The 72,089-nt window shown below is 37.1% G+C and overlaps 1 protein-coding gene across 1 annotated transcript; it reads right to left on the reverse strand.

Moving 5' to 3' along the window:
* Nucleotides 1–4,856: 4,856 nt before the first annotated feature.
* Nucleotides 4,857–5,420, reverse strand: LOC145242820 (protein CFDP2-like). The gene has a single exon (XM_080105944.1). The coding sequence runs from the start codon at nt 5,418–5,420 to the stop codon at nt 4,857–4,859; it is 564 nt and encodes a 187-aa protein (XP_079962070.1).
* Between the last annotated feature and the right edge of the window lie 66,669 nt (nt 5,421–72,089).

Consider the following 72,089-nt stretch of genomic DNA (forward strand, 5'->3'; position numbering starts at 1 on the left):
CTCTTTTCTATCTTTTTCGTCTTTCATTCTCTCTCTTATTTCGTCTTTCACTCTCTCTCTCTTATTTCGTCTTTGATTCTATCTCTTTTTTTCTTTCATTCTAAGTAGATACTTATTATTTTAAGTACTAACTCAATTAATCTTAACTACCTATGTGGGGGCACAGAAATATCTGGTTTAAAAGAGGGCTATCCCTCTCGATGTTGATGGACCTGTAGATCTCATTAAGTTATTTATCTTTTTTTTCTTTTTTTTTTTATTCAATTTTCACCCCAAACAAGGCACAGTGCCACTTTGAAGCAGGGGGCTACTATTAGGGAATTAATTAGCAGGGTCATTATGAAGGGAGAAGAGTAGAAAGATGTTTGTTAACATTACACTTGAACTTCTGCATATCATTGCAGTTGGGAAAGCAGAATCCCGGAAGGGAGTTCCAAAGACCCGCAGTTCTGGGGAATAAACTATTGGAGTAAAAGGCTTTCTTGCACCTAGGGATCTCCACTGTAAAGGGATGAGACTTAGTAGCTTGTCAGGTTTGTCGGGGGTAGTTACGTCAGGGAGGTACAAGTGTTTGCAGTTCGTCAGAGCATTCACCATTAAAGTATTTGTAGAACAGGCAGAGGGATGCAACATCTCGTCGATGGGACAGAGGTTGAAGCCTAGATGACAGTTCTGGACCTATCAGGTTGGCGACTCTTTTTTGAACCCTGTCCAGGAGCGAGAGACAAGCAGCAGATGCACCAGCCCAGATGTGACAACAGTACTCCATACATGGGCGAATGGTTGCCTTATAGAGGTATAGGATACTGGCAGGCGTAAGTAGTTTTCTAGCACGGTAGAGGGAGCCAACCTTCCTTGCAGCAGCCTTGGCAATGCTCTTAATGTATCTATTCCAGTTCATATTCCCTGTAAACGTTAGGCCGAGGAGTTTAAAAGAAGTACTTTCAGGCAATGTGTTCTTGGCCATTGCTATTGGTGGTAGAGAAGGTTTCTTGTAGTTATTGAAGGAAACAAGCTTAGTCTTAGCAGCATTGAATGAGACCAACCATTTTTGTCCCCATTCCACTACGGATTGGAGGTCATCCTCTAGTGTTTCTGCCATTTTCTTGGATATGTGTTCATTAGTTTTCCCCTCATATCTGTTATAGAGAGTGGTGTCATCGGCAAATATACCCATCTCCGAAACAATATTATCAAGGAGGTCGTTTATGAATATCAGGAACAATAGAGGTCCAAGGATAGACCCCTGAGGCACTCCCGCATTTATGTCATATTGTTTGGATGTACGTCCGTCGAGGACAACTTTGATTTTTCTATTACTTAAGAAGGATTTAATTACGTTATGAATTCTTCCAGTGATTCCATATGATCTAATTTTCCTTAGAAGACCATCGTGCCATACCCTGTCAAAAGCCTCAGATATATCAAGGGCCACCGCTCTACCCTCCCCTGTTTTATCCAATGAACGGTATATACGTTCAGAAACTACAGTTAAGATATCTGCTGTTGAATGGGCTTGCCTGAATCCATATTGTTTGTCAGTCAGGAGTTTAGCAGCTGTTAGGTGCTGGACTAGGACTTGATTAACTAAGGACTCAAATATTTTGGCAAAAAGCGGGAGGAGGCTAATGGGGTGATAATTTAGTGGGTCAGTTCTTTCACCAGAATTCTTGAAGACTGGTACCACAGAGGCGGTTTTCCAGCAGTCGGGAAAACAAGATTCGTTAAGGCATTTATTGTAAAGTTTGGACAGAACTGGAGCAACCTCGGCAGAGCATTTTTTTAATAGCACAGCCGGGATGAGATCTGGTCCACATGCTTTAGAGGTGTCTAGGTTTTTTATAATAGCATGTACCTGAGAAGGGGTGATTTTCAAATCGTCAAGTGTGGCGTCTGTTCGCAGAGGAAAATCAGGGAGTGAGTGGTGTACCGAGTTCAGTGTGGAGTTTGAGGCAAACCGACTGGCAAGCAGATTAGCCTTGTCAGTTGCCGTGCAAGCAACCTCATGATTGTTTGTTAGTGGGGGAATAATTGACTGTCCATTATTAACTACGCTGTTGTAGATTTTCCAAAAATCCCGGGTTCCTAATTTCTGTGCTTCGATGCGCTTTCTGGTGGTTTCAGAGTAATCTGACTTAGCTGTGTCTATCACTCTCTTACAATTATTTCTAGCTTCTATAAACTTCTGTTTATTTGAGCTGGACTTATGTCGGTTGAATCTGCGGAACGCATGCTGCCTTTGACAAATGGCAGCTGCACAAGCAGAAGTAAACCATTGGGGGGAGTGGGGCTTGCTATAGTATTTCCGTGCGGGAACATGTGCTTCAATAGCAGTTTTGAACCATTCAGTTGTCTCATTTGCACACTGTTCCGCTGGAAGAGTAAAGATATTTTGCCATGGGGCATCTCTGATGAGCTCCCTGATGGCTTCCCAATCAGCCTTTTTGATCTTTATCTAGAAGAAACCTGTATTACTGATCTCGTACATCATAGCACAAAACCAATGGAAGAAGGAGACTTCCTTAATCCTGGTAGACAACCTTTCTAGTGCTTGGCCTTGTTTCCTGGCAAGAGCAATGAATGTTTTCCCCCACTTCTATTTCATTCCCTTCCTCCCAAACTGGACATCTTGAGGGTGTTTGCCACATATCATTAGTTGCATAAAATCAGGATGGTTATAGTGCCATGGCGCACATGTAAAGAGACCCTGCACCTATCTCTGATGGGCTTTCCAAGGGCCACAAATCCTGTAAATGAAAAAGTTGGCTAATGGTCTCTTTATGTGCACATGTTTGGTATCATACACATCCACTTTGTCCAACTCCTTTCACCCCAAAACTAAAACTGTTTAATAAAATGACAGCCAAATCGTGATAATAGGAGCAAACCATACACACACTCAAATAAAAACAATTTGCCTCCTCCCTTGAGGCTTGCATTCACAAATATCCATGAGACAATATAGAATCATTTCTCCTAGCAAACTACCTGGATATCTTAGCACTAAGCGAAACTAACCTACACTCTTCCATCCTCTCTAACTAATTTAACATGTCTGGTTATCTCCCACTTTGCTATAAGGACTCAGACAGATATATGCATGGACTTGGAGTATATATTCGTAACACCTTCTCTAGAGAAATCAAACTAGAATCAAACGACTAGACCTTCATGTGCCTTAGACTAACCTTGCAACATAGCATTAGTTACTTATATTTTCTCTACCATTCTCCCTCAACCCAAGATTGTACTCTAATCAACCATGTATCTAACAGCAGAGATAAAGAAATATGTGTTTGGTGACTTTAATGTACAGTAATTGGCTCAGTTTCTCGAGTTACACGGACACTGCTGGTAACAACATTTTTTTTATCCTATTCTTTGACACAGTCATGTTACAGACCTGCCTCCTAGCTCGTAAGGATTACCAAGCCTCACTTTAAGATCTATTTATGACCACAGTTCCTGAGGATTGTGGGACAAATGCTCCTTGCCAATTCGGGAATGCTTATCACATTAACATATAACATATCACCCTAAACCCTCGGCCTTGATCAGGTGCCATAGGATGCTCCATAGGCTGTCTCTGTGGATGCTGTCAAAGGCTTTTTTAAAGTCAACAAAGTTCACATATAGTTGTCTATGTCACTCTGTACACTGCTCAATGATGTTTCGGGGTGCGAAGATCTGGTCTGTACATCCTTGGTGTTCTTTTCTCGATTTGCCGGCCACAACATTTGACATTTTTGTTATGATGATCTTGGCCAGGATTTTACTTGGCACGGAGAGAAGAGTGATCCCTCTCGAGTTGTTACAGTCATTTAATGCCCCTTTTGTCAGAATATTGACAATTACACCCTTGTTTCAGTCTTCAGGGACTTTCTTACCTTCCCATATTGCTGTGAACAGTGGTAGTAGAATTTTGACTGCAAGTTCAGAGTCTGTCTTGAATAGCTTTGCATCAAGGTTGTTTGGACCTGATGACTTGCCATTCTTCATAGTCTTGATGACAATTATGATCTCTTCTGTCGTTGGGGGGGGGGGGGGGGCGGTCGGTGTTAATATCCAGTTCCTCTTCAGTTTCTGGAATGTCAACTATTTCCTTAGGTGTTGGTTAGTTGAGGACTTCCCGGAAGTGTTCAGTCCATCTCTCTTGTTTTTTTTTTCAGTTGTCAGCAGTTTTCTCTGCTTGTTCTTGACTGGGCCATCTGTACGCCCTTTAAATTTCTTCGTGATCCTATACAGCATCCTTGTTCTCTTTGTGCTACCACCTCCTGTACCTTAGCTGCAAGTTGTTCCATGGCCTCTCTCTCTTGTCTTGGCGGGCAAGTGTCTTCACTTTCTTGTTAGTTTCTCTGTATAATTCTTGCTGTTGTTCATGTAGTCTTGGGAATTTAGTCTGCAGAAGCTTCTTCTTGATTTTTCCTCTTTCTTCCATTGCTTCCAAAGTCTTTTGTTGTATCCAGTTCTTGTTGGTCTTCTTCTTGTGATAGCCTATTTCTTTCTTGCTGCTTCAGTGTACAGTGCAGCAACTTGTTTCCATGTATTGTCAACGTTAATGTCTTTTAATTGTTCAGGCATGTTCTGCAAAATCTGAAATCAATTCCTTAAGTCGCTGATAAAGGCAGCCTTTACAGTGTTGTCCCTCAGTCGCTGTGTATCATAATGCATTTGAGTGGCTGTCTTTAAAGAAGTTTTCTTTCATTTGTTCTTGGTGAGTGCCATCATCAGGTGATGGTCACTGCCGATATCTGCACTCTGCCCGACTTTCACATCTAGCAGGGAGCATCTCCACATACCGCTGATCATCAAGTGGTCAATCTGGTTCTTGTCTCTTCCATTTGATGAGTTCCATGTCAGCTTGTGGGTGTCTTGATGTATGAAGAGGGTCCTCCTATCATCAAGTTGTTCATGGCACAAAATTCCACCAGTCTCTCACCATTGTCGTTCCTGATTTCCATCCCATGCTTTCCCATGACTCTTTCAAAGTCGGTGTTGTCATTCCCAACTTTGGCATTGAGGTCCTCCATGACAATAATTTGGTTGTGGCATGGTGTTATCCCCATCTTTTTCTGCAGTTGACTATAAAAGTTATTCTGGTCTTTTTCTCTACTGTTGTTTGTTGGTGTGTAGCATTGGATGATGTTCATATTGACATGTTTGCCCTTCAGTCTTGCACAAATTAGTCGTTTGTTTACAGGCTTCCATTCTAGCAGACTTCGCTCTACACTTTTCTTGAGGATGATGGCAACTCCCTCATGATGTAGGTTGTCATCCCTCCAAGAGCAGAGGATGGTTACTCCGGTGTTAGTTTTCAACCTTCCAGATCCAGTCCATCTGCTCTTACTCACTCTTATAACATGGAGGTTAAAAAGTCTCATCTCAGATGTTACCTTTGCAAGCTTGTACATCTCATACATTGTTCTTACATTCCAATGTCCTAGTCTGATCTTGGTTTTAGTGGTGGTATGGTCTTCCCTCATGCTGCCGTTAACATTCTCTTAGGTTTCGCCACCAGCATTCATACGAGTTTCCTTTGACTCAGAAGCGCCCCCCCCCACACACACACTGAAGTAGGGGTTCTCTTTGTTGCCGTTTCCATAACATACTTGTTTTACTCCAGTTCAGGTGAATGAAAGGACTTGCACCACACAGATAGTTTCACCTATGTGGGCAGCATCATCAGACCTGAGAGCGACACAAGGGAGGACATACAAAGCAGGCTGAGCAAGGCAAGGAGTGTGTTTAGGGGACTGAGCAACATCTGGAGATCTGCGCAATACAACACCAACATCAAGCTCAAACTCTATCAGAGTTGTGTAGTATCAACACTCGTATATGGATCGGCATGCTGGAGAACGATGGAAGCAGATTTCATCAAGCTTCGATCCTTCCACACCACCTGCCTTCTACAAATATTGAGGATATTCTGGCCTGAGAAGACCTACTAAGGAGATGCCATCAATAAGATATGGACCTTATCATCAGAAACTGGCAATGGAGGTAGATTGGACATGTTATCGGGAAAGACCCACAATCAATCACAAGAACAGCATTGGACCTCAGATGGCAAAAGCAAGAGAGGAAGACCGAGAGCAATTTGGAGAAGAACGGTGGAAAGGAAGAGAAAACTATGCAGCATTCTTAGGGTTCACTGGCTAGGCTGGCTCAGGATAGGCGGAGGTGGAGGGAATTTGTTGTTGCCTAACACACCACTGGGTGTAATGGTTGATGATGATGAAACCCTCGACTCCAAGTTGAAGGGTCATTCCTCAAAACAAATGCAAAACAACAAAGTATTTCAAGGACGCTGACTGAGAAGCCATCAGAGATCATATCAGAAATGCCCTATAGAGTAGTTTCTTTTCTCTTCCTGTGGAACAGTGTGCAAATGAGGCCATTGAATAGTTAAAAGCAGTAATGTTTCCACATGGAAGTTTTATACCAAACTCCACTCTGGATACATTAAATCTGTGATCATAAAAGCATCCAATAATGATATATTACAAACATCACGACTAAAACAATATTTTATTCCATGATACTCAGTCAATGCCAAGTAAATCTGTTACTTTCTATTTTATAAAGCTATGTATGTTCATATCTTTGTATGTACTGGATGTACTTCTGGACTAATTAGCAGATCATTAGAAAATTTAGAACACAACTGCTAGGTGTACTCGGTCGAAATGTAGGCTACATTTACTTTAATGTAGTTTTCTACAAAGGGGATAAAAAAAGAGTGGAAGCTCTTTGTGGAAATTCAGATGGCTCCAATTTTTGTGAACTTTTAACAATAGGTATCAGACATCAATTCATAAATATTTCTCAAATTTCAGTTTCTTTGAAGTAATTTAAAGGAGTTTTATAAGCATAGGCACAATTTTTCATTTGAAACTTCGAATAGATCAGATTTGCATTGAATTATATCCATACTGAATGAACACCAATTAAGCAAGATTCCATTAATTGAAACTTATTGTTAATACACCTTAAGCTTAAAGTTAAAATTTTAGACATTTTCTTCAATCAAAATTATGTCATTGATTTTGATCAAGGATTCTTGACATAATGTTTCGTACCTTGATTTTAATCTTCCTAAGGGGATATAAAAGTTGTGCAAAACTGTTCTCTTTAGGAAATTTACCTTGGACAAGTTCAGACGGGATAGTAAAAGTGTTTATTATTCAATTAGTTTTGGTGTTTTTTTTTGTTTTTTTTTTCATTTAATCATTTCTATCTGTGCAGCTGCCATTACTGAATGGCAGCTGCATTAAACACCATAAGTTAATTAAAAATACGCAATAGTTTAAAGAAGCTAAAAATAATTGTCAGAGTGAAATAACTACACTCAAGAATAGGCACACTGAAATCACCAGAATATGCATTCAGTCCCAATTTAGAAACTTGCGATTTCGGGAAAATTTATAACTGGTAAATAATGGGTAATCAATAATTCCCCCACTATCCAACAACCATGAGGTTGTTTGCACAGCAACTGAGAAGCTTAACCTGCGTTTTACCTCCAACTCCACATTAAACCCTACAGATCATTCCCTCCCAAATTCCTCTTTGCAGGCAAGAACTATTCTTAATGATCTGAAAATCACTTTTTTTCATGTTTGTGATGTTGTAAAAACCTAGACACATCGAAGGTGTGTGGATTTGATCTCACCCCTACTATACTATTAAAAAAATTCTCCGCTGAGATTGCCCCAGTTCTCTTCAAACTCTACAATAAATACCTTACTAAATTTTGCGTCCCTGACTGTTCGAAAATTGCTTTTGTAGTACCAGTTTTCAAAAATTCTGTTGAAAGAACTGACCCACTAAATTATCACCTCATTAGTCTCTTACCTCTCTTAGCCAAAATCTAAAACAGTAGCCCTTGATATATTAAAAGCTTTGGGCAGGATTTAGCATAAAGATCTTATAAAAATTAAATTATACAGTATTACTGGATGGATACTTATTATAATTAGCTCCTTCTTAGACAAGAGAAAAATCCAGGTTGTTCTCAAGGGTAAAATCATATAAATGCGAATGTACTCTGTGCGACTCAGGTTTTTCATTGTTTAATATTTACAAGACATATCAGTATTACTACTATTGCTACAGGGCTTCCTTTCTCTACCATGCTTCATAGTACCTGGATATCCAGATGCTTCATGGAGTTGATGTCAGAAGTAGCGCTCGGTACATGACCGAACCACCTGAGATGCCGAGCACATAAAGACATTTGTAATCCCACTAATACTTACAATGCCTATAATTTTAATACATGTACAGAGGTTGACAATTATTGACTTAAATTCAACAAATACTTTTTCTGTATCTTTCATTCGGTTTTGATTTCAAAGATTAAATTTAAAATTTCATCTTAATCTATAACCAATACCTTTTCGTGTTGACAAGTGCAGGAAGTTAATGAAATCGACACTTTCTGCTTACTTCATTCTTTCAATAAATACTTTGCGATTATCTTTACTGTAAATACATACACGGTTTACTAATTATGTACGACAAATTAAGGCATGACAAATGTATGACAAATATACGACAACTGTTCATGCTGAGTCTCTATCCATGTGATAGATAGACACGATAAATTGATCCTGCCTTATTTTTGTTTTGTTTTTCGTTAAAAGTCTTTGTAAAAAAATAAACAAGTTTTTTTTCCAAACTTAGAGAGACTATAAAGACATGTAAAGCTTACTTTTAAAAAATTCTAAATTTGTTTTTTTATAGTGTTTGTTTTTTTATTGTAAGTGTTTACAATAAATGACAATGGAACGTAAATCTCTCTCTCTCTCTCTCTCTCTCTCTCTCTCTCTCTCTATATATATATATATATATATATATATATATATATATATATATATATATATATATGGTAAGAATGATAATTAGTAAAACCTGAAGAGAGTGCTCAATACTATTGCAGAGCAAATATGCGTTTTATTTTTTATTACCGATTTATCTTGTCAGTTACATATGTTTCAGTTGCCGGACCATATTTACGATCCAGGAGCCTCGTCAGACCTTACAGAAATGCCTATTATTATTTGGAAGAACGATTTTAAAAGAAATAAGAGAGAAAAAAAAATAGGAAAAAAGAAAGAGGGGAAGAGAAAATAAGGGTGGGGGCTGGAGATCAACAATAATTAAGTTGTGAAGTTTAAAATACATTAGATTGTAGTGTGTATGGAGAGGGGGTTAGTAAATTCAGCTAGGCATGGGTGAAGGTGTAGTGATATAGGGAGGGGGAGAGGGGAAGATAAAAGAGAGGGGGAGGAATTTCAATTTTAGGTTTTAAGATTTGGCTGTATTTAGTAAAATTGTTTAGCTATACACTGGAGTATATGGATTGATTGGAGGAAGAGAGAAAGGTTTAGTGAACGTGTCATATACGTTTGTTTCAAAGAAGGCAGGGAGTCGGTGAGGGATGGTGAGAGGTATGGGAGGAGTAAGGAAGTTTTATGAATAAGGGCCATCGTGTGTCTATCGACAATAAGTGCACAGTTTGATATCAGTGTGGGAACTGTACACACAATTATTTGCGATGAATTGAAGATGCGGAAGATTTGCACAAAGTTTGTCCCAAGGTTGCTCAGAGAAGATTACAGACTATTTGATTAAGATAGGCATCAAGACAGTTCTTCACCTTCCTTGCTCCTTGTAACGTTTGGTTATTTCCTAAGTTCAAGGAGACAGCTGAGGAGATGAAAGAGGCCGTGAAAAGGGTTTTTGATACACTCGCACAAGAGGACTTCCATGGGGCCTTCCAGAAGGTCTTAGAACGGTATGAAAAGTTTATTGCAGTCGAGAGTTTCATGTGTGTCCTATCAATAAAAGTGCCTATACAAAAAAGTCTGAAAACATATTGAAGTCACCTCATATCTATCTATCTATCTATCTATCTATCTATCTATCTATCTATCTATATATATATATATATATATATATATATATCTAAAAATGTAAATTTGGTTCGTTACAAGTGAATAAACCCATATTTCTACGTTACCAATTTATTTGAAATTTTCAGACAACCCATCTTTAGAGTCGAGGTATGTTTTTATGTTATTAAAATAAATTTACCTCGCGAATTATTAAAATATTAAATAAAATAAATATATTTTCGTAAGCCGTTACTGCGAATCTGTTCTGTTGATAAAACTGAGCTTCCAGTTCGATTCATTTCACAGCCACAAATTGACGAAAGATTTCATTTTCTGTTAACTCGATAAGTAAAAAAAAAAACAAAAAAAACATAATTCATTTGTTTATCTTTTTTTTTTTACACATTTTTTTATTACATAAGGCCCCAAAAAAAGTTTGTTGCTTGCTTTTTGAGTTTTTTTTTTTTCGATATAAGATTGGTTGGTAAAGTACAGTTTTTTTTTGTCCACGCTATTTTTTAAATCGTATTTCCAGGTTTAATTACAGTTTTATTATGTTTTTTTATTCAATTGTAAGGTTAAAATACACCCTCCCCTCCCCATGTTAAGAATGGCCTTTTAAATATTAACGTTATTATTACAACACGGATCACTCTCTGCATGAGTACTGTACTTTCACCTAACAATTTAATAAACAAAACATGGTACTTATGCAGAGAAAGTACCATAATAATATAATAATAGAATAATAACGTTATTTAGAAAGCCATTCTTAACATGGGGAGGACGTTTTGTTACTATTCTATACTTTCACCTAACAATTTAATAAACAAAAGATGGTACTTATGCAGAGAAGGTACTGTGCTGAAATAACGCTATTAAGAAAGCCATTCTTAACATGGGAAAGGGAGAGTGTTCTGTAACTATTTTATATTTTCACCTAACAATTTAATAAACAAAAGATAGTACTTATGCAGAGAAGGTACCGGGCTGAAATAATACCATTATTTAGAAAGCTATTCTTAACATGGAGAGGGAGTTTTGCATCTATTCTATACCTTCACCTAACAATTTAATAAACAAAAATAGATAGTACGTATGCATAGAAAATACTGTGCTGAAATAATGTTATTTAGAAAGACATTCTTAACATGGGGATGGTATTTTGTAACTATTCTGTCCTTTCACCTAACAATTTAAAAAGAAAACATGGTACTTATGCAGAGAAGCTACCCCGCTGAAATAATGACGTTATTATTTAGAAAGCCATTCTTAACATGGGGATAGGGGTGTTTTGTAACTATTCTGGACTTTCACTTAACAATTTATTAAACAAAAGTTAAACTTAAGCAGACAAGGAACAGTATTGAATCATTAACATTATTTAGAAAGCCATTCTTAACATGGGCAGGGAGGATGTTTTCTAACTATTCTGTACTTTCGGTGCTGATGCAGAGAGTGATCTGCGCTATTTTTTAAATCGCATTTCCACGTTTAATTAAAGTTTTATGATATGTTTTTTATTCAATTGTAAGGTTAAAGTACAGATTAGGTACAAAACCCCCTCCCCATGTTAAGAATGGCTTTTTAAATAATAACGTTATTATTTCAGCACGGATCACTCTCTTCATGAATACCGATTAACGTTTTGTTCTTTGCTTTTTTTACCGTATTTTTTGTTTTTTTTCAAGAAAACCTTTTTTTAACAAAGATTGAAAGTGCATGTTTTTTCTTTTTTTTTTTACAGAAGTTGTTTTTATATAAGAAAATATGAATGCTTATAAAGAAATTGGATACTCGTGCACTTATTGATCCGTGCTGAAATAATAACGTTATTATTTAAAAAGCCATTCTTAACATTGGGAGAAGAGGGTGTTTTGTACCTATTCTGTACTTTAACCTTACAATTGAATGAAAAAAAAAAACGGTAAATTTTTAGATTAGGTCCACCTCCACAATTTTTTTTTAAATGACGACTTTTGTAGGTTTTCGACTATGCTGAATACTGAAATCGCATTGAAATTTTGCAGAAATAAGTAGTTATTGAGATATTAAAAATTTGTATAATGCATTGTAGTCTCTGGTAGCCGTCTTTTTTACACGCTTGCGCGCGTCATAAACAAATCTACGCGCATAACAAAGATGGCCGCCAAAGAATACAATGCATAAAACAACTATCTATATCTCGATAACTACTTATTTCTGCAAAATTTCAATGCGATTTCTGTATTCAGCATAGTCGGAAACCTATAAAAGTGGTCATTTAAAAGAAAATTGTGGAGGTGGACCTAATCTAAAAAAAATACCAAAAAAACATAAAACTTTAATTAAGCTTGGAAATACGATTTAAAAAAATAGCGCGGATCAGTAAGTGCATTAGCACCCATTAATCGACTCACGTGACCTTATTAACAAATATTATCAAAGGCAAGATATGTTACTTTATTACCGAAATGGATAATTTTTTTTGTTTTTTTTAATGCAAAATTTTTATTCGGCTCAAAAAACACAGCGTTTACTGTTATGTTTGAAAATTGCAAATGGCGGCAGACTGTGTTAACACATTAGGTTTGGGAAAATGAGTTAAAACTAAAATAAAAACTATACAAAATACTGTTAAAAACCACTGAATACATGTCCGCCTATGTCACAGTAACATATATTGAATGAGTTCCTGACAGTATTTTGTATAGTTTTTTTAGTTTTAACTCATTTTCCCAAAGTTAATGCGTTCAACAGTCTGCCGCCATTTGTATTTTTCAAATATACAGATAAACATTACATTTTTTCAAACCGATTAAACATTTTACACTAAATAAAAAAACTAAAATCTTATCCAGTTAGGTAGAAAAGTAACTTATCTTGCCTTTGATTACATTCATTTGTTATATTTATTTTTCAACAACTTTTTCATTTCTGTGTTTAGTAATACAAACCCGTTTTATTTACTATAACGTTTAATCGGCTCGAAGAACAGTGTTTATCAGTGTATTGGAAAAATACAAACGGTGATGGACACTGTTGATGTTAAGTTTGAGAAAATGATTTAAAACTAAAAATCTATACAAAATACTATCAGAAACCCACCGAATATGTCAGCCTATGTCACAATAGCATATAATTAGTAGGTGTCTGACATTGTTTTGTATAGTTTTTAACTGATTTTCCCAAACTTAACGTATTCAACAGAGTCCGCAACCATTCGTCTTTTTCAAATACATAGATAAACACTGCGTTTTTGAGCCGATTAAACATTTTACATTAAATAAAAACACTAAAAAATTATCCAATTAGATAGAAACGTAATTTACCTTACCTTTGCTTTCATTTATTCGTTTTTGAATAACTTTTTCGAATCTGTGTATAGTAACACCCCCCCCTTACCGAAATATTAGTTAAAAACTCACATTTTTGAATACAATAAAAAAGAAAACTATTTAGCGTTTCAATGGTTTAGCAACTTTCAGCTTAATCCACTAAATGTTGATCGAGCCCAAGCCATGATTGATGGTAACACCCGAGGATCCGGATCCAATTCTGCAAGAGTACCATATTTTTTTTATTTTCGCCTTTTTTTTTTTTTTTTTTTTTTTACTTTTGGGAGTGGATTGCTGTACTAAGAATATAAGAAACATGCATTTTCTCTTTTTATTAGAATTTTCCATTACACGAAATTAAGCCACAGCAACGCGTGGCAGGGTACAGCTAGTATATATATATATATATATATATATATATATATATATATATATTAGGTAAAACTGGTAATTAGTAAAAACCTTAAGAGAGTGCTCAATACTATTGCAGAGCAAATATGTATTTTATTTTTTTATTACCGTTTTATCTGTTTGGTTACATATGTTTCGGATGTTGGACAGTGTTTACGATCTAACAGCCTCGTCAGACCTTATAGAAATGGTTAGTTAGTATTAGGAAGAATTGTTTTTAGGAGGAATACGGAAAAAAAGAGGGGGTTTTGGGGTAGGAGATAATAGAGGGGGAAGGCGGGTAATGACAATATTTCAGTTTTGCTGCCCTTTGTGACTATATGTATATGTGTTTCTATGTATATGCGCATGAGTGAGCATATATGTACAGATGTAGCTATGCCTGGATTTATATACATATATGTGTCTTTTTTTTTTTTTTTTTTTTACATAGGCATCACCACATTATCAAGGCCAAGAGGCCACTAAAGGATAAGGGTTAAAGAGTGTACAGTAATCATTAGTAATGAAAATTTGTTAAATTTGATAACTTATATGGAACGGCTCATCAAGAACTTATTTACGTTAGACTTGAAGACAACCATATTGTAGTCAGCCGGAAAGCAGGAAAACGGAAGACAATTCCACAGGCGTGCAGTTCTAAGAAAGAAGCTTTGTTCATGGAATCTACGTTAAGGTTTAGGCACAGATAAAGAGTGGGAGGAATTATTGATAGTGTTTACAGCTAGACGAGTGTTTCTTGTGAAAGTTTGGCGAGGGGGGGACTATAGATTGAAGCTCAGTCGAACACTTTCCATGAAAATAACGATACATCAGAGACAAACTCGCAACATCTCTTCTGTGAGATAGAGGTTGCAAGGAGAAGAAAAGGACATCTCCTACGAGGCTACGAAGTCTATTTTGAACTCTATCAAGGCAGGACAAGTCCTTTCTAGCAGCTCCTGCCCAGATGTGGCAACAGTATTCCATCCTTGGACATACCTGGCTCTTATATAGATAGAGAATAGCATCAGCAGTGAGATATTTACCGGATCGATAGAAAGATCCCACCATTTTTCCAGCGGCCTTGGCAACAGATTTGATGTACGTGTTCCATTTAAGATCAGGAGTAATGGTCAAGCCCAGAAGCTTGTCAAAACTTGAGGCCTCCTGAAGACGAGAGCCATTCATTTCAATTGATGCCAGATTTGGATCAGAATGTTGATGATGTAAAGAGAGAAGCTTGGTCTGTGTGCCTATGCCCACAACACACTTCACACTGAAAATAAAGTTAAGCATAGCCACTGCCCAAGGCAGCATGTTAGGAGTGCACCTCTATGTATATGAACCTAATCATTTTTAAACCTTTATACTCCATTTACCCCCCCCCATATTTTTCTTCCATAGAAACTATAAAATAATCCCCATCCAATAAGCAAAGCAAATCAATATAGACCCCTAAAATTTAAATCAACAACATGCATTTCAAACATAACTTCAACATGTCTACCTAACCTTGCATTATCTACACCCACTTATTTATCCTTTATCTATTCATTCTACCCTAACTTTACCTTACTCAGCATAAATACACGCATCTCTGTGTATATATGTATATATGTCTGTATGTGTATGTATGTTTGTATTTTTATGAATGTGTATACTTGTATATGCTTATATATATTATATAACCTCCGCAGTATTAACTAAAATAACTTAACTAAATTAAACCATGTACTCACTTATTTATTTATTATTATTTATCCTAACTTTACTTTATTTACTAGACATAGATGTATGCATGCCGGTATGCGTATGTATATATGTGCATGTGTGGATATGCATATATTTGTGTAATTGTGTATATATATGTGCCTATATGGGTCTATTTTTATATATTTTATAAATACATATTTTTAGGTAATTATGTATACGTGTGTATGAGCCCGTGCGTATGTTTGTTCTTGTATGTATATGTCTGTGTATGTGTATGTATGCGTCTACTTACTGGAGATCTGTATATCCACGTATACGTACTCGAATGGGTGTGTGTATGTTTATGTATGTGTGAGCATGTACTTATATCTGTGTGTGTATATATATATATATATATATATATGTGTGTGTGTGTGTGTGTACGAGAGTTGTGTGTATGTGTATATGTCTGCATGTGGACCCATGTACATCTGCATAGGCATTATTTTTATATGTATGTGCCTATGTGTCTACACATTGGTCTGTAATATGTATGTATATGTATTATGAGCTCTTATGCGTGCGTCAACGTCTGTATTAACTCTTAACTGTTTAAAAACAACCCAATATGAAATGAACAACGACCACGTAACTCTGTAACTGCCAAAAATTACAGCCGTACTAACCCCCTTTCCTCTCCCTTTCCGTCTCCCTCCCTTTCCTCCCATATATCTCTTTCTCCCTCTCTCTCTCTCCCTCTCACCTAATTAATATACCTTATCGAACAGGGAAAAAAAGTAGTCAAAATTTTAAAACCCAAAAATTGAAACTTTCATTACCCCCTCTCTTTTTTCTTTTCTCTTTACCATCCTCTCTCCCCCTCCCCTCCCTATATCCACATATCTCAACCCAAGCCTACCTGAATCTGCTACCCCCCACACACAATACAACCTAATATACTTTAAACTTCAAAACTAAAATAGTCTCATTACCCGCCTTCCCCCCCTCTATTATCTCCTACCCCAAACCCCCCTCTTTTTTTTTTTTTTTTTTGTCCGTATTCCTCTTAAAAACAATTCTTCCTAATACTAACCAACCATTTCTGTAAGGTCTGACGAGGCTGTTAGATCGTAAACACTGTCCAACATCCGAAACATATGTAACCAAACAGATAAAACGGTAATAAAAAAAATAAAACACACACACACACACACACACACACACATATACACACACCTTGTGTGTATGCAGAAACGTCTCTGACAAACTCCAAACTACTTTGTCAACTTTTGGTCTACGGATTTTAAACTTGATATATGGGCTACTCAGACCCGTGAAACAAATTCAATTTGTTTTTTTAACTGGAAAAATGCTGCTAAGGGGTCAAAGTTTAAAAAGTGGAACCTAGCAGATATAAGTTGAACTAATGTGCATCCTTTACGCATGTGCAAATATATATTTATATATTTTAATTTGTTAATTTGTAATGTTTAATAGAGAATTGGCTCTATAATATAATATAAAATAATATCATATTTAAACATATTTTGCGACTGGTAACGCCAAGTGACCTGCTAGCATATCAACAAACTATTTAATCCCCCCCCCCTCTCAGTCTGGAAATCCCCCCCCCCCCTAAAACTTGCTTTTTTTTTTTTTTTTTTTTTTTTTTTTTTTACAAAGATCTTTAATGAGAGAAAAAAAAAACACATACCAGTCCATCTAAGTTAAAATCGGTTGCTTCTTGTTGTTGACATAAGAATAATCCCAGGTTGTTTGAATAACGTGCCTAAATATCACACGAATAAAGAATTAGAAAGAGCGCTTTGTCGTACATTTGTCAAACCTTAACTTTTCATATATGAATAGCAAAACCCACGGATAAACAAAAACGTAATTTCTTAACAAGAACACACGTTGTATTACTTTTAACGTCTTCTTTGTTGGCATACTTTGGTCATTCGTTTGACAACTCAGTACTATTTAAGTTTGTGGGGAGGTGGGGTTCTGTTTTGATTAGTGTTTGAACAATTAATTGAAAATCGGAATTCTTTTATAGCCATTGGAATTTGAATCGAAAAAGTTTTAACCTAATTTTCAAATGTGAAAACGATTCTTTTCATTTTTCCTTGTTAAAAAACTTAATCTTTTTGTTAGTACTACTAATTAAATGATAACTATTTATCGTTTTTAAATTACCAGTAAAACTTAAATCTATACATGATAAAAACGAATTTAGATACCGGGAGAAATAGCACGATAAAATGGAACAGGTAAATAAATAAAAAAAAGTGGCAAATTGAAAAATATTGATGAAAATCTGAATTTATCAAATTCCTATTTTCGCATCAATTATAAGGAAAAGATTTGACAAAAAATAGAATCTATTCGTGTAATACGCCCCCGCCCCTCCCTGTTACAGTGTATTTTTACTTTTGTGAAGATAAATGCATGCATTGCACAGAAATTTAAGGTAAAGCGAAAATTTAAAACAACAACTCTATAACTAAATGTTTGGAAGTTTGAACAAAAACAAAAACGAATGAATAATTTAGAACACAATCGGTAATTATATCGGAATCGTTCCATTACTAGTTTTAATATTAGTTTTATTCAATATTAATACTGTTTCCTTCCTATTATGAGTGTATTTGCTATAATAGTTAAAATGTTCATTGATGGGCCAGGAGACCAGGATTCTCTGTTGTGTCATGCCAAACACTAAAAAATAATACATGATGTCCACCTGCTAAATAATCAGCATTATAAGATGAAGATATGAGTAAGTGTAGTAATCTTTGGAAAGAGTTACCTTCTCCCCTATGCCTTGCTAATGAAAATTAAGCCCTCAGGTTGCCCTTGACTATGCTCGACCATTTAACATTTACTTTTTACATACTGTATAAAAGGATTTCCTTCTTTAGTTCTTTAATTTGATTCATTGGGGATTCTTAGGCTGAATTCAGATGGATATATGAATTGCTGTCTACTGCTGTTAAGTGCTGGGTGGAAAGGGTGGCTGCAGGGAAGGTAATACTCAGTTCTGTGTCACTCATCCAGAGAAAAATCCAAAAGTGGCTGTCTGGGGACTTCTACAGTTTCACCAGCTCCAAAATTTGTTCATGCGCCAACTCGCTTGATTGTAACCCCATGGACCATTCTGTGTAGATTCAGTTCAGATAAACACCAAGTTGACTACTTGCAATAAGCTCATTACCAAAACCAGTTTCAACTGGTATTCAGCCATTTCTCAAAGGACACTGTGAAGGCCATTTGCTCTAGGTTTTGGTCCTGCCTTGAGATTCAGGGCAGCTTCTTCAAGTGAACTGTATTTAGCAAAAAATCTTCAAATAGGTGCACATTTTGAAAAAATATGATGTTTTTTTTTTTCCTTTTGCAAAAAATTGTCGAATTTGTCTCAAACACCCAATTATACTTGTGTATTGCAATTCAAGAAAGAAAAAAAAAAACTACTCTGCCTCAGACATTTTTAAATAATCATCTAAAAATAAAAGTCAGCAAGGGGGATAACTCATATTTAATTTAAAGGTATAAGAGTTTCTTATTTTACTAACATTTTATTCGTTTTTCTAAGTTTAAAAATGTGCAAACAAATAAAAATTAAAAACTAAAATGATTTTATTGTCAGTCTCCCCCTTCCGAGATTCAGTTTAATGGTATTGCACTCAGGGGTAAAATTGTCTTTCTTTACTAGTTCCAGAACAATGGTAGGTAAATTTTGATTATTTGGACTACTCTTCTTATCTTGGATGTTATTCTAACAACATTTTAGGGGTCATAATCCCTAGGACCTGTGAGGCAATGAATATAAATAATATTTGATTCCAAGTGACAGTTTTCTAGAAGTTGAAGGTTCAATCTCCAGTATAGGCGATACGAAGAATATAATGACAAATTATTGAGCATTGACTAAATTACCATTTTGAGTAGTGCTCATTTGAACTTTCATTTGATGAACTTGGTGACCATTCATGCTCGTTTGAAAAGACCTTCCCTGGGTAAACTGAAAGATTATCTCTTAAGTTTCAACGTGATTAGCTTTTTGGAGATTCTATCATTGTACACAGATCACACGTAGCTTTATTTCAGATATATAGTGCCCCTCCCCCATTAATACACTATAACGCTACTTTTATTTTAAACGTATAGTTTCCCTCATGGGTTTCTCTCACTTTTGTTATCTATCTATATATCCATAAAAGTGAGAGTGTGTGTGTGTGTGTGTGTGTGTGTGTGTGTGTGTGTGTGTGTGTGTGTGTGTGTGAGGACACTTCTCAACATATACTCAACGAATTTTTGATCTTCAGACTTGAAATTTGGTATATAGGGTATTTAGATATGTGAAGAACTTTTTAATCGGTTTTAATCTGGAAAAAAAGGCTGCTAATGAGTCAAAATTAAAAAAAATTGGTAATTGAGGTCATCGGATTTTTATCTGTTTGTCAACTATTTCACGACTGCACATGCATGAATCGTCCACATGACAGCTTCCTTATGTTAAGAATAAGAAGGTTTGAAAACACTTTTTAAAGATCACGGCACCTGGCTAACGGTTATCGTATTTGATTCACTGTTTTTAGGTTTTTGCTTCCATCTCAGCTCGAGTAATTAAAAAAAAAAATTTTTACTTACAAAAAATGAACTGTTTAGAAATGCACATAATAGTCGCATGCACATGTCTCAGTTTCTTTCCGTTTTTCTTGTTTTACTTCATTTTTTTTTTTTTTTTTTTTTTCTTTAAGGAATTTAGCGTTACATTTAATACCGAGCAGCGCCGGTTACATCTTCTAGTAAATAATTTAGCTCTAGAAGAGTAAAGGTGAAACCGGTTAACTGGCCTCCTCTTTTGTTTCCATACCTTTTTTAACCATGAATATCAATAAATCAGTTCTTCCCTTCATAATTGCAATATGCAAATTTTGTACCTTACAAAAAAATATGAAATTACAAATTAAAACTTTTACCCGGTCATGACTCTCAGAAGAAGAACAAGATACTGTGGATTAAATAATAAATTTGCGTACAGATTCGTGAGTTCAATAAGACACATGAAAAAAGGTTGGAGATGCCATCGAGCGAAACTGTGTGAGAATAACAATTAAGATGAGAATGGTAGCCGAAATAATCCAAATAATACCAATCATCAATTCACATCTCAAAATTCTGAAAAGCAGACAAACTTGTAATAACAGGTTCTAAAGCACTTGACACTCCGCAAATAACAAGTTGGAGGGAAAACAACTTGAAGGGCGGAGTTGAACAGTTGGTTGGAATTGAGCGCCGGGCGTTCTTGTGTTGAATTAGTAATCTAGAATATCCGGCTTTAAAACAACGGCGACAGACAAATGTTTTCGTTCATGATTAAACATTGGAACGCGTTCTTGGAACGGGTTTTATTTGCCAATCAAGCTGTTAAGAATTTGGGGATTGGGCTGCTATGCAACATGTTCACGAAATATTTCTCATAATTATATTCTAATCTGTTTTTCCTTTTTTTTTTTTTATAAATATGCGGCTTCATGTCTCATTAAAGGTTCTATCCGTTCTGTCATGCCTAAGTTTGAAATAGCATTTTCGTTGGTCTATCATGCCTACGTTGGAAATAGCATTTTCGTTGGTCTGTCATGCTGAAGTTTGAAATAATATTTTCGTTGGCCTATCATGCTGAAGATTGTAATAGTATTTTGTTGGTCTGCCATGCTTAATTTGAAATAGCGTTTCGGTCTGTCACATTTAAATTTGAAATAGTATTTTCACATCTTAGATGGTTCTGTCTGTTCATCAATTCAAAATTATAAGTATATAAAGTACTAGGATATTTTTTGCTAGGCTGGTAGATTCACTGATAATAATACAAGAGACATTTTGAATATTATATAATAGTTATATAAACTGTTTATTTAAAAATTTCACGTTGCTACACTATATATATTTACATGATTTGAAATATGACATCATTTCAAAGCTATAATTATTTTATTAAAATAATGTTTTTAGATCTATTTATAAGAAGATCTAAATAGATCAGTTTGTAGAACTTCAGACTGAAGATCTATAGATTTTGGTTTCGATTTCTGGTCATTGTATCTTTTCTATTTGTAAGGAATTTATCTAAAAAGTGGCACTTGTGCACTAGTACAAAGGTATAACTTTTTTGGTTTTCAGTTGAGATATTTCGAGAGTGCATAGCAGGGCCAGACAAGCGTCCAGTAGGGACAGAAAATTCTGTTTTGTGTTGCAATTTTTAAAAATATTTATTTTAATTCAATAATGTAAAAACTTCTAAATGTAAAACTTTCTAAAAAAAAACAAAAAAACATGCATTCGAAAATTTTAGAATTTTAGCTTTATTACAAAAATTTTCTTTTTAAATTTTTAATTTGTGTTTAAACAAAAATGTATTTTGTGTTATAATTTTCTTAAATCTATTTTTAAAAAACAAAAACGTGCATGTATTGTGAGATTTTTGATTCGGACCTGAAATTGCATTTGTCTGGTCCTGCTTTGCACTCTCCAAATGTCTCAACTGAAAACCAAAGAAGTTTTACATTTGCAGTAGTTCACAAGTGTCAAAAAAGTTGTTATAAACTCTGACATTTAAAAATGAGACAAATGTATTTACTAAACGTTTTAAACTAATTTCGACAACCATTATCATAATTTTGACCTACATTATCGCCCCTCCCCCCGTACGAAAATCATAACTTTGATATAGTGTCTGGGCTGATTATTTCATTACAAACACACCAATCGATTAATTCATGTTTCATCATTTTTCATAATTCTTGGATATGTTACTAATTTCGACAATCATTTTTCATAATTTTAACTCACATTATCATGCCCACCCTTTATGAAAATAACTTTGATATATTGTCAGGGCCGATTATTTCATTACAAACGCACTAATCAATAAATTCACATTTAATCATTTTTCATAATTCTTGGATATGTTACTAATTTCGACAATCATTTTTCATAATTTTAACCCACATTATCGCACCTACCTTACGAAAATAAAAACTTTGATGTATTATCTGGGTTGTTTATTTCATTACAAACACACCAATCGATTAATTCACATTTGATCATTTTTCATAATTCTTGGATATGTTACTAATTTCGACAATCATTTTTCAAAATTTTGACCTCCATTATCGCCCCCTCCCCTCGCCTTACGTAAATAATAACTTTGATATATTGGCTGGGCTGATTATTTCATTACAAACAGACCAATCGATTAATTCACATTACATCATTTTTCATAATTCTTGGATATATTACTAATTTTGACAATCATTTTTATAATTGTAACCCGAATTATCGCCTCTCCCATTACGAAAATAATAACTTTGTTTGGCTGAGTTTTCATTAAAAACGCACCATTTCATCATTTTTCATAATTCTTGGATATGTTACTAAGTTCGACAATCATTTTTCATAATTTTAATGCACATTATCGCACCCATCTTATGAAAATAATAACTTGGATATATTATTTGGACCGATTAATTCATTACAAACGCACAAATCAATCAACTCGCATTTCTTCATTTTTCATAATTCTTGGATATGTTATTAATTTCGACACTCATTTTTTATAATTTTAACCCACATAATCACCCCTCCCCTTACAAAAATAATAATTTTGATATATTGTTCGGCTTTATTATTTCATTACAAACACACAAATCAATTAACTCAAATTTCATCATTTTTTATAATTCTTGGATATGTTACTAATTTCGACAATCATTTTTCATAATTTTAACCCACATTATCGCTTCCGGCTTTACAAAAGTAATAACTTTGAGATATTGTCTAGGTTGATTATTTCCTTAAAGAAAACATCAATCAATTAGCTTACATTTGATCATTTTTCATAATTCTTGGATATGTTACTAATTTAGACAATCATTTTTCATAATTTTAACCCACATTATTGACCCCCCCCCCTTACGAAAGTAATAACTATGTAATCTCCCACCCCCTTACGAAAATAATAACTATGTAATAATGTCTGTTAAAAATATACATGAAATAAAGTAATGTTTAAATCGTAATCTGTTTCAGCCATTTCTTGCACTAACTTCTTATCCCCCACCCCACTGTTAAAAATATACATTAAATAAATTAATGTCTAAAACGTAGAATATTGAAGCCATTTCCGGGACTGACTCTATCCCCCACCCAACTGTTAAAAATATGAATGAAATATAATAATGTTTAACTCGTAAATGGTCTCGGCCATTTCCTGGACTGATTTCATATCCCCCAACACACTGTTAAAAACATTCCTGAAATAATGTAATGTTTAAATCGTAGACTGTTTCAGCTTTTCTATATTAGATAAAGTAATTTTGAGATTGTAAACTGCTTCAGCCGTTTCCGGGCCTTACTCCGTATCCCCAGTTCTTTTAAAAATATATATGAAATAAAGAATTTGAGATCATAAACTGCTTCAGCCATTTCCGAGACTTTCTCCATATTCCCCTCCCCACCTTCTCAAATATATGCTGTGTCGGTTATATTATATATATATATATATTTTTTTTAGAAGGAGGTAATGTAAGGAGGTAATATGTTGCACTTACTTGACCTTTTGGCTAAGATCAAAGTGTAGTATCTGTTCTGACGCAGCATTTCAGCAAAATCATGTACTGGCCCCCTCTACATAAACAGAAAAATGGTGGCAATGCTTGGGAGAATGAACAGACACTAATTCACCACACCCCAACCTCACCTAAAAAAAGAAGGTTTGGTAATCCCTGACGACCTCCAGAGTACTTTTTAAAGCAACATAATCGTACTTGGCTCCCCTCCATCATCAACACATGACATCACTTCCGGAAAATGACTCAGCAGTTTTTTGAAATACATGATTTCATTATAAATTGTTTGTATTTTTTTAATATGGGTACTACACTGTAGAAGCACCTTCTTTAAAATTCATACTACTCAAAAAATATATATTTCAAAGTGCAGTTAGTGATTACGCAACACTTGCTTTACAATAAACTAATCAAGAAATTGGATTGAGAAACAGATACTTAATGTTAACTAATACTAAACAAAAATAGAGATAATACATGTCAGTTTCTTATTTAATAAATTGTTAGGTGAAAGAACAGAATAGTTTAAATAATACCTTCCCCTCTCCATATTTATCTTTCAACAGTTTTTTAAACTGAGTATTTTATTCTCAATTATAATTATTTCCAAACTGTATAATGCTTCCTTTGTAGGCCCAAATCAGGAGATTATCTCCGGCAGTATATACCAAGACTTGAGGAATTCTTCCTTCAAGTATTCCACTAGAAACCAGCATTCCTCATCCATGATTGCTATGTTCGATGCAACATTCCTAATCCATGATTACTGTTCTGTGTGATTGCCCCTAATTTCGAATATTGCATGTACTGCATAAACACGTTGACACACTGGTTCCCATTGGATCACCGAAGTTAAGCAACGTTTAACCTGGTCAGTACTAAATAGAGGACCATTTGAGACTTCTAGGTGCTCCATATGCTCTCCGCTTATCTCAGCATTGTTTCCAGTCGTCCTGGACTTCTTCTTGCCACTGGACCCAAGCAGTGCTGATTCAGTAGAGGTGTGGTTAGGGATTGCGCAACCCTTGCCTTACAATTATACGTGCACTTGCCCCTACAGGAGGTATCCTTTGTCTTTCGAGACTGAATGGAGGCATCGTTCATTCGTTCATGCAGGTCGATTGTTTTTTTTTTTTTGTCTTGTTTTTTCTTTACGTCGAACTTATTTGGGTGGCTACAAAATAATTCCTTTTGTAGCACGATATGTTCTTTTGGTAACTCAGCAAGTTATTGCACAAACTGTAATATATTAGTGATCTTCAGTTGCTTTCGTTTCCATGCTTTAAAGTTGTGAATTTTGAATGTTAGTAATTTTTGTAGACTTTTGTAGATGCTATGTCAAATGTCAGTCTCGGACCACGAGTTAATATTGTTTTATAGAGACCATCTTATATTATAGGGAGTTGGGCAGAAGAGTATCTTATAGGTAAATTTCTTCTCCCACTAACATTTGTATATTTCTGTGTTGATAATTAATAACAATGTTTTATTTTTATTGGCTTCGTTTGCCTGTTCATGTAAAATTTCGTCTTGTGAATTTGCATTTGTGTGCCTTCAATTCACAGAATGTGATCGTCTGCTCCTTGTCTTCATTCAAATTCAGTACTTGATTTCAACACTAATAACACAAAATACAGTTTATGTCAATCATGTCAGTCACTGCTGTATTAAAAGGATTTTCCTTCCAAACAAAATCACACTTCCAGTGTAAAACAATTTAACAATGTTTTATTTTTAAAAGGTTGCGATAATACTGCATTACTTTACTAAATAATGGACTTGCGAATAAGGACGAACATATCTTCCAAATGAACACAGTCTATCAGCTTAAAGCATAAATATCCACTTGTCTCTGAAACCCAAACTAACTCTCCCTGCCTCTCTTGCTAGAATATTTATTCGATATTGATCTCATTTATGGTAGACCACAAGCCAGACTATTTGAAAATGAACAACTGTTTTATCACTGGACATAAAAACTTACTGACCAGTGGGCGCCTTATTTGGAATGGATATTATATGTGCAAAATCTTAAGTGGATCACTATCACAGGATCGAACATGCTATCCAAGAAGACATCATTATTCCAAAGAATCAGCCAATTTCTTACCAAATGTTTCCCCTATCATCGGCCGGTCATCTACTGCATGCATAAAACATGACACATTGCACATGCTTTCAGAATCTGGACGAGTCCATTATTGTTGGTTATCAGTGTTGGCCAAAGGATGTCCCCCTTTATATATTTTATATGCTACAAAGATTAGGTGCATTATGGAATGGATTATTGTAAAGTTGATGTGTTTACTTTAGGAGCATGTAGATGGAGGACAGGATGGCCTGCTTATGTTATAGATGATCCCGTCCTCATGTGTAGTTAAATGAATTGAATGGTAGAGTGATTGAAAAGCAAAAGGTCGCATAATGATGACGAAACATACTGATATATATTTGAGAAAGAAATGTAGATTTATTTATATAAATATACATGAGAAATAAGAATAAGAGTTCGTTGAGAATAAGAGTTTGTTGAGAAAGGAGTAATGTTACTTGTGATTGATGAGAGGCTGATGGGTTAGTCAGGAGCGCTGGTTGGGTGGCCATTCCAACCGGAGCGATTCTCGGTTACATGTTGACTGGTCAAGAGTTCATCAGAAAAGAGAGAAAAATATAAGAAACAGGAAGTCACGTAGCTGTGTCGCTCTCAAGTTATCAGTTAAAGGGCGGCAATCGAGTTAACCTTGGAGTTTCAATTCCCACAAGCACGAAGGAACATTTTATTTGATGCCTTTCACTTTAATTCTACCCAAAGTGACTTTTAGAGTTGAGTTTCCAAACCGTCCAAAAGTGCTATCAAATTCAAAGTGTTACAATATAGTAAACACATCTGGTATTTTAATCTTTTGTTATTAGTAAAAAACGGAATGAATTACTTTATGAACTTTTATATTTTGAAAAAAATTTGGGAATTGCTTTTAAACTATCGAATAATTTTTCCTTAAAATATTAAGTATTAAAGAATTTAAAGTTTGGAATGTCTTTTTCTTACATCAATTCGGTTTAGAATTAGAAATTAAAATAAGAACATTAACAAAATTATAATAATTTTAATGGTCACCCGATACTGTAATAATTAAATCGCACCCTGTACAAATGCATCTGCACACTGCGTATGGTAGAGATTATGCACTGAGCAAAAGTGATTAATCCCTCCCTCTCAAAATAAACATCTCCCTCTCAAAATAAATGATAAAAACTCATCTGTCATACATAAAAGCTCCAAATTGCAAAAGGTGTAATGTACTGTAGTTTTAAATATCAAAAAGTGAGAATGCAATGAAGCTGATCTGAACTGTCAATTAATTACTTATAAATTAAAAATAATTTATTTCAAACTCCATATAAGCTGAATGATTCGCCTGTCCATCAGTTAACTCAGAACATCTCTAGCATCTTTCTCATTTGTTGCCAGAGAGTTATTCCGAGGCTACTGAAAGGAAGAAGGTCAGTTAAGTGAAAAATGCCTGCAGGCAATGTAGGTAAGATTTGTCAAACTGTTACTGTTGATACTATATGACAGTATTTTTAAAAAGAGCATTAAAACATGTTAAAAAAGAAAAGAAAGGAACCCAATTCGATTAATAATGAAACTGAACTTTATTCAATATAAAATATAAATATTATCTATGTAAGATCACGTAATTTTAAAGCAATATGCAATCTAATACAGATAAAACTGAATTATGAATTTAGGGAACAAACAATTAAAGAAACATATTAAACAATTCTTGGCTTTCAGGACAAGATCACAATGTAGTATCTGTTCTGATGCCACACTTCACCTTTTCTATTTTCGGTTGGTGGAGGAGAAATCTTTCATGACTGAGACAATTTTAATTTTTGTTCCTATCCAGAGTGCCCTTTATTGGGGAGCTGAATTTTTCCCCACAAGATTATATGTGGAAATAATACAGAAATTATATTTAAAGTTTTGGTTTTCTGTTCTTCTATGTCCGTTTTTTCCCATGTTTTTTCATCAAAATGTGTAGCGTATTTTCATCAGTTACATGGTTAGGAATCCTATATTTCACCATAGTCTTCATTTTCATATCAGTGCAGAATACATGAATACAGAAATGAAGTTCACATAACTAAAGAAATGATCTTTACATGATGTGAACATTGGTTAAAAACTAAGAAAATATAGTAAACATCTACGATATTAAATCAGGGTGGTGGTGAATTTCGGAGGGGACATTATTATTATTTTACCCACTATGAGTTGTCTCACAGGCCATCATCAGTGATCACTCACTGGCAGTAATCTGTGGTGTTCCCTGGAGACTGAGTGACAACAAGTCTCCCCAGATTTCCAGTGTTTTCCACCTCTTGGCCACTCATGCAGATGATTGCATGTTATCGCAACAGCTGTTTGCCATTGATTTCTCGTTGACATCAGCCATTGGTATTTCCTGGAGTTTGGGTGACAAAATGTCCCTCCCCCAAGGTACCAGATTTGAACAGCACACTTCCAGTGGAGGTCTGGTTAGTACTCTTCCACCTCGGTCTTTCCATCCTCCCTGACCCTTCACAACTAGTTGATGTGGCGCCAGTTGATGTTATCTACACCAATTTTTTTTTATTATCATCATCATAATAATAATAATAATAGTGCTTGTACAGTGTACACACCGTGTTATATTTTAGATAGTATTTCCAAGTTAAATTAAATTTTTATGTTATCTTTTTTTTTTCATTAAATTGTTATGTGAAAGTGCGGAATACTTCAGAATGGCTTTCTAAATAATAACGTTATTATTTCAGCAAGGCGCGTCCAACATTTACTTGTACTTTATGGGAAACGTGGACCCTGTGTAAACAGTGTTTTTATTTAATGATTGCTCCCTGTAAGCACATGTGCCAAAGGTTTTCTTTGGTTTATTTAATCATGAAAACTTTTTGGCAGGTACTATTTGAGGCCAAAAAAGAGGTGGGGGAACATTATTTGAATATGTATGAAAAAATAATTTAACAAAAAAAGAAAAATCTTCAGTGGAGAAAATAATAAAAAAATTAAAATGAAATAAAATAAAAGCAAGTACGAAATAAAAGTATGAATCAAATTTACCCCAAAAAAACGAAAAAAAAATGAATAAAAAAATAAATAAATACACGTACGATTAAAAAAAAAAAAGTCTGAGATATATACAAAGAAAGTGAAAGAAAACGCTTTCAGGGAGCAATCATTAAATTAAAAAAAAAAACGTTTACACAGGGTCCACGTTCCCCGTGAAGTAGCCATTTATTTATAAGATAAAACACAAGACAATATGTTAACTAAAATTTAATGTACTCTTTATTTTTAGTTCATATCAAAACTTTAATTAAAACTGATTAGTTGATGAATTTTTAAGATAAATTTGTTTCATATATCTCGATAGAGAACATAGAATTTCCTATTTCAGTCATGTAAATTATTTACAGTTGAAATGTTATAAAGCAAACAAACTTTTTAAGTTTTAAATATATTTCAAATAAATAAATTATGCCCGGTGCTAAAATATTGAATTCATCGATCGTTTTAGTTAAAAAAAAAAAAAAAAAAATAAATAAATAAACTGTCGTGAAAAATACTTCTAACTTTAAAATATTTGAAAATACTCAATAAAAAGTTTTATTTATTATTTAAAAAAACGGACTGAAAAATATCCTCATATAAAAATTGTTTGTTTTGCAGTTTCAAAAAATAAACAAAATGAAATATTCGATTTTCTTCAATGGACATGTAAGAAAATTTCAAAAACAGGTTCATTTACTGTTGTAATTTGTTAGATTAAAATTATCCCAATGTGTAATTATATAATTATCCAAATGGAGAATTATTTTTTATCTTTAAAAAAATACATACACATTTGAATTACCTTCATAAAATTACCACAAGGGGCAACGAAAAATATTTTTATGGCTATTAGCGTGGTCATGTGGTTGAACACAAGAAACTTTAGGCACCATATACCTACATGTTGATCTGGTAATGACGTCACACTGTCATATTCATTGGCCTTTACTCTCACTAGCCTCGGTTATTCGTGATAACAGGTGTCAGTTGTAGACATGCTGCTCTTATACTTTGCGACTTTCTAACCTCATGTTATAATCTATTACTTCGCACAGACATGAACTTTAGCTAGTGTTTTCTTTTCTTATTCCCAATTGTAGATGTTATCTAATAGATAAAATTTTGTCAGATTCTAAACGTGGAAACTCAATAGCATTTAAAGTAACAAATCAAACCTTGATTCTCACTCACCAATTTTTATTTGTTATTGTTCTCCCATATTACTGACAGCATAAAAACAAACCTTTTCTAAAGATAGAAGTGAAAATGATGCACTAGACCAGATAAAACTTGAAGTCCACATGCCTTGCCCACTGTCCGTGCCTGTAACCATCACATAGCTTCATACATTGATATATCATATTTAAAAGTAGTACTCTGGGTCAGAATGGATCTGAGAGTAATGCTAACAAAGAGATGGTATTCTACTCGCCAAAGCTCCCAAATCAGTGTCTCACTGCTGAATGCAGTTTTTCACATCATACTTAAAAGAAATTCTATTTAATCTATAAGTAATATTATGGTAGGTACTATCACTTTGCGGTCAGATTAGACATGGGAGTAATTGTGACTAAGTAATAACTACAATTCACAAAGCGTAATGTACTTGCAATAACCCTTATCCCTGAGTGGCTTCCGGGCCTTGATAAGTGGTGACTATTGTGTAAAAGAAAAAAAAAAAAAAAAAAAGCTTTAAAATTGGGAATGCTATGTTTTTCTTATCAGACTGAGAATTGTGATTTCTGAGTGCTTAATCATCATCATCTTTATCGCTATCATCATCATTGTTGGTTTAACATCCGTTTTACATGCTGGTATGTTTTTGATGGATTTTAGAGATGAATTTGGAAACTAATCTATATCTGGCCAAGTCTTTATTTATCCCTCTTTCTCAAGTTCATCTTTATCATTTAATCCCATGTTCTCTTTGACTTTCCTTTGTGAATTGAACTATTTACCTCAACTGTTCATATTTACTAACCCAATAATCTCATTCTTTCTTCAATATGGCCATACCATCAAAACCCCATGGTCTACACCCATCTTTTTATATTGTCCAGATGTAATCTTCCTCTGAGATCATAGGATATAAGTTTGTTTTCAAGACTCGTATTATGCATCTACTGTATCATTCTCTTTATGTAATGCATGTCCTCAACCCTTATTGGTCAAATTTCACTTCCATACATCATCACACTGTATAAACATGGCTGATAGTCTATTTTTTGACAGTAGTAACACTCTACTGGCTACTAATGGCAGAAGTTTACTGAACTTACTCCATTCACTCTCAATTCTTGCAATCACACTAACACCTGCTCCACCCTATGCTCTAAAAGTATTACGAATATTAAACGTTTTGACAATATCAATAGATTTGCCATCCAGATTCATACTTTCTCCATATGTCAATTCTCATTCGTCTTTTACACTGTCTTACACGTCTTGCACACAAACTAATGCTAATAACAAACTGAAAAATGTTTCTAAAAAGAAAGGACGATAACAAAAAAGAAAAATGTAGACGATTTGTGTAAAATATTGAGTGGCCACAGAAGGTTTTAATTTTTTGCAACATTTGACTTTTTGGATGACTAATTATCATGCCATAATGATAGGGGTAGTGATGCACTATGGAGTAAGAAGGACAGATTACAAAATAACAGGTAATTTGGCTAGGAGCAAAGTGTTGTATTTGTTCTGATACTGCACTTCAGCTTTTCGGTCCTCAATCAGCGAAAGAAAAATACTTCAAGATTGAGGCAATTTTTATTTTTGTCCTAATCTAGAGTGCTCCTTTTTGGGAATCTACATTTCCACACATTGAAAACCAATCTTGTGTTCTACTCTGCCTTCCTTGGGAGGCAGATAAATATACACTATTATCAAAAGAAATATTGGCAAAGTGAAGAAGAAAAAAGATTAAAAAAAAAAACATTTATAAGAAATAACTTTTGTCAAATTCACTAAAATTTACTATTCTATCCATCTGTGTAGACTTTGGAACTTTTTTAAGTGTTTGTTTTTTAGATTTTGTAATACAGCGTAATTTTTGTAATAGGCTTTTGAAAACAGTGAATTAAAGATGGCGTCCTTCCCATATTTGATGTGGAAGTTCGCTGTGATATTTTTACTGATTGAAAAATCGAAAATTAAATAAAAGTTAAATAACTGTCGTCAATTGGTTGAAAATTTAATATTTGACTGATCCTACTATCTCTCTCTCCCACATACATTTTTTTACTATCTTTTTAATTTGAAATTTGAACAGGACCAGCAAAATTGGTGGACATGAAAGAAACCAAACTGGTTTGTGTAAATAAGTGACGGTACAAAATTAAAAAAAAAATGTTTCAAAATTAAAAAAAACTATGCAGATCAATAGATAAAATGAAATTTTCTTGCGTTTGGTAAAAATTATTGTCAATTTGTTTTTCCAAACCTTATTTTCTTTTTAATTACATCGCGCCATTGCCAAAATATTATTTTTATTTTCTTGCATCCGTGATATCAAATGTGTAAGATCATTAGAAATGAACTTTTTCCCTCTCTTTCTATGGAAAGCGTATTTTTAGATTTTCTCATTTTTTTTTTCAATCTTTTTTTATTGTCTTTTTTGTTTTTATATTTGGAATCTTGATGAAACCAGATTTTTCTCCTTGTTGACACACATATGTGCTAAGATTAGGCTTACCTTCTTCAACCCATTTCTTACATATCCTATCCATTTGATATCCCCCCACTCCCAGCCTTAAAATCTTCCCACAATTACTTATCCTTCTGAGTAAATTCTGACTAAACTTGTTATAAGGACAATAATTATTCATTATTCTATGTCAGATTACTTAAATGAATACTACTGATACTATGCAACCAGTATTACCTACCTTGTAGTTTGTTTGATGGTTGGCAATAAAACCAAACTTCTAACCAAGTAAACCTGACTTAGAAAGTAGCTAGACATCGAGCATGATGAAAGAGTAAGACCTGTTTAAAAGCGTGTATATACTCTATTACAGAATCAACAACCATGTAGCAACATAGATCATCATTATTGTTTACTTGGACATGTGAAGAATAGACTGTGTGAATGAAACAACTAGATTAGTTCAATAGGTAGGACTCCAAACCCCGGGAAGTTTTTTAGTGCACAAACATTGGAAGAGTGTCTTCTCTCTAGTGTAATGGACAAAAAGTATCCTTCGAAGCAAGCAAATTATGATCACCTATGCAAAATGTGATAAACGCAGACAAGTGTTGGCACCTAGTCAGGTTGAAACAACTTGAAATCGATGATGATCAAAGGAAAACTTGAAATCGATGCTGGCATGCATTAGGCAGCATTAAGAAATTATCTTTCAAACTTACCGATCTCTGGCCAGGTCTTTATTTATCCCTTTTTCCTTCGGATCCATTTTTATTACTTCTTCCCATGTTTCCTTTTCTTTCCCCTGTGAACTGGTCTTGCTACCACAATTACTAACCCAAAAACTCATAAATTTTTTTCAATGTGATTATCGCCAGTGGTGTAGCTAGAGTAAATGTCATCTGGGGCGGTCCGCTCAAATGTCTCTTCACTAACCCTCACTTCACCCTTTCTGAATGGTTATCTATCATTAAATTTTCATACATGCTCTACTTACTTCCTGACCGGTACGTTACTACTTACAATCAAAGACAAAATTATATACGTAAAAACCATCAGTTCAAATACAAAGATTTTTAAAATGCATCTGTTCATGGCAAAACTTGCAGAGAATGCTTTGTTTTACGGTGGTTATAAAAATGGAACGGAAATTGAAATTTCGTTCCATTTTAATCATTTTTTTATCATTATGCTCCCAAAAACGAAAGTAATCCAAAGAATAACATTCAACGATTGTACTTTTTATATATGTTAACAAAAAACGAAATTTTTTTTTTTATAAAAATAAAATTTTATTAACAAAAACGAAATAATTATGAGCAAAAAAAAAAAAACCCACCAAAATTACGGAAAAAAAAAAAATAAGATACTTAAAAAAGAATTTAAAAAAAATTGAGTTAACGGTATTTTTGTTTTATATTTAAATCTTCACTAGAAAGAAAAAAGAAGTACTTATGTAGTTTTGTTACCATGATTTTTCCGAACCTTCATGAGCGTTTCCGGGCAAATATCAAGAAGAATCGAGATATGCCGAACCGCTTAGCTAATCGAATTCATTAGCCGATGCTAATAAAATTAAATTAATTTTTTATTCAATTATTTTTTTGTCAAGGTTCACACTTTAATAAATTTCTTTTTTGCCAAAGTTTCCAGATAATTAAGATAATGAATCTATAAACTTTGTTGACCCTACTACACACGCGACAACAAACCACGTCGAGAGAATGTGGAGAGAAGCAAGCAAAGAAACAAAATCGAATGTGAAACCAATAGGGAACTATTAGAAAGATATTTGACAGAGTTCATGTGGAGACAGAAATTTAAAAATCCTTTCGCTTGCATAATGAACTAGGTAACTCAATATTACCCTCAGCTTCTTTTTACTTCATCTACACCCTCTTCTCCATTTTCGCAGTTATCATCTGCTCTTGCACCAAAGGCAAATTTGCCAACCACCCATCCTCTGCATAAAAAAAAAATAAATAAAATAAGATAAATAAACCAAAACAAACAAAAACATGACCATTAACCATCGTTAAAATAATTAATAAATAACAAGAAAAAAAAAATCATAATAATGCCGCTCTCCCGAAAAAAAGAAAACAAAAAAAACAAGAATGACCCTCAAACAACAGTAAATTAAAAAAAAAATTTAATCAAAGGGTTTCATAAAAAGACATCTACAAAAAATGTTTTTTCATGTCTTATTTAAATTCTTTTACTTCGTTTTCGTTTTCTTATTAAAATAAAAGTTTAACATTACCAATGATGTTTTAATTATTTTCTCCTATATTAGAAACTATTTTGCGTTTTTTTTTTTTGGGGTGGGGGGGGGTTGGTCTTTATCATGTTTCTGCATTGGCATATCCCGATATCTGCTCGGAAACGCTATTGAAAGTTCGGAAAAATCGCGGTAACTAAACTGTATAAGTACCAAAAAAAAAAATTTATGCTATTGTTTTGTTTCATCAGAGCAAATTTGAAATAGACATGTGTAAATTTTCATTTCTTCTATTTTTCATTCTGGTTTGTAGTTGTATTCATATAAAACAAAAACAAAAAATAAATAGAATAGTGTTACAAAGTGGAGACAAAACAAATGCCAATAAATATTTTTATTAAATATTGTAACATTACATAAATATTGTAACATTACATAAAACACTACACACCATCGTACTTTTATCTTTAAAAGCAAATAACATAACATAACATTTTCATAACATTTAAATGCAAAACACAGCAATTCACAAAAGAATGTACCTTCGATATTATAGTCCTACAATGAATGTTTTCTTGTTTTCCTTGTCACAAACTCGTCAATGACATTGTCAAAATCTATTTGTTTTGTAAGTTCGTTTTCAATGGACAGAACATTCAGATACGACAGTCTCGACTGGCTCATGGTTGACCGAAGGTATTTTTTTTTATAAGTTTCATTTTGAAGAAACTTCTTTTACACGATGCCACAGAAACACATATTGTCAGAAGGAATTTTACAGTCAGCGTAAGATATGGCAATGACTCGACAAAGCCCCACTTGATGATAAACTGTAGGAATTGCAGTATAGTCCAGTGCTTGGCTTCCTGCAATGTTATTCAATCCCCACCAGAGAACTCTAACGACCCTGAATTTATCTAAAATAACGCATCTGTTTTTGCAGAACTGATTCAATGCCTAGACGACAGAAATCTTTTTTTGCACACCATGAATTCTGGCCATGCTTGCTGTATTATCATACCCTTTACCGTGGCAGAACTCAATATCTAGTGCTTCATTTTCTAATTTATCGAGGATATCATGTCATTGCAGTAGCTGTTTTGTTTCAAATGTAAAAATCCCAGCACTTCAACTTCATCATCGCTGATACGTACGTATCTGATTACTGTTAGCATTTGATCTGCATGGTGTGCTATCAAAAACTATACCAAAGTACTTAGCATTCTTGATGTCAGCAACGAGTTTTCTATTCACAGGTTTTGCCAAAAGAGAAATAAACTCGTTCTGTGTTCCAGGCGAGATGTATGAACATATTACCTAACTGCCTGCGCTTTGCTGGAGGCCACAAAGATATTCCTTTTAACACTATATCGTAGTGAGATAAAAATTCAACAAGCTCCAAGAAGTTACCTTTGTTTAATGAGGATGCATTCTCATGATGCCCGCTAAATGATAGGTTCTGTCGTGCAAGAAAAAGTATCACGTCTAAAACTCCATGTAAAATGTCTCTGAACTTCCTTTTCTCTTTCTCCATCAGGGAAATGTGTGCTGCATTGACAGTTTTTACAGATAGTCCTGAAGCCAGCGTCTTCCACTTCTCCCAGCATGACAGATGATCCTTTGGTTGTTCATGCTCAATAGCTTAGGATTTAGCTTCAACCAGACTTCAAAACCAGTGATGGAAGTAGACGTTTCAGGAGCCTTGTCATCTTTGGCAAACAACCGACAGTAAAAGCAGTATAACTTTCTGTCACACTGCAAGTAAGCCATCCACGGTCATAGCACCCTGTTGCCATTTGACAGTGAGAAATAAAACCAGAAAAAGTTGCCGTGATTTACCTTTAACTTTTGTACCTGGGCTTTTAACTGACTTGAAGGGCCCCTGCTTATTCTGGAATGGCTCGCTCCCCCTTTTGATGATATCAATTCTGATACTATCATACACAGGAATTTGCCACGATGACACATCGTTGAATGGTGACAAATTATTGGTGGTGCTGGCGGCTGAGGCTTCAAACTCTTCTTCTGATCAAGCTGCGATTGCTGTATCATAATGTTCTTCAATATCAGCTTGTTCTGTGTTGCTCTTGATTGCTCACTATCACTTGAAAAATAGCTTTCAAACTGTTTTGATGCGTCGTTCTTTCAGCATCAATAAAATCAGAACTTTTGCCAATTTCTGGTTTCTGTATCCACTTCAGCAAAGATCCTTTAATGTCATTTAGCGCTGCCTCTTTTGCCTTTTTAGCTTGTCGTTGCTGATAGCCGCTGCGGGCGGTTTAGTCGTTTCATGGTTATCCAGGTTTCGGTTCTGAAAATAAATGAAATGCATGCTTATTTTGAAAACTTGCACTGCTGTGCACCTAGGAAACTCGGCAATATTTGATATTCGTTTTTGAAATTACAACAATATTAACTTAAAATGGAACATTCAGATTTTGAATTATGACAAATGCTCTGGAAATTTAGACAACCAATTTACAAATAATTGAATTGTGCCCCATTTTTTTTCTTTTTTTTTCTTTTTCTTTTCTTTTCTTTTTTTTTTTTTTTGCAAAATTAGACACTCAAATTTAAAATTTTTAAGATATCTAAAATCAAGCTCATTTTACCTGCACCTACTTAAATACTGAAATGAAAACGGGGGAAAACCCATACGCCCCAACAAAAATTATTATTTTCTGTTAATGTCAAGAATCTTTTGAACTCCTCCAAAAAATTACAATTTAGACTTTTATAGATTTTCGGGGGTGCTGAAAATGAATATAACAGTTAAAACTGTCGCAGAGAAATAGTTTTCATGATATGAAAAAATTACGGTATCAAAAAGTGTGGGATCACTTTTCTATATAAATTTAAGGTAAAATGAAACCCCACTTTCTGGTCACCTTAGAGTGGGGTGGGGGGATAATTTTTTTGAAGCCTGAAAACATTTTTTGGGTGCTATCTGAAGCTTTTTTGTGGTCGACGTCACATGAGCATCCACTTTCTGACTACCTAGTTGGGGGAAATAATTTTTGAGGGGTATAATAATTTGATAAGTATGTTTTAGTTTGAACAGGTATAGTATAATATTAGGTTGGTGCAAAAATAATGTCGTTTTTTGATGTTCAACTTTAAGTCAAAAAACGACATTATTTTACCTAATAAAATCGTAGGGTCTGCGGTCGCGCCTGGCCTCTATACAATGAAAATATGCCACAAAGTTTAAGGAAGACTTTTGATATTTATTCACATAAGTATACTTTGATAAGTATGTTTCAGTTTTAAGACAGATGGTATAATAAAATTATGGGGCTTGTGTCCGTGCCTGGCCTCCATAGGATGGAAATATGTTACAAAGTTTGATATAGATCCACATAAGAATATTGTCATAAGCATGTTTCAGTTTGAAAAATGTGGGGTATAATAAAATTATTCAGTCTAACTGGATTTCATAGAACGGTTTTTATTTTTTTTACTAAAATCTACTTTAAGAAAAATAAGTTGTTTGTGAGTAATGTTGAAACCAATTTAGGTGACTGAAATAGGATTTGACTAATATTTAAATAATTTATGTTAAAAAAAAAAAAAACCGGAAGGGTTAAACTATTTGATATTCCTTTCTGTTTGTGTGTTCTTGTCCAATCTAAGTAACTGAATTTTTTCTTTAAATATCAAAGTTACTTAAAGGCGTTTAGTTTAATGGCAGCCGCAAACAGATGTAAAAAATGGAACGGAATGCAAATTTTAGCAAAACGAAGTTAGCGAGTCGACTGTACAGCCTAGCAAGAAAAAAACAACTCGGCTACTGATAACAACAACTAATAATAAGCATGTTTTAATTTTTAACTACTCCGTACTTGTTATGAATATGCTAATCATGAAAATAAAAGGAGTGTGAAAAAAAATGTAAATAAATTAAAACACAACAAACTTATCTAGTTAGGTAAAAAAAGTAACTTAGCTTGCCTTTGGTAACATTTTTTGATTATTTATTGTTTCATTAAGTTTTTGTTTTAGTGTCATCAAATGATTTAAAATGTACTATTAACACGGCTGATAGCCATTAGCTGCGTGCTCTCGTGTAATGAATGAATGCGTGAATGTAGGATTGACATGAAATTTTTAAAGATAAACTAAAATGACCGAAAAATGAGCTGAAATGACTTAAATAAATAAAAAGTGAATGACTTAGAATTACTTTAATGAACTTAAGGATGAATTGAATGACTTGAATGTTTAAAAAATAACTGGAATCCTTTAAAAACAACAGGAATGATCTGGAGAATGACTTGAATGGCTTTGAGACTGACTGGTTGTAAAGTGGGTGATCATTTTACATCAAATTAATACATAAAAGTGATCCCCCCGCTTTATATCACAAAGTTACAAACATAAATACAACATGTAGTAAGACAGATACTACACTTTGATCTTGGCCAAAAGACCAAAAAAAGGGTATTTATTTGCTCTCCCACCGAGCAAATTAGGCACAATGCCGATTTTTAATGTGAGGAGTGAAGGGGAAATGGGGACCAACTCCCCGGGGAATAGAGGAGCTGGATAGTGACAATTAGTATGAAGGGTTACCTCTACATTGACCAAGGTCTTATATGTGGGGTTGCCCCCACATATGGTCTTTGCTTGCAGTATCTGCCGGAACAGATACTACACTTTGAGATATTAAATCCTTTATTCATGTTAAAAGTACAGTGAAAATCAACAATGAACAAAAAACTTAGGCACATGGTCAACTCAAAAGAGGGGATTGTGGGGGTCATTGGTTATCCTTGTCACTCCAGAACTAAACAAAATCAAAAGTTTCTCCCAGCTAGTATCTTCTTTCACCATAATACCGCATTCACCCTTTCGTACTGGGGGACAACCTACTTAACTCCCAATTTTTAAAACATTTTTTTATTGACGTGTAAAAACAAAAAAGATGACAATAAAAATGGTACGATAATTCATTTGTGTCGAGGGCGGGGGGAAGAAAAAAAATTAAGTGATTAGTAGGACCCTCCCAACCCCGTCTAGTTGATAGACTGCCCGTTCCACTAGTGCGGGTCAATCTCTAAGTGGGGATGTCCTCTACATGGGGGTGAATGGAGAAAAGAAAATTTTGTGGGTAAGGGATAGTGGTTAGTTTGCATTCCTTTCTCTCCAAGATGGGTGAAATTTAGAGGAAGGGTTGAAAACAAAAATTGCAAGTAGGTGGGGGTGGGGATCTTGGAGGCTTCCTAATCAGGGAGGGATTGAACGCACACTCATCTAGCTGAGTGGCTACTTGTTTAATTTTACTTTACGGAACTGCGTGTTCCGCACCTAGGCGGGGAACATGTATTCAAATTTGGCTCCTCTTCGTACACACAGACTTGCTACATGTATCCATCTTCTGTCAAATGCTGCGCAATGCAGCCTTCTTCTATTACATCTGATCTTCACCCATAGTTGGTGTTTAAAGAAAGCGATTAGATCCTGATCAGAAAAAGACAACACCCCCTGGCAGCCTTGCAGACGCAACGTCCAAATCACCATTCTCGCCACAACATTGGATACAGTAATTGGGCGAAGATGCTCAGGATCGATATGAACAGTACCGGCAAAGTTCGCGGCAATCAAAGAAAGCGTGATCAGTCGTTTCTATGGCCGTTGTCCCACAACGGGGACAATCAGGCTACTCCAAAAACCCGGAACTGCATTGTATGCTGTTGAGTGGAAGTGCATTTTGGGCCAATTGCCAGGTCAGATAGAACTCCGAATTGTTCAGATGACTCGAACCTGATGCCCAGCTCCACGTGGAGTAGATCTCACTCTGCTGCCAACCCAAACGCACGCATAGCGGGTCGTCGGCGGTCCCCTTCACTAGATCCCTGTGGTGTTCCCTATGGGTAGCAGTCACAAGGTCGCTGGACCTTGGTAGTCGTTTAAGCGTGGCTCGGCACTCTTTCATGTAGGCAGATTCTCCCTGCAGCCTGCAATGGCTCTCGATAGAAGGGTCGAGAATGAGGTTGGGGAAGGCGGCAGTAACCACGGGGTGCCACGGTTGGTCATCTTGCATATGGGTGCTCAGGAAGGCCAGCCTCTCGGCGTCTCGATGACACTTCAAGTCCGGCATTCCCAAGCCTCCCTCATACGGACGTTGAATACAGACCTGTCTGCTTACCCAGTGTCTTCCTCTGTCCCAAAAAAGCAACGACAAGAGTTTGACGAGAGCTGTTAGGTGTTGTGCAGGCAGAGGAAGTATGGCCAGTCGGTAAAGGATGAGAGGAAAGACGTAAGTGGCGCATGCCTCAGCTCTACCCTTTAAGGAAAGTTTCCTAGGAAACCACGAATTGCACCTTTGACCGTAACTCCAACCAATTTTTTGTCAAGCTGGAAACCCGGTCCGAACGACACGCCGAGGATCCGAACCGGGCCATTCGTCCAGCTGAAGGGCACCGGGAGGTTGGCGTTACCACTCCAGGCACCCAACCGCAGTCCAACTGACTTGTAGCGGTTTATCTTGGTCCCTGTAATTCTTTTGTACCGAGCAAGCGCCTCCGACGCGATCTCAATGTCTCTGAAGCTTGACACAAAGACTGTGACATCATTGGCGAACGCGGATGCCTTGGCAGCTGAGCCACTGGGTATTGTAATTCCGCGCATATATGACCATGCTTACAGGGACAATCTAAGTAGGGAGTTGAGCAGTGAGATGTCTGTTTACATTACACTTCAATTTTTGCATGTTAGTACAATCAAGGACACAGCATACAAAAAGGGAATTCCAAAGTGTAGCTGTTTGAGGAAAAAAAAAAACATTAAAAGTAGAAGACTCTCTGGCGTCAGGGGACCGATAGAGTAAAGGCGTAGGATTTTGCTGCTTGCTGGGTGTTGGGGGTATTTATGTTGAGGGGGCACCATGAATTCATTGGAGCAAATTCTATTAAAGCACTTGTAAAGCAAGCACAGGGATTGTGGCGATGGAACAGAGGTTAGAGCTTGATTGATAGTTCAGAACCTATTAAATTACAAACTCATTTTGGACCTTATCTAATAGAGACTAATGGTTGATGCACTGGCTTATATGTGGCAGCAATATTCCATACATGAGTGAATGATGGCTTTGTATAGATTTTTTTTTATATGGGAGTCATCATTTATCAAGGTCTAAAGGCCACTCGAGGATAAAGGTTAATGAGTTAACGGTGGTCACTGAGACAACAGTATAGTGATCGTTAGTGGTGGAAATTAAGTAGAATTTGATTATTTAAGGGGGCAACTCAACAAGAACTTGTTTACATTGGACTTGAAGACGATATTGTAGTCAGCTGGAAAGTAGGCCAATGGAACAGTTCCACAGACAGACAGTTCTAGGAAAGAAGCTTTGTTCATGGAATTTGTGTTGAGATTTATGCACAGATAGAGTGGAGGAAATTGTTGATAGTGGTTGTAGCTAGACAGGTGTTTTTTTGTGAAAGTTTGGCAGGTGGACCATATTTCATGACCTATTAGATTAGAAATTCACTTACCATGAAAATAACGATAGAGCAGAGACAGGCTCACAACATCTCTTATGTGGGAAAGAGGTTGAAAGTAGGAGAAAAAAGTATCACCTACTAGGTTTTAAAGCCAGTTTTAAACTTTGTCAAGGCAGGATAGGATCTCTGAGCAGCTTCTGCCCTGATGTGGCAACAGTACTCCATTTTAGAATTATTTGGCTCCTATACACATAGAGGATTGTGTTGGGAGTGAGACACCTTCTGGACTGGTAGAATAATGCAACTATTTTCCCAGTAACTTTGGCAACAGATTTGATGCAAGTTTTCCATTTCAGGTCTGGAGTGAAGGTCAGAAGCAGAAACTTGTCAAAGCAGGGAGCTTCTTTGAGACAAAAAACATTAATATCAATTAGGGCTAAGTGGAGATCAGAGCATTATAGTGAAAAGATAGAAGCTTGGTTTTGGTTATTAACCAGCCACCTTTTGCCCTATTGCACTACATGCTCAAGATCGGAGGGGAGAGACTTCAAGAGATCTTAGTCGTTGTTGGCCTTTGAAGTGTTACTATAGATGGTAGTGCCATCCGTGCATATGTCAACAAAATGGGAAATCATTGATGAAGATAAAGAAGAGAATTGGGCTCAGGATGGATCCTTGAGGCATGCCAATATTAATACTTTCAGCTTCAGATCTGCCCATCAACAACTACTTACATAAACCGATTGGAGGGAAAGGATTCGATAAGTAAGAAGATATTTCCAGATATTCTATAGTTGGAAATTTTGTGAAGTAGACTGTTTTGCTATACTCTATTCAGTGCCTTTGATATGTCAAGAGCAATAGCTCTTGAGAGAAAGCCCCTGTCGATAGATTCATTGATCCTATGTGAAATTAGTCAGTACATCAGCTGTAGATCTCACAGGGTGGAAACCACATTGCTTGTCACTGAGTAAGTTGTTTTTGCTGAAGTAGTTAATAATTTCTCTATTTAACATGGATTCACGCAACTTACACATGACAGACAGAAAACTAATTAGTCTGTACTGAGATGCAGATGACCGATCTCCACTATTTTTAAATGCTGGGCCAACTACTGACGTTTTCCAATGTGTTGGCATTGATTAAACAGCTTTGCAAGAATTGGTGCTAGTTCCGGTTGCAGCCTTTTGAATACTATGACGAATATTATCAGGACAGTTGCTTTGCTGGCATCAAGGTTCTTCACAAACAAATATGTGGATGTCAATCAGATTATTTTCAGTCTTGGGAGGAAATTTGGGATGTAGGTTGACTTGATTTCATAAAATGATGCAAATTTCTTGGAAAATAATTTGAATTTGTCAGATGCTGACTAACTCCCCTCAGGCTTGTTAATGATGGTCAAAAGAGAGGGCTCTGATCTGTTTAGTACTTTATTATTCACCGAAACTCATGAGAACCAAGCCTTTGTTCTTCTACTTGGACTTAATGGACTGAGCATATAAATTCTCGACTTTTCTATCATCCGTTTGCAGTGATTGCTAACAGTTTTAAAGGCGACTTTAATTTCATAACATCTATTACGTTTAAAACAATTGAAGTAAGTGTTTCTGTGTACAATGGCAGCAGCATGGCTGGCTGTTCAGTTTCTGTTGGAATTTCTTGGAAAGTATGTAGTTCTCTATGCCAATGGTTAACCAATCAGTCAAAGGGGATGCTATAATGGACACATTCTTTTTAAACATAGGCCATAGGGGTAGTTCTGTTTGGGATGTTCAGAAACTGTCTCAGTCAACTATTGAGTCTTGATACACTGTTTGATGGAGAGGGATATTTTGGTTTTGTTATACTTTGTTTTTATCTTTATTGAGACAAGTAATCAGAAGCTCCTAGTCAAGACATAAATGAGGATGGGCATAGTTTAGAGCATGTTGTTAGAAAATATCTGGAAGACTTGAAAAAATATAGCATACTGTTAGGTATGAGTATTTTTCTAGCGTGGTAGAGGGAACCCACCTATTTTTCAGCAAACTTGGCAATGTCTTCTTTGTAGTTGTTCGAAAATTTCCCCTCAAAAATCTTCATTGCAGTCATTTTGGCCACTGTTTTTACTCTGGTGATAGTAGTTTATGCTTTTGCTTCATTATTTTGGCAATGAAAATACTATTTCCAAACTGTTCAGATCCAAATTATTTTTATGGTTTCTCAGCCTGAAGTGTTGATGTTGTTATGGACATTTATTGCTAAGCGTTTTGGGGTGATGAACGAAGAATGTAAACAAGTCAGATTTATAAATAAAATTTGCTGATATTTCACTCTTAAAATCTAAGTACTCATAGTGTGAGCCGTGTAAGATTCTACTGTAAGTTTTTTTTTATCCCAGAAACATATAGATAAGAAAGCCTCTGTTAACTGAAAAGAGGATTGTATGAGGAAAGGATGATAATGGCTGCCCAAGATCAAGACTTGAAGACCAATGCTTTTAAGATGAGTGGTCTCAGCAACAAGTGCAGGTTCTGCCACATAGAAGTAAAGAGTGTGAACCACTTGACATCCAGCTCTTACTTCTGCTGGAGGATGGCTATTATACAGTGCAACACAATGGAATCTGTAAATAATTCTACGGGAACATCTGTCAAAAAATTGAATATCCAGTATAACAGCAAGTCCTGGAAGCATATAGCAGAAAGAACTATTCAAAATAAGTCATACACCATCCATTATGACGATGCAATCCTTGCAAATACATACCTATAAAACGGAACAGCTTAACCTGATATAGCTATATGGGGCAATAAGAAGAAAGTAGCCAACCTATTTGAAGTTAATGACCCTTATAATACTGGCTTAAAGAGATCTGAGAGGGAGAATATAGCTAAATACCAAGATCTTATGTATGACACGGAAAGAAACTGGAATCTTAGGGAGATCTCTTTCATTCCAGTAATCATAGAATGCTTGTAAAAAAAAAGGGTTTAAAACCTACCCAGTGAATCAAATGCAAGAGAGATTCAAACAATTGAACTTAAAGGGAAAGTCAGAATCTTAAAAGGATCTCTCAATTGGAATAAATGAGATTGCAAGTGAATGTTTGGCATCCAGTAGGATGTCCCGTTCCCAGCTTGAACAAACTGATAAGGAAATTGTAAAAAAAGAGTGCATGCATAAACGGTCGGGTTTCAATCCTGGCTTGAGGTAGTTGCCTGTCTAGCCGCACTGATGAGCTGTGAAACAGCGAAACAGTACTGTATGTGGATGACTATAGTGCTCCTCACCTTGAGTTGAGCATATTGAGAAGTGAAAAACGAATTACCATTAGCATATAAGCGACGCTCTTTGTGTAAACAAATCGAGCGGAGGTATTTCGGACGATATCAAAACATCGTTAAACTCACTACTCGTTCAAGCAGCCGCCAATAGCGTAATGGTTAGAAGCCTTGACTGCCGTATAAACGGTCGGGTTTCAATCCTGGCTTGAGGTAGTTGCCTGTCTAGCCGCACTGATTAGCTGTGAAACAGTACTGTATGTGGATGACTATATATATATATATATATATATATATATATATATATATATATATATATATATAATCTACTATTATATTAAGTCAGTGTGTGTGTGATTTCCTTCTTTATAGGTTTCGAAATGGCTGAGTCTAGCTTTTGCAAATTTCACACAAAGGTAATTTATATGTCTGGCAGTGTTCTTAGATATGTTTTGTACAGAAGTTCGTCTAATGGGTATCGAAATTCGAAAAAATCCAATCCAAAAACTAGTCTTTCTTATAGATACAAAAGAATATTTACAAAGGAATATTTAAAGTTGCATCGGTAAGGGAGATAAAAAAAATCTCAACAAATAATTTATTGTTAGAAAACCCCCCAGATTTGTTGACATCTGGAAATATAGCTCAGTGGCAGAGCATTTGACTAGGGATTAAATGATCCCGTGTTCAAGGTCATGTGCACCTCACCATTTTATTTAATTTTTTTCTTATTAATGAATTCAATTTATGCTAAAAGATGAGGTACCATTTAAAATCGCTGCAAATCATTTCTTTGTTTGCATATTTTAAAACCACACATTAATCAGAAGTGAGTTTCCAGGACATTCATCGTCAAGCCAAAATATTAGCTGAGATGATATTGGTAAACAAACACAGATGGACTTTGATGAACTACATTATCATTATTATTTATTTTATGTTCTTATTTATTTATTTTTATTGTTTGCAAATTAGTTTACCGGACAAATTATTCCTCATAATATATAATATTCAATAGAGGATTGATTCTATAACAATACATACACAACATGCATAAATTAAAATATTATGTTTAAGTTATGTACCACCGAGCAACGCCAGGCGTCCAGCTAATATATATATATATATATATATATATATATATATATATATATATATATATATATAAGCGTCTTTGTATACATAGCTTATCTACAACTTCATATGCCCATACATAAATATTCAAAGATATCTACCTATTTATATTTTCGCTTTTCTTAATTTTGTCATCGTGCCATATTTTTATTTTTTAATGCAACAAATAATATTCTCTTGTCCGACGATGGAAAAATCAACCATGATGCACATGCAATGTATTCTTGGAAGCAAACAGGCATCTGTATCCATGCAACTAGAATTACACACCGAGATCTCTCCCCGCCTCTCTCTCTCTCTCTCTCTCTGTATTTGTATATACTAGCCGGCTTAGCCGGCTCGATATTGCTTTGCAAAGATTCCTATTTAAAATATTTAAAACGTTAATTAAGAATAATAGTCATTTCATTTGTCACTTTATTACAAACACAAAAAATCTTTCTCGGTGATTCATGTAGATAAACATTAATATTTTTGATAATTTTGACAAAAATTATTCATCCTTTAAATGTGAGGAAAAGAAAAGAAGTAAATTTGCAATTCAGAAAAAGATCACAACTTGTTGAAAATCATGTTGTCCTTCCCCTTAAAAAAAAGTAACATTTGAACTCAAGAAATAAAATATATGAAACAGAAATATTATACTTGTTATAATAAAATCAAGGCAAATATATACTAATTAATTAATAAAATGTCCTTTTTCAAAACCAATATGCAAATTAGTTAATTTTGTGACTGCTACTGCATATACATAAGCAGTATGTAAAAAAAAAAAAGACTGTGTGTCTATTATATCAAGTTGAATTTGTATTAAATAGGGCGTTTGACTTTACCGTTAGTGTAAGAAGTGGGCTTAACTTTTGCAGTTATTTATTGTTCGTTCCCACTATGGTTTTTATAAGAAGTTTCATTCAATAATTTTTCAAGTTACAACTCCCCCTTCCAGATCCTGCGTTTCGTACCCTTAAGAGACAATTATTAATCAGAAATTTCTTTTGCGATGATTTGGTGCTTATTTAACAATTATAACCTAAACATTCAGGATGATTTTGTGCTTCTTGAATGGCATGAAGGCCATGAGATAGGGGTGGGCAGGAGGGAATATTACAATGGCGATGTGGAAGCAATGGCTAGCAAAAAGGATTACAACTTTCTGGTTGTGTCCACACAACAAATCCATGAAGAAGCTAAAAAAAAAAAAATATGTCAAGATCCAGATAAGACAATACAAAGCTTTGTGAGAGTAGTGGATATTGGAGTGGTGATGAAGAAAGTGCTGAAAAAATGCAGAAGTGGCTGTCTAAAAACTTTTACAGTTTCATCAGTCCCAACATCTGGCCTTCCATTTCGCCTGATTGCAACCGCATATGGAGCACAGTTGAGAAAGACACGAACCATAATTCTTGCAACCCTAATGATTAGATAGTATTGTCAGGATCAAACTGGTGTTTAGGTGTCTATAGAAAGACATCCTAAAGGATGGAGAGATTTTAAAGGATTTGGACGAAAAAAGGAAAATTTTGTACTAATGAAAAGCAAGTATTTTTTTGTGCAACTTACGTATAATGAATCCATTTTCGGGTTGTTTTCTGAAATCATTGTTAAATAATATAATGTGTTCTAGTCAACAGTATGAAAATCAGAGTTGCGGAGTCGGAGTTAGAGGAAGTCAGAGTTGGAGTCGGATTTCTAAGAGTACTAGGAGTTGAAGTAGGAATTTTTTTATCCAACTCTGACTACTTAAGTCCAATAAGTTTATTTTTTTATATGGTTTTCCTGTTTGGCTTTACCAGTTGCACAATTTTGCAGTTTTAGTATAGTTTTGTTTTTATTTTTGGAGATATATCATATTTTGTACTTTACTGCAATGCTTCTACTTCATCATGATATTTTGATCCATCGGATCCCTGCAAATCTTGTCTGGACAGCTGTTTTCATTTTGGTTATGATGTCACACAGGATCGATGAAAATTGTGTCTTTGAGTGAGATCACTGTGGATATTACATTAGATAACAATTGGATTTGAAAAGAGGGTCGGTTGAGGAACTGTTAATGGACAATGGCCCCGCTTTCCGATCAGAAGCCTTTAAAGAGGTGTGTGATAGGTGGGGAGTAAGGCAATTTTTTAGGGCAGTGTATCAGCCGAGTGGCAATGGGATAGTGGAGAGGAATCATCGCACCATCAAGGCTGTTGCAGAAAAAAAGCAACCTTTCACCCATGGAGGCGGTGTTTTGGTACAACATCTCACTAAAAACCAGAAAAGATGAGACAACAGTGCCTCATAGAGCCATCTTTGCATAGAAGTGGCGGCATCCGTGCAACAAAACAGTAGGAATTGAGGGTGAAGAAGCTACCATTAAAGTGGGCGAGGAGGTGTGGGTAAAGCCCCCCAATGCAAAATGTACCACTCGCTGGGGGAGGGGAGGTCGTAACGGGAACGCAGTCAAAGAACGTGATGGTGAATGGCGTTCCCCGGCATATCCTAGACCTGTGTTGTGTAACTCTGCCGGTGCGCAGTGATGGCAGTGAAGAGGAGGAAATCGATATCCACCGAGAAGCTAACGATGCACTCCAATTCGACTTTGCCCCACATTGTGGTTCTTTACAACTGGATGAGAATGTCTGTAGTGAACCTGAAAACGTCAACCCCCAAGAAGTTGTCACCCAGAGGCCTCAACGTGAGAGGAGGAGGCCTGCTTGGATAAAGGATTATGAAGTGTCTTATTGATCTCAAAGATCAGGGGGGGCGTGTGGAGTATATGTTTAGAAAAGAAAAAAAAAAACTACCGGCGTATCTGCATCGCTCTTTGGGAAAGAAGAAAAGGATGGCCCGCGAATTTGTATAAGCGAAGGGCATCTTGAGAAGGCAGAGCATGATGGGAGAAGTTTTTTTTTTCCTGTCTCTTCCTTTTTTTTTTTTTTCTAGATAGGAGGATATAAAAGCTGGGAAAAATTCCATGGGGGAGGGCAGAGAGAAAAGAGTCGTGAACATCTTCTCTTGAAAAGAATTTCGTATTGCTGACATTCAGATTGTGCGGTGTGACATTGGTGGCGAGAGGTTAGGTGTGGTCAATTGGAAAAGAAGAGGGCAAAAACGTGCTGTTGTCGAGAGAGTGACTCACTCCTTCCCGAACCCCAGAACCAAATCCTGATTATAACCCTAGAATAGGTTTAGTGAAAATGTTGGCTATATTATTCTCAGACGTCACATAAGTAAGAGTAATAGATTTTTTACTTATTTCATCCCTTATAAAATGATATCTGATATCAATATGCTTCGACCTTTGATTAACCATAGAATTATTTGCTAATAAGATACTGCTCTGATTGTCACAATGAATTACTATAGGTTTTTTTTACTTAGATCAGGTTTTAAAATAGATTTTAGAAGGGTGTTCAGAAAAATTGCCTCCTGCGCGGAATGAGTAAGAGCCACATATTCTGCTTCACAAGTAGAAAGGGCAACAATTTGTTGCTTTTTAGTTTTCCAAGAGATCATAGGTCCAGTATTTGACAGTCTAAAACAATACACCATTATACTTTTTCTATCCTTAGAGTTACCCCAATCTGAATCTGAAAATCCTTCTAAATTTAGAGGATATGTAGATTGTCCTTTGGTTCCTTTCAGATAACGAAGGATTTGTTTTGCACGATTAAGGGCCTTAATTGTTGGTCTTGATAACATATATCAGGCCTAATTGCGGTCATCAAATAGATGAGGCTGCCAACCATTTCTCTGTATAATCGATTATCTATGGATTTTGTTTCGGTTTCTATATTTTTATTTATGTCCATTTCGATGGGAGTTGTACGTAGTTTGCAATATTGCATTCTGAACGTGAGCAGAATTTTTTCATGTATCGTCATTGGTTCATAGTTATAGTTTCATTTTCTCAGGTAAATTTTATACTGAGGAACCATGACAGTCGTCCAAGATCGGCCATTTTAAATTTTTTATTTAATTTATTTTTAACATCTTTTAAAGTGTTGTCACAGTTTGAGGTGAGTAATATATTGTCAACCCAAAAAAACAAAATCACAAATTTATTACCTACATTTTTGGTATACATGCATGCATCTACAGGACATTGCTTGAATTCCTGTTCTATTAAATAATTATGGAGTGTTAGATTCCAATTGTGAGCACTTTGTCTTAGTCCATATAACGATTTATTCAGTTTTCACATGCAATTTTTATTTTTCATTTTAAATCCTTCTGGAGGGTAAATATAGATTTCACAGTCAATCAGAGCATTTAAATAAGCATTTTTTACATCCATTTAATGTATTTTTAAATTGTATTAAGCGGCAAGTTGTAATAAAATTCTAATTGTCGTAAAATTTGTTGTTGGTGAAAATGTTGCAAAATATTCCACTCCAGAAATTTGTGAAAAACCTTTTGCAATAAATCTTGTTTTAAAAGTTTCACTGCCAGAAGCTGTGATTTTTTTTGGAAAAAAACCAAGCATGAAGAAATTATATTTTTATCTGTTGGTTTTGCCACTATTTCGTATGTGTTATTTTCAGATAAAGCTTTCAATTCGGATATCATAGTTTGTTTCCATTCTTGGTGATTTTCTGAATTAATCGCTTCAATTATAACTTTCCAGTGCACTTTTCAACGAGTAACAGTAATCTACTACATAGTCTTGTATCTTTTCAATTTGTAAAAGGTCTGCCCTTTTTTTTCTTCCTTATTGGGTATCAACGTGTCTGATTAATATTTCCGTTAGTAGTTCTACTGTAATTATCATCATTATTAATATTTTCATTGTGATCAATTAAGATGCTAGGTGATATTTCTTCACGTTTTTCATCCACTGCCATTTTTAAAATTTAATGTATCATTGAATTTTACACATCTAACCATTTTTATGGCATTTTGGGCTGGAAAGTAGATTAAATATGCTGGACTGTTTTCGCTTTTAGCGAATTTTTAGTTTACTAGTATTTTCTATAAATGCAAAACAATCTGAACCAAATACATGCATTCGGTTCATTTTAGGTTTTACACCGCAAAACACTTCATGCAATGTTTTGCCTAATCTTGTATTGAACAATCTATTTCTAATATATGCTACTGCCATTAAAGCGTAAGTCTATAAACTATGCGCTAATTTTGATTCGATAAGTAGGCATCTTGTCATCTCAAAAAGGGTTCACCATGCCCTTTCAGTGGTGCCATTTTGGAAGGGGGAATACGGCGCATATTTTTTGTGTTTAATATGGTGGTTAATTAATAGGTTCAAAGTCTTTACTAGTAAATTCAGTCCCATTGTCTGAGCGAATACATTTTACCAAGCCATACGGGGCCATATCAGCTAAATATTTCTTAGTGGCGAGGATAGTGTCAGATTTGTTTTTAAGAAAATAAACTATAATTAAACCGAAAAAATCATCAATAGAGTTCAAAACATACCTTAGATTATTTCTCCCCATCGGGCTGATCGGACCTGCTAAGTCACAATGCACAAGTGAGAGAATTTTCGTGGCTTTTTTGTCTGGCGTTTTGCTTATATATTTTGTCATTTTCCCCTGTGCACACACATCACAATTTGGGAGATCGTCTGAAGGTATTATCTTCATGCCTTCGACTACATTTGGTAATTTTTTAATATCAGCTGTATTGCAGTGTCCTAGAATTTTATACCAGGTTTCCAAGTCGTGACAGGCAGTTTTTGAGGGAACCATACTTTTTAAAAAATATAGTCGGCCATTTTCTTTAATGTCAAATACAGTTCCATTGGGGTATATCAATTTTGACTTGTTTTGGCCAAACTTTATATTCGCGCCTTGTTTAATTGCAGCCTGCATGGAAAATATGTCTTGCTTAAAAGTAGGCATAAATAGAGCATTTTTATAGAATACAGTTACAGATTTCGCCATTATTATTTTTTAGGGATATTTTGGCATCGCCTCTTTTAAAGACTATATCATTTATTTGACTACCGTTGGCAAGTTCGATAAAATGACTTTGTGGATTAAAGTTTGAATAAAAATTAATAAAATCAGATTCCTTGGTGATAACGTGTGTTGTAGCACCACAGTCTACAAGGAGATTTTTACCGTTTGTGGTATTGTCAAAGTTACATGTGAATAGAAATGTATGTTCATCCTCAAAGTTCTCAACATTTTTTACGGAGTCCATATTAGAGCTTTTATATCGACATTGGAAACTTTTGTGGTTGGGTCGTCCACAATTATAGCAGATAATTTTATTCTTTTTCTTGGGAAAATTACTTTTGGGGAACACGTTGCCGTGAGGTGCGTAATTTGGTGGTGTCTGTTTTCGAGAAGCATTTTTGAACTTCATAATATTGCTGGAGTTATTATTGTCCACGAGCATACGATTAGTCTCTTCTGTTTCTGTTTCCCCTTTCTGTATATATTCTTCCCAACTCTCCTCTCTCTCTCTCTCTCTCACACACGCTCTCTCTCTTCTCTGACTCTGATTATTATAGAAGATGAGAATAACAGTCTGCAAATAAGTACATAACTATTTTCTTAATTTACAGATATTTTTCTGTAATGAAAAAAAAACATTTTGCCATAATAATTCCTTCTTAAAAAAATGAATTATGTCTTTTTTTTTTGTGGTGGGGGTTCCATTCACACAAACTGAGTCACAGCAACGTGTGGCTGGTTACGGCTAATAAGTATGTATATGAAATAGTAATATGTGTATGCATATATATGTTTGTATTATATTTTCAAAACTGATCGTAGTGGAACACATCGCTTTTTAGTCGCGTGCAAGCGACTTTATAAGTCACTCCGTCGGTCGGTCTGTCCGTCTGTCCGCAACACTTTTGTGCTTGGCCTTTTTGGTTAAGATCAAAGGTCTGTTGTTAATAGATTCTGTTCTTAGCTTTTTAAGCTTTTCTTGGCCTTTTGGCCAAGTTGTTTTTGACAATTTTTTATTTTTTCCTTCCTACATCCGATAAGAATTCTTCCCAAGCCCCACTAGGGATCTTCCCGCTTGTTTTCGGTGCCCTGTAACTTTCTAGATTAGCTCAGGGACGGACCTTACTAACAATGCACTAGGCAATTTTATTTTTTGTATATTTTTTTCTAGATTCCCCACTCCCCAACACGAACTGTTTTTCTTCCAAATTCAAGAACCTTTTATTTTCCAATGAACTGAACTTTTTTCACAGGCACACACACACACACACACACATTTTAATATTTAAAAAAAAAAAAATTTACACACACACACACACAAATTGTAAATATATTCGTTTTTGCAAAAACGCTGAATTTTTCATTAGTTAGTTTAGAGTCCACAGAGTGAATGAGGTATTGTAGTAAATGTTGCCAGTCAAGAGTAAAGTCGCCAAAGACTCCATTTTCACTTTAGTAACAAAGACCCTGCAACATTCCCCATCCCACTTCTTGTATGGCCTTGTGCCTAAGTTTGTTTACAAATGTTAATTTTTTGCTTTTATTTTTTGAATTTGTCATTATTTAATTGTGAAATTAATTATGGAAATAAACTATATAAACAAGATCAAAGTGTAGTATCTGTTCTCTGATACATACACCACGCTAGGCAGTGCTGTTCTGGCGACATATTCTCGTGCCCGGAACACCTGATGAGCTTGTTGGGTAGCGTTCTGTCCGCACCTCCACTTGGTTTATCTTTCTCTGCTCTCCCCCCCCACCTCACGGGGGATCCGAGCTGATAATTTATGACCTTCCCGCGAGGGAGGGTCGGAAACACTTTCTCTCTTCCCTCCACTAACTTCCAACTCCCTCCCTCAGTTCTATCTCCCCTCTTGCCGCCTTTGGCGCCAAAGTTGGCTCCCCACTTTGGACACCGACTCCACGTCACTCATTTGGGCGATTTTTAATACAGGGAAGAGAGCTTTTTTAAAAAATGGACATCCCCATCCCGGGGGCCACCAATACAGATACCTCCAGCCAGGGTGCTACCCCAGGAAAAACTGCTCTCCAAGAGGACGACTACCCAACAGGGGGAGCAAAAAGCAACGGGGCATACCGCCCGGATAATAAACTGAAGGAGGCTCCCTAGAAGGAAGAAAACTCACAAGCAGCTCCCCAAGAGGGCAACTCCCGACCCAGGGAGCACAGGTAATGGCGGACGAGGGAACGAGGAACGTTTCAGATGAACCACACTCAGTGGCACCTCTTGCTTCTCAATCCTCATTGGCCAAAGATGACCCCCTCCACTCCTGCTCCCCACGAGGGCAAACGCCCAGCAGAAGCGGAGAAGAAATCAAGGGACGAGGAGACAATGGATGTCGCGGGTGGACCACAGTCAATGGAACTCCCGACTCCTCAGTCCACTACACCATCACCCAAATGTAGCACTCCAACTCCCCAAGAGGACAACCCCCTCACGGAAAAAGGGGAAAATGATGAGGATGGAGTAGCTAGAAGGACTAAAGCGCTAAACAATGAAGCGATAGCGTCTTTAAAGATCCTCGGCGGGGTGACCAAAGATCCAGCCTGCTTAAACGCTCCCCAAGAGACCAAGCCCCAACCAGCCACCCCTCCAGAAAGGGAGATACCCAGCAACAAAAGCCTGGCAAAGAACACTAGAGCAGAGGCAACTCCCATGTGGTGGAGCACAACAGGTGGCACCCAGGAGCCAACAATCCCCTCTGTACTTCCTCTGCCTGCGCAACACCTAACAGCTCTTGCCGAACTCTTGTTCTCGCTCCTTTGGGACAGAGGAAGACATTGGGTAAGCAGATAGGTCTGTATTCAACGTCCGTGTGAGGGAGGTTTGGGAATGCCGGACTTGAGGTGTCATCTTTCTTAGCCACTACCTTCAAGACGATCAACCGTGGCACCCCGCAATCACTGCCGCATTTCCCGACCTCATTCTCGACCCCACTATCGAGAGTCGTCGCAGGCCGTGGGGAGATTCAGCCTTCCTGAAAGAGTGCCAAGCCGCACTAAAACGACTACCAGCGATCTTGTGACTGCCACCCGTAAGGAACTCCACTGGGATCTAGTGAGGGGGGCTGCCGACGACCCGCTATGCGCGCGTTTGGGTTGGCAGCAGAGTGAGGTCTGCTCCACGTGGAGCTGGGCGCCAAGTTCGAGTCATCTGAACAATTCAGAGTTCTCTCTGACCTGGCGATTGGCCCAAAATGCGCTTCCCCTCAACAATGTACAATGCAGTTCTGTTTTTTTGGAGTCGCCTGCCTGTCCCTGTTGCGGAACGACGGCTGCAGAAACAACTGATCACGCATTTTGGTCGTATGTTGGCGAGGTGACGGCTCACATGGACCCCGAGCATCCTCACCCGATTACTGTATCCAACGTAGTGGACAACATGAGGCCGCCGTGGGACCGGGAGAGACAAATGGTCTACATCGCAATCCTGGCCGTAGCGAGAATGGTGATTTGGACGTCGAGACTGCAAGATGGCCGGGGGGTGCTGCCTTTTTCTGATCAGGATCTGATCGCTTTCTTTAAACACCAACTACGGGTGAAGATCAGATGTGATAGAAGAAGGCTGCATTGTGCGGCATTTGACAGAAGATGGATACAGTTAGCAAGTCTGTGTGTATGAAGAGGGGCCAAATTTGAATATGTGTTTCTTGCCTAGGTCTGGAGCGCTCAGTTCTAGGGTTTCTGTCGGACCCCCGCCCCTTTCCAATTTTACTTCCTTCAGCCTCTCAACCAGCCGAATAAATCTTGTTTCCCTTATTAGAAAGCCTCCAAGATCCCCAGCCTCCAAAAACAACAATTTTTTCTTTTGCCCGCCCTTCTTCTTGAAATTCAACCTAGCTTGGAGGAAATTAAATCAAACACTAACACCTCTCGCCAATTTTTTCTTTTCTCCCCTATTTAGGACACAACCCCTCTCCCCTCCATTTAGAGGCTGCTCGCGAAACCCTGGTCCCTTTACAAACCAGAGTGAAACGAATGGTCTAGCATTTCAGATAGTTGGGAGGGCCTTACTAACCAAGTTTTATTTATTTATTTTTTTTCCCCCAAGTCCTTCGACACAAATGAAATTTTATTAATATTGTTATCTTTTTTGTATTTTTTGATATAAATAAAAAATTTTTTCAAATTGGGCTTAAATAGGCACCCCCCTCCCACCACACACACACATAAATACAAATTTAAAGGGGTAACCATGATAAAAGAGGCTGGCCGAGAGAAAAATCATTTAAAATTTACAACAGACGAGATGGATCAACCAACCTCACCATCCTCCCTTCTTTTTGAGTTGGCCTTGTGCCTAAGTTTTTTGTTCATTTTCCCAATTGTATTTTTTTCCTGTGAATAAAAAATTTAATATCTCAAAGTGTAGTATCTGTTCCGGCAGATACTGCAAGCAAAGATCATATGTGGGGGCAACCTCACATATAAGAACTTGGTCAATGTAGGGGCAACCCTTCATACCAATTGTCACTATCCAGCTCCCCTACTCCCCGGGGAGTTGGTCTCCATTTCCCCTTCACTCCTTACATTAAAAATCGGCCTTGTGCCTTATTTGCTTGGTGGGGGAGCAAATAAATACCGCTTTTCTTGGCCATTTGGCCAAGATCAAATTGTAGTATATGTTCTCTGATACATACACTGCGCTAGGCAGTGCTGTTCTGGCGACACATTCTCATGCCCGGAATACCTGACGAGCTTGTTGGATAGCGTTCTGTCCGCACCCCCACTTGGTCTGTCTTTCTCTGCTCTCCCCCCCCCCATGGGGGGGATCCGAGCTGATAATTTACGACCTTCCCGCGAGGGAGGGTCTGAAATACTTTCTCTCTTCCCTCCACTAACTTCCCACTCCCTCTCTCAGTTCTATCTCCCCTCTTGTCACCTTTGGCGCCAAAGTCGGCTCCCCACTTTGGACGCCGACTCCACGTCACTCATTTTGGTGATTTTCAATACAGGGAAGAGAGCTTTTTTAAAAAATGGACCTCCCCCCCTTCCCAGCCGGGGGGCCACCACAGGAAAAACTGCTCCCCAAGAGGACGAGTCTCTAACAGGGGGAGCAAAAAGCAACGGGGCATACCGCCCGAATAATAAACTGAAGGACGCGCCCCAGAAGGGAGAAAACTCAGAAGCAGTTCCCCAAGAGGGCGACTCCCCACAAAGGGTCAAAAACAATGTTGGACGGGGCATCCTGCTCTGACAACAAAAATCAAGAGGCAGTAGCCCCAAAGGACGATAAGGGAGACAGTGCTCCCCTGGAGGGCTACTGCCCCCAAAAGGGGAGCAAATCAAGTAAACGAGGGACATACAGCCTGGACCTCCCCAAAACAAAAGGGGCAAAAGCTCCCAAGGACAATAAAGGGGACAATGCTCCCCTGGAGGCCGACTCCCCAAAAAGGGAGGCGTTTCCTGGAAGAAGCATAGAGTAAGGAGAGTCGGTCTCAAAGGAAAGCGGAAAGGGAAATGCCCCTCAAAATAGCAACCCTTCTGCAAAGGAACAGCAAAAACAGTCCAACCCCACCAAAGATCCAACAGCAACAAGAGGGTGTGCATGGGGGAAGACTGTAGAGAAGCAACTTTCCCCTCAAGAGTATAGAGACTTGTACTTGATCAAGTACAGACAATACATAGAGGGGGCAGAAATTAAACGAGTGCCAGGCGCTTGGAAGGCAATCGAAGGCAGAGTCCTCTCCCTCATCATCTCTGATATGCCGGAAAACCACCTCCTAGGGATGAAAAAGGAAGACATGGCGGGGCTCCTACACAAGCTAAATATCCCGGTACTATACCTGTACCAGAGGGGCTACGCCATGTGGGACATCCTCCTACCCACCAAGGAAGATGCGGAGAGACTCTCCCTACAAGAAATTAAGCATGGGAGAATAAAACTAAAGCCCGAATACCAGGGCAGGACAAGGACCCAGGTGCAGTTATTCAATGTACCTATGCAAATATCAGCAGAAATCCTTCTTCACACAGTTCGGCGAGGTGGAAAAAATAACCCCAGTGCGATCGAAAACCGGCATGCACCAGGGAAGCTACACTGTAGCCATGAGGCTAAAGAAAGAAGGCTTCCAGGCGATACCAGCACAGCTGACATTTAAGGAGGCAACTATGATGGTGGTGGTGGAGGGCCGTCGTCCACACTGGTGGTTCTGCCCAAAGTAGGGTCACATGGCCAAGAGCTGCCCTCCAAGGTCAATTCCTACTCGAGTGACACCAAAGGCGGTCCGAATTTCTGAGACAACACCAGTGTCTAAACAGGCTGTCACAACTCCTGCAACCGGAGCTCCAACCCCAGCACTGAGGAAACCCAAAACCACGCAGGAGGCCAAGGGGGAGGAATGGAGCACCGTAATGAGGCGGAAACGGAAGCCCACAATCCCATCTGCCACCGTCCCATGACCAACACAACAACCAAGGCAGCAATAGATACAGCAGCCTCCACAACAGCCGCAGCAACAGCCCCGGCAGCAGACACAGCAGCAGCAGCTGAACCAGCCGTTGAACCAGCCACAGCAACAACATCAGCTGCTGCGGCCAATTCCACAACCAATGCCACGAAAACAGCGACAACAACAAAAACAGCAGCAGCTGAAGCAGCAGCAGCAACAGCCAGAACAGGAGCAGCAGCAACAAAAACGGCTGCAGCAACCAGAGCAGCAACAGCATCAACCAGAGAAACAGCAATTAGAGGAGCAGCAACAACCAACGGTCCCCACACCAATTGAGACGGGGACCAAGCGAAGAAAACACTGCTCCTCTGAGGATGAAAAGCAAGAGGGAGAGGAACTCAACCTCACCACTCCCCGGTTCATTCAAAAGAATAAAAAAGAAAAGCAAAAGAAGGAAAAGGAAGAAAAGGCAGCCCCCACTCCCTGTGAGCGTACACCACCCCTAACAACAATATAACCCACTTCCGCCCCCAAACCACATACTGCACCAACACTAGACACCAAACCAACACCAACACCAGACAACACACAGCACACAGACACTCGTCTCCACATCAATGCAAATTGAGCTGCCATCCCAGAAAGAAAAGAATGAACCCGGGAGGGGGAGAGACCCTTCAGATTCTCCCACTTAGGGACTTACTCCAACAGGGACCCTCGCCCTCGAAACGAGGGAGGAACTTTGTTTTATAGACTCTCTGTCTGTGGCAATGGACTTACCACACCGGCAGAGAAAAAATTTAAAACCTCTGCTAGACTGCCAACAGATAGGGGGAAAAGACGTTAATGTCCCCTCTAATTTCCCAAACACCCCACGGCTAACAACTTTCGTCGGGCTTCCAGAGGCCTGTAAGACCAACGTGTCGACAATGCTGGAGGCTGCTGAAGGGGCTGGTCCGGGAATTGAACTGATTAGGAAAAATGACCCTTCCCTTGAGGAACTCGCAAAACAATGCAAGGGAAGGGTCCCAGTGTTGGTCCATCTGTCACTCTATAGGACCCTTAAATTGACTTACCCTTTGGACCTCGGCGGCATTGTGAGAGAAGGTCAGGACATGAAAAACCTGACTACCTTGAGCATTGCATACAAAGTCAGTGTCCTTTCCCCGGCTGACTTTGGAGCTGAGTGTAACACACCTTATGGTAAGTACCATGGCTTTGAATTTGGCTAGTCTGAATGCGAGGGGCTTGAGATCATCGGGCCGGGCTGCTCACCTCCGGCACGACATCTTGTCCCTGGGAGTGGATGTGGCTGCAATTCAGGAGATGCATTTCGTTTCTTCTGTGGACAGTCAGGTGCTGGCCCGAGACTTTGAGGTTTTCTCAGCATATGGCAGCTTGCGGGGAAGGGAGTTTCCTTGCTTGTTAAACGTACCCTGTCCGCGATGGTTGATGGTGTCCATAGGGATGCGGAGGGCAGGCTGATCATGGCAGATGTTGCCGTAAAAGATTCTGTGTTTCGGGTGATTGCGGTTCATGCGCCCAGCACCACTCGTGAGAGGGTCTCATTTTTCAGTCAGCTCGACGCGTTCGTATATTGTCGGAAGCGGGTAGTGCTAATGGGGGATTGGAATGCCATCTTAGACCTCGACATAGATAAGGTAGGAGGCAGAGCTAGAGAGCCGGAGAGGTGCGAGTCCAGTGTGGCTGATCTGATGGCTAGATGCGGACTGGTCGACAGGTTTCGGGTCGAGCATCTGGGGCGGGAGATGTGGACGTGAACCAATAGCATTTTTTCCTATCCAAATACCTATTTGGAAAGGATGTTAGTTAGGAGAGGCAAAATAGACTTCCTATGCTGTCCCACGTTCACTTGGCTAGGCCAGACGGACCATAAATTAGTTATGGCCTGGCTGAAGCTAGGAAATAGGCCTAAGTTAACAGGGTACTGGAAGTTAAACACCTCCCTTCTGGAGATACAAGACTTCCGAGATATGTTAAGAGAATTGATTAAAAAGGCACTAGTGGGTGCAGTTACCGGGAGTAAATGGTGGTTAGGTCTCAAAGCCAAGATCAGAAGCTTCTCAGTCAAGTATGCCCAGCGCCTCGCACTAGATGAGGCCAAGACGAAGAAGCAACTAGAGCAGAAACTAGCCCGGGCTACGGGGGAGGGTGATAGGGTTAGTCAGGAACTAGATAAGCAGGACCTTCTACGTGAGATTAGCGAGCGTTACGAAGGCCAAGTAGTTAACGCTAGGCTTAGAAAGATAAGCAACGAAGCAGTCAATTCTGATGCAGACGTGCGCCATGAGGTTTCTAGGTGTGGCTCGGACAAATACATTGCGAAAGTTAGACATCCGGATGGACGCACCCTGGAATCGACTTGGGAGATCTGCGAGGGGTTTCGAGAACATTTCGAGGAGCGTTTTATGCAGCAACCTGATCTTGAGGTCCTTGAGTTTAGCGACTATTTTGCTGACTCTTCCCACCTCGAGGTGGCTAGTTGCAAGGGCCGGGTGAGGGAGTGGGAGGTCTTTACTGCGCTGAAGCAGGTCAGCTGTGACAGATCGCCAGGACTTGATGGTCTGCCATACGAACTGTATTTGAGGCTGTCGCCCATGTTTCTGCCTCTTCTGACGGATGTGTTCAACCATTGGTTTGCTCAGGGATCCATCCCAGGGCAGGTAACCAAGGGAGTGATCACATTGCTGAAGAAAGGTGACGGGCATGGAGGGGAAGAGTTAGACAACTACAGGCCCATAACTCTGCTAAACACACAGTTGAAGATTTTAGCCAAGATCCTGTCTAATCAGCTGCAGGTTGTTATTGACGAGTTGGTTGAACCGGAACAGAACTACGCTGTGAAAGGGAGATTCAGAACAACTTGCACCTGATCCGCATGATGCTGGAGGGGGGAATAGATGATGACAAGATCAGTCCAAAGCATTCGATAGGTTCGATCATCGTTTCCTGGCATCTGTCTTGGAGGCCGCCGGTTTTAAACTGGATTTCTGCAAGTGGATCTCTGTGATGTATCAACAGCCCATGACTGTCGTGCAAGTCAACGGAAAGCGCTCAAAGCCCTTTGTTATCTCTCAGTTGGTTCGTCAGGGTTGTCCGCTGTCGCCCCTGCTTTACGTCCTGGCCTTGGAACCTCTGCTCCACAAGCTGAGACGTGGGGAGGCAAATTCGGCCCTGCATAGAATGGCTCTGCCTGGTGGCTTAGCTGCTAAGGTATCCGCCTTTGCCGATGATGTCACGGTCTTCGTGTCGAGCTTCAGAGACATCGAGATCATGTCGGAGGCGCTTTCACAGTATGAAAGAATCACGGGGGGCCAAGATAAACTACAGTAAGTCTGTCGGACTGTGGTTGGGCACCTGGAGTGGTAACGCAAACCTCCCGGCACCCTTCAGCTGGACGGATGGCCCGGTTTGGATCCTCGGCGTGTGGTTCGGACCAGGTCTCCAGCTTGATTGGTCGGAGGTACGGTCAAAGGTGGAGGCTGCGGTCAACATGTGGCTTCCTAGCAAACTTTCCTTAAAGGGTAGAGCTGAGGCGTGGGCTACATATGTCTTCCCTCTCATCCTTTACCAACTCGCCATACTTCCCCTGCCTGCACAACACCTAAAAGCTCTTGTCGAACTCTTGTCCTCTCTCCTTTGGGATAGAGGAAGACACTGGGTGAGCAGACAGGTCTGCTTCCAACGTCCGTGTGAGGGAGGTTTGGGAATGCCAGACTTGAAGTGTCATCCTGAGCCACCACCTTCAAGAAGATCAACCATGGCACCCCGCGATTACTGCCGCCTTCCCCGACCTCATTCTCGACCCCGCTATCGAGAGTCGTCGCAGGCCGCGGGGAGACTCAGCCTTCCTGAAAGAGTGCTGAGCCGCGCTAAAATGACTACAAAGGTCAGCGACCTTGTGACTGCTACCTGTAGGGAACTCCACAGGGATCTAGTAAGGGGGGGCCGCCGACGACCCGCTATGTGCGCGTTTGGGTTGGCAGCAGAGTGAGATCCGCTCCATATGGAGCTGGGCGCCAGGTTTGAGTCATCTGAACAATTCGGAGTTCTCTCTAACCTGGTGATTGGCCCGAAATGCACTTCAACTTAACAACATACAATGCAGTTCTGGATTTTTGGAGTCGCCTGTTTGTCCCCATTGCAGGACAACGGCCGTAGAAACGACTGATCACGCTTTCTTCGATTGCCGTGAACTCCACCAGTACTGGTCGTATGTCAGCGAGGTGACGGCTCGCATCGATCCCGAGCATCCTCACCCAATTACCGTATCCAATGTCGTTGACAACGTGAGACCGCCGTGGACCGGGAAAGACAAATGGTCTACATTACGATCCTGGCCGTGGCGAGAATGGTGATTTGGACATCACGTCTGCAGGGTGTCCAGGGGGTGTTGCCTTTTTCTGATCAGGATCTGATCCCTTTCTTTAAACACCAACTACGGGTGAAGATCAGATGTGATAGAAGAAGGCTGCATTGTGCGGCATTTGACAGAAGATGGATACATGTAGCAAGTCTGTGTGTACGAAAAGGAGCCAAGTTTGAATACGTGTTCCCCACCTAGGTGTGGAACACGCAGTTCCGTCAAGCATAATCCATTTTCAGCCTCTTAGCTAGCTGAGTAAATGCGTCATCCCTCCCCAAGTAGGAAGCCTCCAAGATCCCCATCCCCTCCTATCTGCAATTTTTTCTTCTCACCCCTCACTCTAAATTTCCCCCATCTTGGAGAGAAAGAAATCAATCACTAACTCCCCATCCCTCACCCACAAAATCTTCTTTTCTCCATTTCGTCCCATCTATAGAGCATCCCAACTTAGAAACCAGGCTGCAGGAGCTCAGGTTCCTTTACAAACCGAGTGAAACAGACAGTCTATCAACTAGACGAGCTTGGGAGGGTCCTACTAACCACTTTTTTTTTCTCCCCCCCGCCCTCGACACAAATGAATTATCGTATCATCATTGTTATCTTTTTTGTTTTTACACGGAAATAAAAAATATTTTAAACAATTGGGTGCCAAGCAAGACGTCCCCAAGTACGGAAGGGCGAATGCGGTATTATGGTGAAAGAAGATTCTAGCTAAGAGAAACTTTTGTTTAGTTCTAGAGTGACAAGGATGACCAACGACCCCCCCCCATCTGCCCCCTATAGAGTTGGCCTTGTGCCGAAGTTTTTTGTTCATGTTCTTTTTTTGCCTGAATAAAAGATTTAATATCTCAAAGTGTAGTATCTGTTCCAGCAGATACTGCAAGCAAAGACCATATGTGGGGACAAACCCACATATAAGACCTTGGTCAATGTAGGGGCAACCCTTCATACCAATTGTCACTATCCAGTTCCCCTACTCCCCGGGGAGTTGGTCCCCATTTCCCCTTCACTCCTCACATTAAAAATCGGCCTTGTGCCTAATTTGCTCGGTGGGGGAGCAAATAAATACCCTTTTTTTGGACTTTCAAGCGTAGTATCTGTTCTTACTACATGCTGTACTATGTTTGTAACTTTGTGATATAAAGTGGGGAATCACTTTTCTGTATTAATTTAATGTAAAATGATCACCCACTTTCCAACCAGTCAGTCTCAAAGCCATTCCTGTCATTCTCTAGATCATTCAAGTTGTTTTTAAAGGATTTTTTAAGCATTCAATTCATCCTTAAGTTCATTAAAGTCATTCTGAGTCATTTATTTAAGTCATTTCATCCCATTTTTTGGTTATTTTAGTTTATCTTTAAGAATTTCATGTCAATCCTACATTCATGCATTCATTCATCATACGAGAGCACGCGACTTTAGTGGTTTCCCATCAAAATTTTGTATTCGTTTTTGTTTTATTGGATTCCTCGTGAAATTTTGGTTTAGAAAAATGGTATAACACTTATAAATTATCTGTTTTGAAAATTGACCTAAAATGGCAATTGTGTCCCAAAACTATGCTTGGAGTCTTGAAACGTGTCCTAATGGCTATCGGGCTTGTTCAGTTGAGAGGAGTTTAATTCTGTAAATAAGACATGGTTTTCATTTTTGAAAATGATGCAGATAACAAACAATATACATGTGTATATATATATATATATATATATATATATATATATATATATATTTTATTTGTTTTTACATAAGCTATACATATGTTGCTACACAGTCATGAGCATGTTTCGGTCGGCTAGTAACTGGAGACCTCTCAAGGTGAAAGCAAAGTTTGCAATATATATATATATATATATATATATATATATATATATATATATATATATATATAAAAATAAATATAAAGATGCGTCTGACTGGCCACCAATGGCAAGCTATAGTCTCCATTTTTCCCCTGGGAACTCTGGAAGATGGAATAAGACACTAGCCAAAGTATCACATCATGTGGAATTATCATGAATAAGTATCTATGAAATACATTACATTATGTTTTCTTGTCTAAATCCATGATGCATCTGTCTCTTTTTATTATTTTTATTTTTATTTTTCTTCCTTTGAAGATTGTAATGCTGGGTATGGGGCAGCCAAACCAGCTGCCAACATTGCCCACTTTTTTATTGAAACCAACCGAGAGCTCTTTTTAGTATCCTCGTTGTTCCCTTAAGTGCAATTATCTGAATCTCTTTTGCACTTGGTTCACCAGGAATATTAGTTAGATAGGATTTCAGGTTCTTCTTCATAAGTCCTGTGGCACCTATGATAACTGATATGATTGATATCCCCTTTAGGTTCCAGTTTCTTTTCATATCATACATGAGACCTTGGTAACCTCTGTGACTGAATGTAGCTTTTGCTATCACTTTTGTGAGAAGCACACTCAAGAAAACCTGCGGCTGATAGTTACCAGTTATCTTGCACCTGCTTATCATCGGATCCTTGCTGTGGATGCTGGGAAATATAGAATATGTCATACGAGTTTTTATCTGAGATCTTTTAGTAGATATATCTTCTTTTCATAAGTCCTGTGGCGATAGAGATGGGGTGACGTGTCCTAACCTAACAAGTTGGAAGTATACATCTCAAATCTGCACACAGGCAGCTTAAAACTTATCTTAACATTGCTGTTAATTTTGTGGGTAGAAACTTGCAACAGTGGGACTTTTTGCTACTGAGCAGCCCTTTTTAGAGACAACACTGCTCATCCACATCTAGAAATGGTGACCTAAAAAAGTCTGTTCCTCTTTTTAGCTGGTCAGTTATCTGTGACTGTTCCTCTTTTTAGCTGGTCAGTTATCTGTGACTGTTCCTCTTTTTAGCTGGTCAGTTATCTGTGACTGACGGTTGTTCATTTCTGCAGGGGAAATTAAAGAAAAAGAACTGAAATTTATGTTAAAAAGAAAACTTAATTGAATATTGCTACCTGGAATGTAAGAACACTTTTTGATATGAAAGAGTTGGTTAATCCAGAGTGGACAACCGCTATTGTTGCTAAAGAATTAGCTAGCTACAATGTGAATATTGCTGCTCTATTGGAGACTCGTTCTAGTGCTAAAGATCAACTTTAGGTACGTATCAAAAGAATATCAAAAAGCAGATAAGATTTTGTTTCTTAAAGACTTAAATACACGAGTTGGAAGTGATCATGACACATGAGATGTCTTAGGAAAACACGGCTTTGGTAAGGCAAATAATAATGGTATTCTTTTTGCAGTTGTGCACTGAATATAAACTTGTAGTATGCAGTACATTTTACCAACAAAAATCCATCCACAAAGTAAAATGGATACATTCTAGAGCAAAACACAGGCATATTCTAGAATATGTCATATGTAAGGGTGATATTCAGGATATGTGTACTGTAAAATTCCGACTCCGACTCCTTCTACTCTTAAAAATCCGACTCCGACTCCAGCTAAAACCTCTGACTCCTTCCGACTTCGACTTTGACTCCGCAACCCTGATATGTATGCATATATATGTTTGTATTATATTTTCAAAACAGATCGTAGTGGAACACATCGCTTTTCAGTTTAGAGGAGCGCAGACTATGACACTTTTTTGTGCAAAAGTTCTGTATAAGGAAAAAGGTCAAAACCAATGGAGTAAAAGTGTCTAAAATAAGGAAGTGCGTGAAACTCTTAGGACCTTATTATTAATATCACATTTGACTGAACTTGGGAACGATTCAACACATGTATATAGTAAGGTATTTGTTTGATGAAAATTATTCTACAATCATCAATCTTTTTGAAGAGAAAAAGAAAGCTCCTAAGATATTTCTGTGTTCAAATGTACCAGTTAAAGAAGCTATAACAGCATGATCTCCAATGCGAAGTTGTCATATTTGTGGTATAATTTGCAAAGCTAGAAATGGTCTGACATGACATTTGAGGATTCACATTATTAACATGTGAGCACCCTTACAAGAAGAAAAGCTTTGTGTACCATATGTGAATGTTCCTGCAGGACTAAAGTTGGGTTAAAGAGCCACTTACGTGCACACACTCGCACAGTATGTAACTGAAGAGATGGCAAACTTCTGTTAATAAAAAGCAATCATCTTTTGTGTGTATTTATAGACACAGACACAAAAATTATTTCTGTTTAAAGTTCACACTTCTTTTACTGCCAGTCAGCACTTGGAGCTGTACAAAATAACAATAAAAGTTTGAAAGATCGATAATTTACACTGACATTTTTTTTTCTGTTTCCCATATCTATCATGCAAGATGTTCTAAATTTCAGCATCTATTTTGAAGGATAAATTAGCATAAAAATAAATGGTTAATTTCGGAACACCATGTATATTACTATTTAAGTAGAACATCAGTCAAAAAGCGTTAGAATTTTTAGTTTCAGAGAAGTCATAGGTAAATTTGAAGGTGGGCTTAATCGCCACAAACCTAGAGATTCCACTTTCCACTGTTAACAAGTGATGCTTCAATTCATCGATGAGGGAAAATAACCAATATTATCTTGCCTAAGAGGATCGACACCCTCTGACAGCAGTCTTCATTATTAATGATAAAAAAATGTCTATTTACTTCTTTGACATGTGTTTGTATTTATATATACAAAAAATTGTGTTTTTGTGTGTATATATATATATATATATATATATATATATATACACACACATACATGTCTATGTGTGTTGATATATATACATTTTTTTCTATTGATTTTGGCAAATGTGTTGCATTTTCTTAATTTACTAACCGGAAAACAAATTCTGACTCAACAAAGAGTTTGAAAAACTGTTTTTCCCATTCTACCTCCTCATCATTTTCTATCCGTGCCTCTTCTCTTTAGTTAACTCAGTACCTCACCCCTCCCAACTCCAGACAACTGCACCAACGGACTGACCTGCCAATGGACCAGTATTTCTAGCTCAAATGTTTGAACGCTTCTTTAAGTAAAAAAGAATGAGAGAGAGAAAAAAAGAAAAAATCCCAGAAGAATACATTGATTCTTTGTTGCCAGGATTCTCCAAGACATATTTTGGAATCGTCTAGAACATTTGTTATCTTCTTAGGAAACATTTTATTGTTCTTGGGCAAATAATGTACCACTTATTTAGTTTATTTAAAAATAACCTTCCTTTAAAAGCTGGAGAATGTAACTTCTTTGAACACAGGGTATTCCAAGGAGGAGTTATAACGCTCCTATGAAGTGTTTGTTTATTGTTTGTCAAATGTTGGAAAGATAGACTGAAATAAAGCATACAAAAGAAAGCAATCTAAATTAAATATAAGAAATATCTGCAAAACTAAATATGTTTGCAGTTTAATTAAAAGACCAACTTATTTTTAAAAATGATTGTTTCAATGTCCCTCTAAATGCATCTGATTTAAGAGAAAACTAATTGAAACTGAATCAAGGAAGCAAAGAGAACAAGAAAATGTTTTTTTGCCTTCATCCTGCTAAAATGAAGTGCTTACTGATTGGTCTTGCTCAATTTTAGAATACAATGGAAGTAATTCATTGACACAATAAATAAAGGGACACAAATACTAGCCATCCTTTATATTTATTACTACCGTTACTAGCAAATGCTTCTCAAAACACCACCAAATGTGAAATGATTTGATGGCAAAAGGGATTTGATTGTGTTTGTCGAATAAGCTTTATTCCTGCATTGAGCAATGTTAAAATAAAAAATGAAACAGTAAGTATATGATAATTTATTATTTCATAATATATATATATTTGAATGCTTTAAAGTAATGTTCCCATGGTAGTTAGAAGAAAAATATTTTACCTAGTATTATGCTAAACAATTAATTCTTATTTGAATTATTCAAACTACTGTTCTCATCTTGAGTGTCATTTTCAGATAACATAAATAACCATCCCTCATCTAAAAAATCAGAAATGTAATTTAAAAAAATAAATATTGTAATAGCAAAAATAGAGTGGGTATGTGAACATGCATCTATGTGTGATTCGAGCAATATTTAAAAGTAACAAATAATTGAATTAATTTTAGTTGAGATTCCAGGGTGATAGCAATAATAATAATTGTCATGTCAATGTTTCTGTGGAATTAGTTGTAAAATACAGTGGCGACATAATGACTACATTTGAATGCTGTGTTGTTGATTCTCATTTTATCAGAACTTTAGAAAGTTTTAATCTTACATTTTTTTGTTCACAAGAATTTCGAATAGTGAATTCTGTTGAAGGTTATTGACATTAAAGTTGACGTAAGTGGATTGGATACATATAAGCAGCGGTCAATATTTATATAATAGACATTGTAAGTACTCTTACCAGCACATATCCCATATATCGATAGTAATGTATTAATGACTATTAACTAGATGGTTGAAGGTTTGATCCCTTGCTTGGTATCACTGATAGTCTGTTTCTTAGGTCATTGTAAAAATGGTTGGATCATTCTAGTATTCTAGACACAGTCCTCTACCTGTATTAAAGTTAAATGTGTTCTAAGATGAAATACTGTTGATACACCCAGGGAAGTACTGGTTAGAGCATCTTTTCAAATTCTGACATTATAAACCGACTTAAAAATCTACTATCTGTAGGGTTTCCTCTTCTCTGTTTTATAGCCTCTTTTTCACAGATGAAAGCCTGTTAGAATCTCTCTGCTCTATCATTATTTCCATGGTAGGTGTCTGACTGAGCTGTAATCTATGGTTCTCTCTGTAAGACATTTACAACAGGAAGTCGTTTAGCTACAATCACTGTTAATAATTATTGTAACCTATGGGGCTTGATAAGTGGTGACTTGTTTGAATCTGAACGGAGACATTATTTTTACTTTAATTTACAATATTAAGCAAATTTGTATTAATTGAATTATTTGGACTACTGTTCTCATTTTGGGTGTTATTCTCACAATGTTTCGACTGATGTAACCTCCGACCTTCTTCAGTAGTATCTTGTCGAATTCGAAAATATGCATGCAATTTCAAATGGAACACTTTATTTAATCTGCAAGGGTGAGTGATAAAATACTTTAGTTTTGTCAATCATGACTGGGTAGAAGTCTAAAGTAATTTGCAACTGTATTTTTGTATCACCCACACTGAGAACTGAACCTTCAGCTTCCAGAAGAGTGCTGCTTAAAACTGAATTTTACCTAGTACAGTAGAACCCCAGGATACACCGTTCCAGGGTTAGGATCATAAGGTGAAATCGCTGTAGGGCAGGGCTTAAGCAAAATTTTATACAGTACATATTAAAAATTAGTAACAAAATACAGTACAGTATATATAACACATGTATATAATAAGATAACATTATAAATAACACCGTAAGGCGGGGTAAATGCCGTAACCAGGAGTAGGGAAAACATTGTATTCCAGATCGTAACCTGAAAAAAAACATATCCTGGGGTTCTACTGTACTTAATCTATTACAAGCGACACTAGGTAGCCCACTAGTTTGATATAGTCAGATGGTAATCTCATTCAAACTAGAATCACAGTGTAATAACTGTTTGGTTTCAAGAAGCCATACTCACGGTTATTACCTCCGCCTTCCAGAAGTGGAGAGATTTATTGTTTATCACCTGAGACATCCTCAATTATGAGGGATTACTTGATGAAGTGGTACTCATATTTTTTGTTCCCACCCTGAGTGCCTCTTTTAGGGGAGCTGGATTTCTACACATTGAGACCAACCTTGTGCTTAACTTTGCCCTCATGGGGAGGCAAGTAGATAGAGATGAGATGGATTTATTACTTGTTTCCTGACTGACAATGGAAGATATACTACACTTTAATCCCAGCTTGAAGGTCAAAAAGTATCAATACTTTTTTTGATCATGACAGAATTCTATTTATAATGTTATATTCGATTTTGATACAATTGATTTTTGGGTTAAATCTAAATTCTCTGCAGCTAACATCAGCTAATCATCAATTACATTTTTGCATATCAATTTTGATCAGACGATCTCATTTTTTCAAAAGGGTGTGCAGAGTGATAATGTACATACAAGTGTGTTATGATACAGATAATCTATTGTAAATGGAGATTTGATATCTGATTGTCTGAAACCGAAACTATACTATTAGTTCTACTTATGTACTATTGTACAATGCTCAATACAGAGGGAAGGAGGTAGTGTAGTATCTGTTCTGTTGTCATGATACCATCCTCCAAGTGGAGAAGGGTAGTTTAGTATTTGTTCGTTTCTCACTGGTAATACATCCTTTGTGAGAAAGGGTAATATATATATATATTCATAATAAAGCCATACTCCCAAGCATTATACTTTCCTTTGGGGGAGTAATATAATATATGTTCTGTTATGTAACCGTCCTCCAGGTATCCCTCCTGAGGGAAGGAGGTAGTGTAGTATCTGTTCTGTGATCGTGATATCTTTTTGGGCGTTATCTCAATTTTTGAGTGGGGGTAGTGTATTTTCTTGATACCAAAGCAAACAGTTTTGGCCATTGTTGAGATTGTTTTTTCTCTGTTGACTGAAGTATGACTTTGGTTTAAAGCAGTTCTAGGAGGTCCACCCTCCCAGGCTTTGCCTTCTTCTTTTGAGTGGCGATTATTTTGTTCTTAATCGCCTGAGGCGC

Source organism: Euprymna scolopes, chromosome 21, assembly GCF_053919585.1.
Source record: "Euprymna scolopes isolate OS-2025 chromosome 21, ASM5391958v1, whole genome shotgun sequence".
NCBI classification, from domain to species: Eukaryota; Metazoa; Mollusca; class Cephalopoda; order Sepiida; family Sepiolidae; genus Euprymna; species Euprymna scolopes.

Excerpts from the sequence above, each read along its gene's own strand:
- LOC145242820 (XM_080105944.1), bottom strand. The coding sequence starts at position 5,420 with ATGTATGAGATGTACAAGCTTGCAAAGGTAACATCTGAGATGAGACTT.